Source organism: Helianthus annuus, chromosome 7, assembly GCF_002127325.2.
Source record: "Helianthus annuus cultivar XRQ/B chromosome 7, HanXRQr2.0-SUNRISE, whole genome shotgun sequence".
In the NCBI taxonomy this organism is placed as follows: domain Eukaryota; kingdom Viridiplantae; phylum Streptophyta; class Magnoliopsida; order Asterales; family Asteraceae; genus Helianthus; species Helianthus annuus.
Window position 1 is genome coordinate 139,796,665 of NC_035439.2, and position 56,919 is coordinate 139,853,583.

The following is a 56,919-nucleotide window of genomic DNA, read 5'->3' on the forward strand; positions in this document are numbered from 1 at the left end:
TTGGCTGTTGGGCACTTTCTTGATAAAGACACAATTGCCGCATTGGTAATTGGTACTGGCACCAACGCCTATGGGTCGCGTACTGAGAAATGAAGAGAAACCACTAAAGATTGGTGTGCCAGCAAGAGGTGCTTTCAGGCAATTTGTTAATGTTAGTTATGATCCAGACAAGAATGAAACCTACGTGACTGGATTTTCGATACAAGTATTTGAAGCTGCCGTGAAGAAGCTTAATTATTCATTGTCTTGTGTCTTTATTCCCTATAGCGGCACGTATGATGACCTGGTCGCTGAAGTTCATAACAAGGTATAATATTTTTTTTCCTAAGCTTTATATTTGCATAATATATTAAGGGTGTAGGTCTAATCGGATTGTTCATGGGTCACGGGTCAGCTGTGGATAGTTTGGAATGGGTCAACAGAGAAGTTGTTATTTAGTCACAGGTTTATTGTTCATAATAGGTGATGGGTCAATTTTTTTTGATTATGCAAGTAGTGTGTCTAGAACAAGGGTTAATTAGTTTATATTCGAGTCAAAGTAACGGGTAGTGGGTCAAGATACTTCACGTCAGTTTTGTTTTTGTTCTATTTACATGTAAATTTTACAATGAATGAAGAGTGTGTTTTAAACAGTAAACACCTTCATGTTCATGAGTTTGCTGTGTGTGATTTTGAAGCTTAAAACACCAACAAAGGGTTGTGCTACACGCACCCCATCCCTATTTATTTTACTAAATGTATCTCTTCTCTACTTTTTTTTGAACGGCTTAGATCACCTGGGTAAGTCGTTTGCCTACAACCTACACTCCCCCGGTTCGAATCCCCAGCGCATACAGGCTTTTCAACCCCTCGCCCGAAGGCTTCGCATGTTTTGCATACCTCCTGGATCGAACTCGGAACCACCCAGGCGGGAACCAACGCAAGCGTGGTAAACCCTCCCACCTCCAACCAGCTGGGCTGGCCATCATTGGCGTATCTCTTCTCTACTAAATCAGTCATTTCATCTCTCCCTACTTTTATTCAATAGAGGTGTTCACTAAAGCATACAAGGGCACATTTAATCAATCCCTTTATTAATAGCTTAACATGTGTTACTTATAATCAAACTTTTACCATGCAGACCTTAGATGCAGCTGTTGGTGATACCGAAATATTGGCAGATCGGTATGAATATGCTCAGATCAGATCAGGACTCTTGGATTTTTTCATTGCATCGGATTTGGATTTTTCATTAACTTACTGTGAAACACTATGGGTCATCTTCTGTTTCTGAGACTGGTGAGCTTGATCAAGAAGAACTTGCTATGTGTTTGATGATGTTGTCGAAAGATTCCGCGAATTGGGCTGGTGTGAATTCGGTTGTCGAATCGTCGAACAATAACTCTGCTGTTCTCGAGACGAAATCGTCTTCGGTTGAAAGAATCAGTAAGAAATCAAGTGGCGGTTTGGATGCCGATACTGTTCAATTCGAGAATCTTACTGCTAGAAAAGTGGAATCGGACATTTCGGTTGAGGAATTGCTTCGATACGGTGACCCGAACAAGAAGTCGAAATGGGTATTCGATAAAGCGCAAGAACTGACTTACGAACAGAATCTCGAAATAAGAAGGAATTTGTTTAGAGAATTCACGTATTTGAAAAAAAGAGTTCGCGATGATGATGATTCGTATACTCCTGAACTAGAACGCGAGGGGCCGAATAAGAAACGAAATAAGTACGAATGCTTGAACTGCAACAAGCTTTTTACGTCGTTTCAAGGGCTTGGCGGGCATAGACCGTGTCACAAAAAGAACAATACGGTTGGGTCAAAACACGATAGTGGCGAAAACAGTTTAGAAGGTGACTTTGCACATACTCGAAAGGCGAAATACGATAAGAAAACGAAGGTGAAAAAGATCAAAGGGCACGAATGCCTGATTTGTTTCAGGATGTTTAAATCGGGGCAAGCTTTAGGTGGTCACAAACGGTGTCATTGGCAGATTCTCAACCTCTTGATGAAGATTCTAAAATTAAAATTATTGAGTAACAGATGCAGCCAAACAAAGCAAGTGAAAATCAGATGGATCTACCTCAATCTTTATCTGGAGTTGATTCAAGCACAGAGACTCCTGTTAACAAACTAACAGGATCCCATTCTAAGTCTAGGCGTACAACAATAAGGGGACGGAATAATGTAAGTTTCACTTTTATCTATGATTTTTTTAAATGAAAATTTTCATATATAGCATCTTAATTACTATATCAAATTGGAAATTCTGCAGAAATTAATATTGTTGTGGTTTATATAATAACTAGGGGTGTGAGTATTCGAAACCACATGCTCTAACAAATATTCACGGGTTTGGGTTTAGTCTGAATGAGTTTGGGCCAGTTTCGGGTCGGACCCGTGAATACGTTTAGCCAAATGGGTCATGTTCGTGTTAACCCGACAGATTTGACTCATTTAACCCATTTTTATATGTTTAATGTGTTTCATATAATACTTAAACTATCTGAGTATATTTATATAAAAGTATTAAAGTTTAAAAATAGTTTGGCATAATTTAAACCTAAAAGCTTAAAAATTATATGTAACCTTAATATTTTAGAGAGCCAATATGTAAAAAATAGTTAAATAACTTTTTTTGGGGTGAAATAGGTCATGGTCGTGTCAACATGCAAATACACATGTCGTGTTCAGGATCGATCCCCACCCTATGAACCCAGCCCGTTTAGCAGCCGCTTTTATAACATTGTGTCTTTTTTCTGATCATTGTTTTTGTTTTCCTACAGGCTAGAAAGACTCCTTCAGTTGAATCTTTTGATTCTTCTGCTGAAGAAGAGTAAGATCATGCACTTTAGAGTTTGGTGCATTGCACTTTTGATTTTCTTTGTGCATGCAGTGAATATATATTTTTAAACAATATTAATATACATTTTTTTTTATTTTAGGCAAGAGGAAACACAATACTTCAAGCTAGCTTGGAAAGAAGGAAGCAAGCATTACACGAACGTAGGATGACACTTGAACAAGATGCACGGAATTCAAACTTCGATGAGTATTTCTCGTTGAATGGAATATAAAAGTTTAGAAACCCGGACCGGGTAGTGGTTCATAATAGACATCGTAAATGAAACTGATATCAGTCTGGACACCCGCGACAACGCGCGGGCATTCCCACTAGTATTACAAGAGATACAAAAGACTATATATAATTGAGGAAAACTTGTGGAACAAGCCTAATCTATTTTAGGTGTTGATAACCACTTTAATAATAAATATATCCATAACACTCCCCCTTGGTTATCAACATAATACGCTTGATGCTGCCTCGTTAAAAACCTTGCTAGGAAAACCCGGTGGGACAAAACCATAGCTAAGGGAAAAAGAGTGCAACGTGTAATGCGCATTATCTCCCCCTGATACTTCTGGATCAGGTATGTTGCCTCATTAAAAACCTTACTAAGAAAACCCATTGGGATAAAACTTAGTTAAGGGAAAAAAAGTGCAACTTGAATAAATCTCCCCCTCATTATAATATGTATCTTTTAAGTAAAGTGTGTCCATCATCCTCGAAAGTTGCTCAAAACTTTGTAGAATGATTTGTCGTTTGATGCCTTGAAATGCAATCCTTTATATTGAATAATGTTGTAAAATCTTCTTGTGAGACTTCTAGTGTTTCCACTTGCGAACAAATACCATAAGATCCAAGACTATTTGTGTTACATTCTTTGTATCTACAAGACTAGCAAAACTAGCTTTCATGGGTTAGTAAAATATAGACACATATCATTTTTACCTTTAGGGTATCGACATATCTGCTTTACCATTCAAATGTCTCCTCATTGGACATGTGTTATATCATGTTGATAAATTCAAATAAAAAACATATATTATCATGCATAGCTAGAAAGCTAAGTTAATGCACAACTGCACTTTAGCCATGGTACTTTTGAAATGAAAATCTCTACTTTGGTATGAGATGATAATAATCATTTCTTATAAAAAAGTGTTTGAACAACCTTTAACATACTATAAGGTTGAGCTCTCTACATAGTAAAATGTCCCACCAACATCTTCTAGATGTAGTTTGATAGATGAATAAAGTATGATTACAAATATACTCGAATTGCAAGTCGAGTAATAATTAGACTGTGCTAGGGTCATTAAAAAAATTCCCCTTCTAAAAGCTCGCCAGTTTCTCTTGATAATGCTCAGACATCATCACTGTATGCTCAGACATCATCACTGTAAATTGCGATTATAGTGAACTTTTAAGAAAGAACATTTGATAAAGATGGATAATATTATCAAACTTATATTGCTCTTTATCAGAATATATCATGAGTTGTACAACACTCGACTTGACTATTTTAGTTCATACTATCTTTAACTTTATAAAGATACATTCTTGAGGACTTGAAATCAATGCTTCAGGCATTTGCAATCATATACATACTTCTTTCAACTTTGAAAAACAATGTATGTGCATTCACTCTTTAGGAGTTCTATTACATATACCTCCTCATTGATTTCTATATCATATGCAGGGATGTCTTGAATATTTAATCCATATTGTATCATGCTTATACATTGTACATTAAGATGCCATAATAACCAGGCATAAGTTTTCTATGTATAGTTATTGGTGCACAAGAATTACATCCTTAAGATGTTTCAACTAACCTTATAAGCACTTAAATGCTTTACGATACTCATCAGGAGTTCCAATTATATTCAACGTATTCAAATATGAATTTGTATACAATGATCATATCGTTCTCGAGAACTCATTTTACATGATTTTTGATAATTCAAATCCTTGAGGGACTTTCATGTAAACTTTTAGTATCAAGTGATACATAACATTCATAAGACGCATATCAATTCTCTCTTTATATTACCAGACTAATAAAATATTGGAAAATCATTACATCCACCACTAGAGAATGTGTCTCATTATAATCAGTCATGGGTTTTTGAGAAAATCCTTGTGCACCATATTTGCCTTATCTAATTTAGTTTGATTTTCACATGATTCTCATAAAAGCCCCATTAATATCCAACATACTTTACAAATTCAGTTGTATGGACTGTTGGTCCGAAAACTTTCCACTTCATAATTTAAATCTGCTATACTTTGCGTCTTTCCATTTTGGCCAATCATTTATGTATTTTCATTTGTAGGCAGATCTTAAATCTTGATCCTCGTCATTTCATCATTTCAAGCGCTAAGTATAACGACGTCGATTTTGTTTCAATTCCATACATATCTTAGACATGATACAACTTATCGAGATCTCTTTATTTTCAGGTACCTGAGGTTCTTCTTGAACCATCATGTCTATTGTCTCTTCAGGAGACCTTTTTAATATAACCTCAACTTGACCATCTTAATTAGTTGCTCCAACTTTCGAGGAATTTTATTATTGGAATCGACTGGTCTACCACGCTTCAGACGTGCAATAGACTCATTACAAAAATGTGATGATTGTCCTTCTGGGACACTCATCTTAATTGGAGCATTAGCAGTTGGTATATGTGACATAGTCACCTTTTTAAGGTCAGTGAGTGCGTCTGGTAATATATTCGCTAATATTTGTAAATGAGTTGTTCTTTGAACTTCTTTATTTTTTTTAGGATGAATGATAATTCATACCAACTCATTTCTTTTCCAACTGCTTTTTATCTCCCCATGATGTTGGGAATGTTAATCCATTTAGATGGATATCAATTAATTGAGCCATAAATAAATATCTCATGAAAGGCTCTATTCGTTATCATATATTCCCAACCACCTTTTAAGGTCCCATTATTGTGCGTAGTGGTGAATCAATATATATACCGCACAACCAAAATCCTAGAAGGGACATCTTTGGTACCTAACCAAAAACCAACTATAATGGGGAGAAACTATTACAACAAATTGGCTTGATGTGAATTAATGTTATTGCATGTAAAATTACATGTACTCATATATATACATGAACTTGCTCTTATGATTATTGGCTGTGTTATCAATCATAAACATTCAGTGATCGTCTTAACAAAAGCAATTCATGCATAAACATAATCTACAAGAAATTCAACACTTATTCCGCTGATCATTAATAGCTAGGGAAGTGAATTAACATTTATTATTACCAAAATAAATATACCAATCAGGATTAATATGCTTGCTACCACATTAGCTAAGCCACAATCACACAAACTTCAGGTTGTGGATTTGATAACCATTTAGACAATGCATCGATTTAAAACACTAAATGGTATCATTTTGACATATTCATATCCTTTAATCGTTTTCAGAATGTTAGGGATTCACACCCTAACTTAGTTGGTAATCCACTTCATTTGAGAGCAAACATTTCATGCACTATCAGGAAGAATATTCTGGTTCTTCTATAAATTTCACATCATTATTGACTCAGTGTGGTCTAACCGGTCATGCCAATTAATCAAATAATCATGATCCATAAACTTCTGGTTTATGATCAATATCTATTATAACTTATGCTAACTCAAGACATAAGATGTAAGAGAACAATATATTATCATTTCAAACATTCATGTTATATCACTTTATATCCTTTTTTTCACATTTTATCCTAATAATATTATCATTTCATGCTGATAACGTGTTGTGAAACTAGCCTAATAGCAAAGAAAGAAGAAGAAAATAATAGGGAGAAGAGATCTAATATTTCATTGATTGAGATGTATATTACAAGAGATACAAAAGACTATATATAATTGAGGAAAACTTATGGAACAAGCCTAATCTATTTTAGGTGTTAATAACCACATTAATAATATATATATATTCATTACATTAAAAGGATTTTTGTCAACCATATTCTTTGTTTATTAAATTTTTACCTAATACCTCAGGCCAGGGCCGGCCCAATATAAAAAAAAGTTAATGTTCTTAGGCCTTTTAAAATTAAGATTTCCACTTGACCAAATTTTCTTTTTCATTTATTAATTGTATTGGCTCAAATCTTATTTTTTTTAATGAATGTGTATGAACAATTTCTTTGATTGTGGTATCCAATTTGTGAATTTCGTTTAATGGTTTTGTAGGGTATGAAAGACATGAGAGACTGCATATGGTATTTTATTGATGCTCATTTTGTTATTTTACAAATAATTGCAATTTCTTTCCTTATTTACATTTTTATTGGAATTTTCCTCTTGTCCCTCACAATTGGTCGGATATTCATTAATTGGTCTAGCGTCTCGTTAATCTTTTATAATATTGCCGTAAATTTAGAAAAAAAGTTTGTCAGTGAATCAATTGAACAATACAACAAATGATTTGTGATAGTTTTTCCAATGTTTAGTGTCTTCATAATCTAACCTTTACTTTGTTATTTCTTTAAATAACCACCTAACCTAAATCTTAATGTTACTAGGAGCATTGACATTAACCTAAATCTTAATGTTACTAGGAGCATTGATATATTAACAGGGGCGTAGCTTCCTTTAGGCCCAGGGTTGCCCCCGCTCCTAATTTTGCTCGTAGTATTAATTTTACCGATTTTTTTTTCTAGTGTAAAATATTGGATTTTAATAGTCCACCCCCCACTGATTTTGATTTTGAGAGTCCAGCACACACTGATTTTTCGTTCAAAATCCGCCACTGTGTTCTGGACATCTTAAGTAGATTCTTAACTTGTTAAGTTGTATATTTGAAGAATTTCGCTACATCTAACATCTTTAACGAGTTTATACGAGTTTCTCATAACCAATATCTCAAACTACCTTTACAGCGGTCACATATGTTCACAATCTCTTCTTAATGAATTACATATAGTTGAGGTTTATATATTCATATTGTTACATAACATTATGTAGGACATGAAAAAACGTTGTGTTGGAAAAAAAGGTACTAAATGATCGTTTTCAGTGTAATCGACTGTATATAAGTTGAAAGGGTTAGATTCATTTGTGAACAACCCCCTTGATTCTGAACAGTATAAATTAATTATAGCCCTTGATTATCAATACACAAGTGTAAATCAAAGGTTAGGATTTGATCGGGATTTGATGATGAAAATACACTAGTGCATTTTACGATTTGATGATGTAAATCAATGGACAAGATTTGTTCACTTGGTTCACAAATACACTAGTGTTCACTCTAAAACCTCACCCTAAGATGAAAAATATAAGTTAAAAATATATATTTTTTAAACTCTGAGGCTGAAGGGTGTGGGGGGCATGAGTTGGGTCATCAATCGCCATGTAGGACCACTAATGGATTGCTACACCATCCCCTTGCCTCATTCACTATGGTTGGCATGGATTAAACTATGACACCCATGGGTCTCCTTTCCTTTTTCAATATTTCATTTTCCTTTTAATAAATTAAAATAAAAGAATAGTGGTTTGGGTCATTACCACACCCTTAGAGTAGGGGTGAGCAAATGGTACCCGATACCGGTACCGGTACTGCATTTACCGAACCGAGTACACTTTCGGTACCACATTCATCTGGAGCATTGCCTTGGCTCCGCTGGAGAAAACCAAGCTTCCACAAACTATGGGTAAGTTTAACGGCCTGACTGATCCAGATGACCACGTCCAGCTTTTTACAAGTGTTGGTGTAGTAGGCGGATAGACTATGCCTATGTGGTGCCATCTTTTCGTTCAGACACTCACGGGAGCTGCTCGCGCGTGGTTCGACAGCCTCTCTGCAGGAAAAATCAAACCGTGGATCGATTTCCAAGAACAGTTCCTGGCTCACTTCAGCCAACAAAGGCGATACAGGCGTGATACATCTAAAGTTATGGACATCTGGCGACGTGAGAACGAAGGATTGGAAGATTTTATCACTCGCTTCAACAAGGAGTGTTTAGAAATTGGTGGCGTGAGCGAAGATCTGATGCGCGCCCACTTAAAGAAGGCAATCCGTTGTGATAGTCTAATCCGGACTATCATGGGCAGAGACAGTATGCCCAAAGAATGGGACAAACTGATGGCAGCAGCCAAGGTGGTCGCGCGAACAGAAGAGTCATTGATTGCTGGCAAGTCCAGTTATTATTCAGAAGATCGCTACTCAAGAACGAACGCGCGTGAATCGAGCAGACGCAACAAGAACAAAAACCCTGGCTGGAAGTCTAACCAGTCCAGTGGTTATGAAGAGAGGCCTCGATTCAAGTAAAACGCGCGTGACACGATCGATCGAATTGGTTACCGTAAGGCGGTCAAGAACGAGAACAGGGATAAACATTGGACTCCGTTAAATAAGACACCTAAGGAGGTTCTTATGATGGAGAATCACAATTTCAAAGCTCCCAAACCCATGTCAAACAAGAAGGGCCAGGACCCTAACTTGTATTGTGATTTCCACAAGGACACATGCCATCTGACTGACGACTGCATCAGTTTGCGCCAAGAGATCAAGAAGGCTCTCAAAAGTGGAAAATTGGGTCACTTAGTGAAGAACGTGCGCAAAGAGACGCGCCAGATACAGAGAAACGACGATGGAGGTCAGAAGAAAGTCTGTCGGTTAGAAACACACATGGTTGACGGACCAAGAAGAAGTGCGAAAAGCAAGGGCAACCGCCCATTGGAACCATTGTGGCAAGAGCAGCAAGTAATTTTCCCGGTGGTACGCGCGGGGGGGGGGGGGGGGCACAAGCCCCGTCATCATCACCGGCATCATTGGCCACTACGAAACAGAATATGTCTTCATCGACCCTGGGAGCACAGCTGATATAATCTACGAGCAATGTTTTGATCAATTTGATCCTGAAGATAAGGCACGCCTGGAACCAGTGGATTACCCGTTGTCTGGTTTTTGTAACGAAACGGTATTTCCGTTGGGCCAGATCAGCTTCCCAGTTACGCTATCTGATGGAAAACATTCAAAAACAATCAATGTCAACTTCATGGTCATGCCAGTTAAGTCAAGACATGATGTCTTGATTGGAAGAGAAACACAGGGTGAAATGAGCCTGGTAACATCCACCCCACACTCGGCTATTGGTTTCCCAAATAAAACAAGGGTGGCGATTATCTACTCAAGAAAAGAAGTCATGCCAACTAATGAAGCTTGGCCAGCGAAAGCCAGCAATCAGTGACGATCGGTCACGCGATATCTCCAAACATCAGGTCACATTTGAAGCAACTCCTCATCAGGAATATGGATATATTTAGGGCTGGCAATTCTGACACGAACACGATAACACAACACGAAGTTAACAAGTTTGGTATTTAACCTTAACAGGTTTCATGTCTATAACAGGTCGACACGATAAGACCTGTTTAATTTCGTGTCGTCTTCGTGTTTACCTATTTTGTGCTCGTGTCTTATCGTGTTCGTGTCTTATTGTGTTCGTGTCTTAACAGGCCATGTTCGTGTCTTAACAGGTCGTGTCAGACACGATATGACATGTTAAGACTTAAGACCATTATACAATACATGTTAAGACATGTTAATGGCTAAACATTAGATATATAGTAACAGGTCGTGTTCGTGTCTTAACAGGTTGTATGATACATTGGTAATTTTTTCGTGTCTTAACAGGTCGTTTCGTGTTACCTGTTTATTATCAGATTCATGTTCGTGTTTGGAAAATCTAACACGATAAGATTTCGTGGCGTGCTCGTGTTTACCTGTTTCAGGTTCGTGTCTTATCGTGTTCGCGTCTTAACAGGTCGGGTTGACACGATATGCCAGCCCTAGATATATTCGCCTGGACACCGTCAGACATGACCGGTGTCCCACGCGACATCACCGAGCATTGCTTAAACACTTATCTCCATTTAGTCTTAATCTTTTACCAAAGCCTTCTTCTGCAATTTGTTGATTTAGTGATTATCCGATTAACCCCAAAGCCTCGAAAGTTCAAACTCTCTCTTCAAGCATGATGCCGACGGCGCGTTGTGGCCACCACGCGTGGTCACCTTTGGTGGCGACGGTGTTTCACGCGTGGTCACCCGGCCACCACGATTCACCACGGAGCGCCTCGATCCCCCTAAAGGGACGAATTTAACAAGAAACCAACCCATTTTTTTGATCATTCGTAACCATCAGCCTTCGTTAGTTTATTTAAAATAAAAATTATAACGTCTAATATACATACCATCTGATCCTACTCTAAAATCTACATATTTATCCATCATGTGATTTGGACCCTCAATCTTATGAAGAGGGTTACCGTTACATCACAACTTAAAGACCGCTAGACTACAACCCCTTTGGTATTAGAACAAACCCGTGTAGAACCATCAAGTCCCCACCATTGGTTTATCTCAACACCACAAACCACACCCACAGTTCAAACCGACATCAAAACATGTAGCAATGTTCATGAAAACCACAAAATGTGCCCATGAACAATAGTAGCATAAATTAAAGATCTGAATTTAGGGGTAAACCCATATCAGAATACAAAACCACCCCAACTCTTTTAACTCATGTGTGGGTCAACTTGTTCTTCATGGTGATTGACCAAAAGTTAAACGTATTCTGACTTCATAATACCGAGGTCAACCCGATTGTTGACTACTATATACCTACCTATAAACATTACAGAAACAACTATAATATACATCATATGGCATAGATTCGGTCAACTTCCGAGTTCGATAACTCAGAATTGTGATGAAACGAGTTTGACCCACTTTGCGCGATCTTCTCCTTCTTTCTCTTTGATCGCGTTTTCTTAGACTTGCATACGTAATAAGTCATGGTTCCAAGAACACCCGCCATAATAACACCCCCCACAACTGTGACCAAAACCGCAGCCCATCTATATTTTCTACCGACTACTATATAAGAAGACGCAATGAACGCCACTGAGGTGCACACAGAAGCTAACCACATCAGTTTGTTGATCACCGTAACCACCTTTCTTTCGGCTTTTGTCTCACCTCTAACCAACGTAATCTGAACCACCACCACCGCTAATGACGTGAAAAGAGCAATCGCGTTGAAGATGAAAAAGATTTTAAATGACGCGTGGTCCACCACCACCGCCTTCCCATCGTTATTGTCACCGCCAGGGACGGTGAAAATGGCGGCAAACGCAACGGTTGCGAAAAGCACCGCCACCACAGTTACTGAATTTGTCGCGTTGTTGATACCTTCACGGTGGAGCTTTCGGAGCTCTTTAGCGATTCCGTGGACGTTTTTGTTTGTTTTTCGAGTTTGCATTAGTTGTTGGTGAACCTCGTCTTTGATCTGAGACACTGTGTTTCGTAACTCGTCTCTTGGTTGGTTCAATTCGTTTGCGCGAACCGCACCGCAACGAGTAAGGCAGGCTACTATATCGGAAGAATCTTCTGACAATGGAAGACCTTCGGCTATGTCGAGAGCCGTTTTGTGATCTCGGGTCAGTGCGTTCACGTTCGCTCTCGTATCAGGGAGGCTAAGCAACTCGTTTACTATCTGCAAAGAACAATAAAAAATGACACGTGTACAAAATGTGCAAATACCATTGTAGTACTTCTGAAATCAGAACCAATAAGGGAGTGTTTGGCTGTGCCTTAGAATCTGATCATGTGAGATATTGAATATTACAATCATATATATATCAGTGGTCAACAACTTATTGTATATATTCCAATAAGTATTTTTACTTAAAGAGTTAATTACTGTTTTCGTCCCTTAGGTTTGTCAAAAATCACTATTTCAGTCCATTAGTTTAAAATTTGTAATTTCAGTCCCTGTGGTTTCACTTTCGTAACCATTTCAATCCATTTATTCTGTTAGTACAGGGACTGAAGTGGTTAAGAGGTGGACTGAAATGGTTACGAAAGTGAAACAATAGGGACTGAAATTGCAATTTTTAAACTAATGGACTGAAATAGTGATTTTTGATAAACCACAGGGACAAAAACAGTAATTAACTCTTACTTAAAATAAGCACTTTCAGAAAGGAGTAAAATGCCATTCTCGTCCTTGAGGTTTGTGTCCAGTTTTGTGACTTTCGTCCAAATGTTTGTTTTTTCGCATTTGGATCCAAAAGGTTTGAAATATTGTCATTTTCATCCGGCTCGTTAACTCCATCTATTTTTCTCTGTTAAGTCAGGGGTATTTCCATCTTTTTTGTTAACCTAAAGAGCAATTCGGTCTTTTTTAGGGGTATTCGGTCTTTTTACATAAAGAGAAAAAAACCGAATTGCCCTTTAAGTTAGCCAAAAAAAACAGAAATAGCCCTGGCTTAACGGAGAAAAATGGATGGAGTTAACGAGCCGGATGAAAATGGCAAGATTTCAAACCTTTTGGATCCTGATGCGGAAAAACAAACCTTTGGATGAAAGTCGCAAAACTGACCAAACCTCAGGGACAAAAATGGCATTTACTCTTCAGACAGTATGAAGCTTATTTGTTTTGTATATACGACAAAAATCAGATAACCGGTTCAATAATGCAAACATCCAAACACCAAAAAAGAAACGAAAAAAACTTTTACCTCTGCTCGTTTTTTTCTTGTAGCAACATGCAATGCGGTAAAACCCGACTTGTCTGGCAGCATAACAATAGCCGGATCAGCCTCAAGTAGCAATTTCACAACCTCACTGCTAACTCCTTTCACAGCCATATGTAGCGCGGTTTGACCTTTTTTGTCGGTCTTCCTGGCTAGTTGTTGATCTTTTTCAAGTAAAGCTTTCACAATCTCAACATGCCCGGATCTAGCTGCAAAATGCAATGCGTTTTTTCCATTGGCTTTTGGAATATCTAACAAGCTACTGTCTTTTGATAGCAGTTCTTTGACGACTGCGGTGTGCCCTTTTGTAGCTGCGGTTATGAGCGGTGTCGCGTTTCTTTGGGATTTTGTTTGGCATAGTGATGGATCGTGGTCAAGTAGTAGTTGAACAATGGCTGCAATTGTTGGTATAACTTTATCAATGCTATGAAGATATTATACATATAGCTGTCTATAACTACACTCTATAAATAAAAAAAGAGTACGATGCCATTTTCGTCCCTGAGGTTTGGCCAGTCTTGCGACTTTCGTCCAAAGGTTTGTTTTTCCGCATCTGGATCCAAAAGGTTTGAAATCTTGCCATTTTCATCCGGCTCGTTAACTCCATCCATTTTTCTCCGTTAAGTCAGAAGTATTTCCGTCCTTTTAGCTAACTTAAAAGGGCAACTTGGTCTTTTTCACTTTGTGTAAAAAGATTAGATACCTCTGAAAAAGACTGAACTGCCGTTTAAGTTAACAAAAAAGACGAAAATACCCCTTAACGAAGAAAAATGGATTGAGTTGAATGATCTGGATGCAAATGACAAGATTTCAAACCTTTTGGATCCAGAGGCAGCAAAACAAACCTTTGGATGAAAGTCGCAAAACTGGCCAAACCTCAAGGACGAAAATGGCATTTTAGTCACAAGAAAAAGGCATTCACACAATCAATATAAAATCTTTCATTTCAATGAATTACCACAACTGATATGGAACAAAGTTAAAGAGCTTTTACCTTCATGTCCTTGGCTAGCAGCTATATGCAAAGCGTCAAACTCCGAACGGCTTCTCCTCATGATCGTTTCTTTATCCGAATACTTCAACAACTCCTTCACAACCTCAAGATGCCCCTTCTCAGCAGCCATATACAGCGCCGTTTCTCCCAACTCATTCACCTCGTTAACCACCGACGCACGAATCTCCGCAACTTCAGCATCAAAATCGGCACCACTTAAAGTCCCCACCATCTGTGAATCAATGTCATCAAGTATTTGCTTCACCGCTGCCAGATCGCCACGTTGAGCCGCTAAATGGAGCTCTGTATCATTATGTCTACCTGTCACTTGCTTGACGTACTTTTTCTTCCCCGCCTGATCCATCCGCTTCCCGGAGTTTGATAGCACTAACGCCGGAGGTGTTACAGCGGACGGGGAAGGTGACGGTGATGGCTCCGCGAGAGCGTTAGGGTTTTGATTGTGCTTTATCGAAGTCATCAGCCCCTTTTCTATGTCTCCTATTAATGAATAAGTACAGAGTTACTTAACAGTATAAATGCAGAAGTCCTATCAATAAGAGTATTCCGATCACTCGATCAGCAAATCAAGAATTTATTTAGTCTTCATGAAACTTTTGCATTATCAATTACTACAATTGATTTTGCAAATATAACATATAAACATAAAACCTACAAAATTCTGCTAGTACAGGTTCTCGCACGAATCTAGTTCATCGTCATCCAACAATTACATCTTACGCGCGTTTAGATTGAATTTAAGTGACCATTTAGTTGTGCAACCATAAAACAAAAAAATATCCAAACACCTCAGATCATCATACTAAATGCTAGTTTCATAATTTCTTAAATTGAGAAAAAAAATATTATTTAGTATATTATAAAATAAAATAAGCCAGAACACGAATTAGAAGAGTGCAAATTCCTTAACATAAGTCATTTACTGATGGAAAGCACACTTAAACTGACAAAATTCGAAGAAAATTAGAATATTGAGTTCCAATGTAATATCCGGCCTCTCCTACCACCAATATTATCCGCTTTGTCTCTGATGAGTTGCCCATCCAGGTAGGGATGTGCACGGTTCAGTGCGGTTATTAGCATTAACCGTAACCGTAACCAAAGTCATCGGTTAAATCGTTCGGTTAATTCGGTTAATTTTGGTTAATAACCAAATCAAACAAGAGCTGAAATTTTTGCTTAGAAATACATTTAATGGAGATATAAATACATGAAAAAGATGTATAAATGTATAAATAACTGAAATGAAGTTATATATACATGAAAAGGAAGAATATAAATACATAAAATAGTGGTATAAATACATGAAATGGATGTATAAATAAATGAAATGGAGAATTAAGGTATAAAAGCCAGAAATATTTGAAAATAAAAATGGTTCGGTTAATAACCAATGGTACAAAAAATAACCGACTGTCGGCTAATTAGGTTTCGGTTAATTTCGGTTCACTTTCGTCAGTTTTCGGTTCGGTTATTGCACACCCTACTGATCCAGGAACACACATATTTGTCTTTTGTTAGACTTCCAGGAGGTCATTCATCCAATATGCTTTCCACAGATTAATAGGTAAGGATTTTAAGACATATAACAATTAAATGCTACTAAAATCAAATAAAATGTTACTTTTTCATCAAATACAAAATAGCTTAAACCGAAAGCAGAATTAATCAAAATAGTAAAAACAGTTGAAATAGATAGAAATTACCGTCATCGATGACTGAACCCATGTTTGGATCGAAAGAAACCCTAGGAAGTGAGTTCGTTGGTGGTGAAGTTATTATGAGATGAAATATGAGTCTGTGATTAGAGAGAGATAACGAACACACAGAAACAGACAATACAAGGAAGGTGTGAAGAAATTTCACAAGTCTACTACTGCTTGACTTTATCAAAAGATTCTGGTCCTTCTACTTTTACCAATCTTACACTTATGTCCACTCACCTTTTCTTTTTATCCAGTGAGGGAGATAGAATCTCAAGAGCACAATGGATGGATGGGATTTTTCTTATTCGGCACCGCGAGAATTAGTGACTTAGGGCTGTTTGTTTACCTTTTAATGAGGTTTTTAATGGTTCAGACCTCCTACTGGTTTAGCATTTAATGATTCAGACTGTTTGTTTCACGAGCAGATGTCTGGTTCAGAGATTTGTCTATGAATGGTTAAGATTTATACAGAGTCTGAATGGTTAAGATCTCTAATTTGAATTGGTCAGACATTTGCATCTGAACGGTTAAGCATTATACAGGCTCTTAATGGTTTAGACCTCTTACTGGTTTAGCACTTAATAGTTTAGACCTCTTACTGGTTCAGCACTTAATGGTTCAGACCTCTTACTGATTCAGCACTTAATGGTTCAGACCTCTTACTGATTCAGCACTTAACCATTCAGATGTTGCCAAACAGCCCCTTAGGAATGATAATTAAACCCGAATCTGATGTATGGGTTAACTTGAAACCTAACATATTTGAGATGGGTTTAACAATTAACACATTACTTATATTAAGTTTTATTTACGTAATCATGGACTAAAAGATATTAACACATTACTTATATTGAGTTTTATTTAAGTAATGATTATTAGCTTTTCACTAATAGAGACTACTTGAAGTTCGCTAAAAATTATGTTAGTAAAAATTAGAGAAAACTTGCAACATGACCACATCTTGAATAAATCTTCATTTACCTTTTCGTAATGTCAATTTTAACTATCACTACCTCTCATGAATCATAGTTTCCTATTGTAATTGTTTATTCTTAATTACCTACTTAAATTCACCCAAAATTTCAATATCGACATTCTATTTTGATGATATATAGTTATAATCAACCTAGAAAATGTTCAACTTAATACATAAACAAGAAACACATAACTAAATAAGATTTCCAGAATATTATGTGTTCACACCTCACTATCTAGATTCTCATCTTTTAAAATTCGTTGTAAAATATTTGTTGATGGTATCGCATGTCTTATAATATATATTATTTTCTTAAGACCTTTTCAATTAACTACAATTACAAGGATATTATTAATTAGTACATTAATTAAAAGGTTCAAGACCTTTGGGCCCTCACATTATTCTTTTCTCCATATCACTTTTAGTTTTTAAACATGTCAAAACAATGGCATCTATATCTCATTTATCTTCTTATAGTCTCCTCGATTGACTGTTTTAATATGTAAACAAAAGTACTCTAATATATATTTTACACTAGGTTGACTCAGCTTTGATAATGAAATCGCTTTTGTTCTAACAACTTTTATAAAGTTGGACTAGTTCTCAATCGGTCCAAGAAAAGAAATAGGTTATAAAAAAATATCATGGTATAAACTTATAAAAACTAGTATTTAACCCCCCCCCCCCCCCCGCACGCGCGTTGCAGCAGAGGCGTAAAATCGTGACAAATAACATTAATGCCACACCACCACCAGCGACCACCAACATTGAAGTTGCGACGTGTGAATGCGGAGAAATTAGATTGGAACGTAAAACATTGAAAATAATAAGGGCAATTGGATTTTAACACCTCAAACTTTGAAGAATTGGCCGATAACACCCGCAACTAACACTTTGATCTGTGACACCCCAAACTTTTAATTTTGTTTGTCATTTCACCACTCAGTTAAAAAAATGAGTAACTGAGTTAGTCTTCCATCCTAGCTGGCATCCTACGTGGACTATTTTTGACAATATTAAAAAAAACCAATATGGGACTATGTTCAATAACACTATGGGACTATGACGTGGCCAGATGATAGATGATGTGGCATATTAATCAGCAAGAATAATCCATCTCATCATCTTCAAACCTCTGTTTTCATAACAACACCACCTCAATTTCTTCTAATTTCCGAATCAACAACAACGATCCTCTATTGATGAATAAAACCCAACAGGGTAAGATTTAAAAACCCTAACATGAGATCGACATGTGGAAAGGAAAGCTGAAGACAACAAATCACATACGAAAACACATAAAGATGGTGTAAATCTTAATAAAATCTCATATCAGTGAATCAGTTCTGCAATCGGCGGTAGCAGCCGTAGTATTCGGCAATGGTGTGGTGGTGAAATCGGCATGTTAATCTCGTTTATAGGTTCTATTCAGATCTGGAGTGAATCGAGTAGGCGGTGTTGGTTCGTGGCCGGCCGACATGTTTTTTTCGGTTCTATTCAGATCTGGGGTGAATCGACTTTGTTCGATGTGGATACTTTTGCAAAGAACAAGAGTGATGCTCTCAAATCTGCCCAGAATAGTTGGACGGTAACCATTTAATGGTTCCCAAATCACTCGGTTGCTCCAGGTGCTCTTCTTCTCTAATCAGATGTATACCATCATCAGATGGTGTTCTTTGAGTAATTGTGATATGCAATTTTGATTTGCTTTAGGATCTTGCTCAAACGCAAACACAAACACTTTGGCAATATTTGATTTTGAGATCCTCAACCTTCATTGTGTCTCCACCACTCACCGAAAAAATGTCGTCCAGTGACGATGACGGCGCCACCCTCCTACCGAACTCGAAACTTCTTTACTCAAGATCCATTCTTTGGATAAAGAAAACCAAGAATTAAAACAAGAAACGAGTCGACTCAAGGCACAAACCAACACACTCAAAGCACATGATCTCGAAAGAATGTTCAATTATCAGTGAATCGATTGTTTTTTTTTTTTTTTTTTTAATATTGTCAAAAATAGTCCACGTAGGATGCCAGCTAGGATGTAAGACTAACTCAGTTACTCATTTTTTAACTGAGTGGTGAAATGACAAACAAAATTAAAAGTTTGAGGTGTCACAGATCAAAGTGTTAGTTGCGGGTGTTATCGACCAATTCTTCAAAGTTTGAGGTGTTAAAATCCAATTGCCCAAATAATAACTAAGCTGATTACCCGCATGTTGCGTCAAAACCTATCAAACATGAAAAATAGACGATGTAAAAATGTTGAACCACACGCACCGTTGCACCATGTTAACTCGCAAAATTTAGAGCGTAGTGTAAAACTAAAGTAAAAACGTTGAACTACATATGTTGCGCCGTGTTAACTCGTAAAATTTAGAATGAAACGTAAAACGAAAGTTTTGATGAGTATATAAAGTATAGGAGAACAAAGTTGAAAGTAAAAAAGTTGTGAAATTAAATTAAAGAAAATAACAACTTGGTTGAAAGTAAAAAAGTTATGAGGTTAATCTCATAAATATTTCACAATCATAAGGGATGTACATAACCCCATTAATTTGCCATTTGCAAAAGAGCAAGGAAGATTTGAAGTACTGTTTTTTCTTGGTTTTATGTATGGTGATGCCATACATACACCACCTCAAATGTACACATATTCATTTTGTATTTAATTATTTATCTACTGCCAAAGATGTTTTCAAATGTACAAATCGCATCCATAATTTTAACAAATAAAAGTATAAAGTTAGCGAATTTTATACATCTTAAGACATAGCTAATGATACGTGAATATAAAGTAGATCTGCGAAATAATTTCACGTGTTTTTAAAATGAAGTCTACAAGATTCTTACCTTCTTTTTTAGTTTTACTAATAAAGCATTGTGAACATATCGGAGAAGGTAAAAAACAGAATTGTTATTGACAAAGTTCAGAACAAAAGTCTGATACGATTTATACTCAATAATCTGATGAATATTTCACAATCATAAAGGGATGTACATAACCCCATTAATTTGCCATTTGCAAAAGAGCAAGGAGGATTTCAAGTACTGTTTTTTCTTGGTTTTATGTATGGTGATGCCAAATGTACACATTAACATGTTTGTTAGTTACATCATAAGACTGTATGTGATAACTTTTGGGGTTATTGGGGTTGTATATAACTTTTGACACGACACACCACTCTCACAATCACACACATCACTCATTTTCTTTAAGTCATATGGGCTTGCATAAAACTTTTCGACATATGATACGAGTTATACAATCAAACGACTTGATTTTTGTTAATTGGAAGTTTAAACACCCGGATTGAAGCACCGTTTTAGTCATTTGAAGCACCGTTTCGAGGTAAATTTTACATCAATCGACTCGTATCGTTGTTCTGATCAAAAGCCCTAAATCATCTGTTTATAATTTGGAAAAAAAAAACTTAACGTCAAGTTTTATAACAGGGGACCAGTGAAGGAAAAATATGTGAAAGGTTGGACTGACGGAGAGAATATTCAAAAGTGGGACTGTCAATTACCAATGATGTCTACCTGAGATTATACACACCAATTTCCCAATAATATATCAACAATCAAACAATAATTTTATATAATTACATGTGTAAAAACTTAGTAATTGAAAACCCATACTTTTTACTATATTTTCCAGTTAATATTATTTCCCGCCTCAAATGCGCCATACAAAACAACTTACTTTTCTCACTTCAGGATGTGTTTGCCATTCTTGTAACAAAATAAATCGCAACATAATATTAATTGCAAGTGTTTAGGGCCCGAGAACTAATTGTATACTGTCATAAATTTCAAAAATATTAAAGCACCTTCAACTACCACATCCATGAACATTTAAACCATAGTCAGTTAGTCACACATCTTTACCAGATTTCATAGCTTTTGGTTAATTACATTTCTGTCATCGAAATCGTCCACTATTATTGATCGATTTGGGCTTTTCTAGTGATTCTGCACTCTTTTCTTTTTTTTTTTTTTTTTTTTTTTCTAATTGTTGCGTATTTACAGATAACTGCAAACAAATAATACCGTTGGTGTATGTATTGGTACTAGGTTATCACCCGCGAACTTCGCGGGTAGAAAAATTTACTTTATATTAATCGAGTTATGTCATTAAATAAAATAAAAATACATGTTTTCAAACGTAATTTTTTTATAATTGTTTTGAATTGAAAGTTGTAGTCAATGGGTTGCGAGTAAGGTCAGAAATTTCGGGCAAGAACCGGAGGCAGAAACTTGCCTCTCTGCACGACCCATGAAACAAAAAAAAAAACTTTTCTTTTTTATAATAAAATATACACATGAAGTTGTTCGAACCTGCAAAACAAACTCATTTAATTAAATTTAGAAGTTAATTAAAAGTTTAAATTAGAAAAAATATAAACAACAAAAACTTTATTCATTGAAATATACACATGAAGTTGTTAACCTGAGCTTCACCAACATCTCTGCATCATCGACATCGCAGAGTACATCCAAAATCATTTAACATCCTAAACCTGTAACAACCACCCAGATAAGAGACTTAATCTTCCAAGTACCTCGAATAGTTTGTCGGATCATTCAAAATCCAGTATGTTTAACGCAACTTCATAGCTCTATGAAACATCGGCTCTGGATCTTTGGAGAATTCCTCAAATAGAGATATACATTGGTCATCTACAAAAATGGTTTATTAAGGTCAGAAACATCAAGTTTTTCATAAAAGTGTCCCAAGTCAACCCAACACAGCCGTTTTGACCCTAAAAACCATGTTTGACTACCTACCCAATATAGTCCATTTTCCACAAAATATTATTAAAAAGTATAGTAGATTTTAGAAGCATGGTTACCTTATATTTTTTGTTTTAAAAATGTGGCAACACTCTCTCTATCCTCTTTTCTCTGTATTAAATTATTCTTTTTTCCTTTTCCTTTCAGTTTTTCGTTCAGAATATAATTCAGATTATAACAACCTCTCATTTTTTATACTTAAATGTGAATCTAATTGTTCAAACTTATTTGTCTACAATCAACAAAATCTCATATAACCAGCAATTTCATGCACAATCAAAGGTGTCACAATCAAACACAAACATAATTCAATCTACACATTTCTCAAAACACAATCTCTAACATCACTAACCTGTAGCAATTATTCAAAACCCTAACTAATGTGTTGTGCACTCACTAATATCTGCTACACATGTCTCACTTATTCATCTTCACAACTTCAAACACATCTTATCTAACACCTTATGCCAATCAACAAAATCTCATATATACATAAACCTTGAATATTACTCAAACACATCTTATTTAATGAATCAAAATAAAAACACATAAACCTTGAATATTACTCAATTTATGACTACTATCCCACAAAACAAAACTTTGTCAACAAATTATACTAACTTATGCAATGGTAAACCATAAAAATAACAAATTAATTTAGATGATTAACCTTGCAGAAAACCCAAATCGGGAAAGTTTACCAGAATCGTTAACGAAAAAAATCAGACTCAAATTGGGTTACTCAAGCGGATATTAATCACGAAAAAAATCAGACTCAGATTGCCATTACTTCAAAATTTAAATTTAAAATAATGATTGAATTCAAAATTTAAAATTTAAAATCTGAAAATCAAATCACTAATATCCAATCCCGTAAATCAAGCAAACTTATTAGAAAAATCTAACCTTTCAAATTTAAATTCAATATACAGATTCGAAATTTAAAATCAAACACATTAATGGCAAACTTTCAAATCTAATAAGTTCTATTCAAACTTATTTGTCTACAATCAACAAAATCTCATATAACCAGCAATTTCATACACAATCAAAGGTGTCACAATCAAACACAGACATAATTCAATCTACACATTTCTCATAACACAGTCTCTAACATCACTAACCTGTAGCAATAATTCAAAACCCTAACTAATGTGTTGTGCACTCACTAATATCTGCTACACATGTCTCATTTATTCATCTTCACAATTTCAAACACATCTTATCTAATACCTTATGCCAATTAACAAAATCTCATACATCAATCAGCAATACAATGCACATTCAAATACCTCACAATCAATTTCAAACATCAATCAATATACAAAATTTCTCAAGGCACAAATTTTAATATCACTAACCTAATGCGCTACTACTCAATAATGTGTCGGTGCCATGAAAAAACATCATAACCTTAACTAATGTGTTAACTTACCAAGGCTCAAGGCAGTATATTTTCCCAATGTTCTTTGTCCGACGCATCGTCACAAATCTAACAACCAAGTCAATCAAATTATTAGTTAAAACCCAATAAACAAAGTATACTAATATCCAATCCCGTAAATCAAGCAAACTTATTAGGAAAGACTAACTTTTCAAATTTAAATTCAATTTACAGATTCGAAATTTAAAATCAAACACATTAATGGCAAACTTTAAAATTTAAATTTAACATAATAATTGACTTCGAAATTGAAAATTTAAAATCAAACACAATAATGGTTTATTCCAAAACTTAAATTTAGAATAATGATTAACTTCAAAATTTAAAATTTAAAATCTGAAAATCAAATCACTAATATCTAATCCCGTAAATCAAGCAAACTTATTAGGAAAGTCTAACCTTACCAAGCAAAACCAACCGACATGGTATCAATTTACAGCAATAGCAAGCATATCTCTGTCCAACATAGTTGCAGCCAAAAACTCCGGACCATCCAAAATAAACACCTAATGAATCAAAATAAAAGCACATCCCTAAAATTACAAATAATATAGTTAAATCATCTCATAAAAAAAATCAGGATTTCAAAACATTCAAAATTTAAAATCAAACACAATAATGGTTTACTTCAAAATTTAAATTTAAAATAATGATCGACTTCAAAATTTAAAATTTAAAATCTGAAAATTAAATCACTAATATCCAATCCCGTAAATCAAGCAAAATTATTAGGAAAGTCTAACCTTTCAAATTTAAATTCAATTTACAGATTCGAAATTTAAAATCAAACACATTAATGGAAAACTTTCAAATTTAAATTTAAAATAATGATTGATTTCAAAATTTAAAATTTAAAAATCAAATCACTAAGGAAACATACCAAAAATATAGGATCATATTCCTCAATCAACTTTAACAACGAATGAGAGTTGTTTTTAGGACCCATAACTTCAAAGGAAGTAACCATTGTTTTAAAAAATATATAATGGTAATATATTTATAGAAACAAAGTCTATTTACAGAAACCGAATTATAATTCCGAATCAAAAATAATCTTTAACAACAGTAATCTGTTTATAGAAACAAAAACAACTTTAAAATTGAAATCAAAGGCATCTTTAAAGAATTAACAACTAACCAAATACAAAAATTATAACTCAATGACTCACGATAAATCATCATCACTAATTTTAAGACATTGACATATGGAAGTTGTTCTCCCCACAATAAGGTTGCAAAATCATATGGTATTTCCTATCAATCGAAACAAAAAAAAAAACATATAAGTTGCAATAACTTATTGTGTGCACAAAACTGAAAACTTAAGAAACATACCAAAAATATAGGATCATAGTTCTCAATCAACTTTAACCACGAAGGAGCGTTGTTTCATGATCCATAACTGCAATGGAAGTAACCACTGTTTAAAAAAAAATATAACGGTAATCTATTTATAGAAACAAAGTCTATTTACATAAACCGAATCATAATTTCGAATACAAAAATCATCTTTAACAACACTAATCTATTTATAGAAACAAAAACAACTTTAAAAAGAAATTAAAGACATCTTTAAAGAATTAACAATTAACTAAGTAAAAAAATCATAACTAAATACAAAAAATTATAACTCACAAAACAAACCATAAGAACTTCAAAATATAATCACATAAAATTTCAAATTAACACCTAAAGACAAAAATAAAAAAGAAAAACTATACATATCAAAAAACAAACAACACCAACAAAACTGAACTAACCTGTTTTTGGTCGACGAACAATTCGAAAAATATAGGATCATAGTCCTCAATCGACTTTAATAACGAAGGAGCATTGTTTTCATTATCCATAACTGCAAAGGAAGTAACCATTGTTTAAAAAAAATATAACGGTAATCTATTTATAGAAAAAAGTCTATTTACAGAAACCGAATCATAATTTCGAATACAAACACATCTTATCTAACACCTTATGCCAATCAACAAAATCTCATATGTACATAAACCTTGAATATTACTCAAACACATCTTATTTAATGAATCAAAATAAAAACACATAAACCTTGAATATTACTCAATTTATGACTACTATCCCACAAAACAAAACTTTGTCAACAAATTATACTAACTTATGCAATGGTAAACCATAAAAATAACAAATTAATTTAGATGATTAGCCTTGCAGAAAACCCAAATCGGGAAAGTTTACCAGAATCGTTAACGAAAAAAATCAGACTCAAATTGGGTTACTCAAGCGGATATTAATCACGAAAAAAAATCAGACTCAGATTGCCATTACTTCAAAATTTAAATTTAAAATAATGATTGAATTCAAAATTTAAAATTTAAAATCTGAAAATCAAATCACTAATATCCAATCCCGTAAATCAAGCAAACTTATTAGAAAAATCTAACCTTTCAAATTTAAATTCAATATACAGATTCGAAATTTAAAATCAAACACATTAATGACAAACTTTCAAATCTAATAAGTTCTATTCAAACTTATTTGTCTACAATCAACAAAATCTCATATAATCAGCAATTTCATGCACAATCAAAGGTGTCACAATCAAATACAGACATAATTCAATCTACACATTTCTCATAACACAGTCTCTAACATCACTAACCTGTAGCAATAATTCAAAACCCTAATTAATGTGTTGTGCACTCACTAATATCTGCTACACATGTCTCATTTATTCATCTTCACAACTTCAAACACATCTTATCTAATACCTTATGCCAATTAACAAAATCTCATACATCAATCAGCAATACAATGCACATTCAAATACCTCACAATCAATTTCAAACATCAATCAATATACAAAATTTCTCAAGGCACAAATTTTAATATCACTAACCTAATGCGCTACAACTCAATAATGTGTCGGTGCCATGAAAAAACATCATAACCTTAACTAATGTGTTAACTTACCAAGGCTCAAGGCTGTATATTTTCCCAGTGTTGTTTGTCCGATGCATCGTCACAAATCTAACAACCGAGTCAATCAAATTATTAGTTAAAACCCAATAAACAAAGTATACTAATATCCAATCCCGTAAATCAAGCAAACTTATTAGGAAAGACTAACTTTTCAATTTTAAATTCAATTTACATATTCAAAATTTAAAATCAAACACATTAATGGCAAACTTTAAAATTTAAATTTAACATAATAATTGACTTCGAAATTGAAAATTTAAAATCAAACACAATAATGGTTTATTCCAAAATTTAAATTTAGAATAATGATTAACTTCAAAATTTAAAATTTAAAATCTGAAAATCAAATCACTAATATCTAATCCCGTAAATCAAGCAAACTTATTAGGAAAGTCTAACCTTACCAAGCAAAACCAACCGACATGGTACCAATTTACAGCAATAGCAAGCATATCTCTGTCCAACATAGTTGCAGCCAAAAACTCCGGACCATCCAAAATAAACACCTAATGAATCAAAATAAAAGCACATCCCTAAAATTACAAATAATATAGTTAAATCATCTCATAAAAAAATCAGGATTTCAAAGCATTCAAAATTTAAAATCAAACACAATAATGGTTTACTTCAAAATTTAAATTTAAAATAATGATTGACTTCAAAATTTAAAATTTAAAATCTGAAAATCAAATCACTAATATCCAATCCCGTAAATCAAGCAAACTTATTAGGAAAGTCTAACCTTTCAAATTTAAATTCAATTTACAGATTTGAAATTTAAAATCAAACACATTAATGGAAAACTTTCAAATTTAAATTTAAAATAATGATTGATTTCAAAATTTAAAATTTAAAAATCAAATCACTAAGGAAACATACCAAAAATATAGGATCATATTCCTGAATCAACTTTAACAAAGAATGAGAGTTGTTTTTAGGATCCATAACTGCAAAGGAAGTAACCATTGTTTTAAAAAAATATATAATGGTAATATATTATAGAAACAAAGTCTATTTACAGAAACCGAATCATAATTCCGAATACAAAAATAATCTTTAACAACAGTAATCTGTTTATAGAAACAAAAACAACTTTAAAATTGAAATCAAAGGCATCTTTAAAGAATTAACAACTAACTAAATACAAAAATTATAACTCAATGACTCACGATAAATCATCATCACTAATTTTAAGACATTGACATATGGAAGTTGTTCTCCCCACAATAAGGTTGCAAAATCATATGGTATTTCCTATCAATCGAAACAAAAAAAAAACATATAAGTTGCAATAACTTATTGTGTGCACAAAACTGAAAACTTAAGAAACATACCAAAAATATAGGGTCATAGTTCTCAATCAACTTTAACCACGAAGGAGCGTTGTTTTCATGATCCATAACTGCAATGGAAGTAACCACTGTTTAAAAAAAAATATAACGGTAATCTATTTATAGAAACAAAGTCTATTTACATAAACCGAATCATAATTTCGAATACAAAAATCATCTTTAACAACACTAATCTATTTATAGAAACAAAAACAACTTTAAAAAGAAATTAAAGACATCTTTAAAGAATTAACAATTAACTAAGTACAAAAATCATAACTAAATACAAAAAATTATAACTCACAAAACAAACCATAAGAACTTCAAAAGATAATCACATAAAATTTCAAATTAACACCTAAAGACAAAAATAAAAAAGAAAGACTATACATATCAAAAAACAAACAACACCAACAAAACTGAACTAACCTGTTTTTGGTCGACGAACAATTCGAAAAATATAGGATCATAGTCCTCAATCGACTTTAATAACGAAGGAGCATTGTTTTTATTATCCATAACTGCAAAGGAAGTAACCATTGTTTAAAAAAAATATAACGGTAATCTATTTATAGAAACAAAGTCTATTTACAGAAACCGAATCATAATTTCGAATACAAAAATCATCTTTAACAATACTAATCTATTTATAGAAACAAAAACAGATTTAAAATTAAATTAAAGACATCTTTAAAGAATTAAAAACTAATTAAATACAAAAATTATAACTAAAATACAAAAAATTATAACTCACAAAACAGTGCAAGATATACCTTTTCTTCAACTTCTCATAGGAACCCATTCAATAGTTCCTTGTAGGGGAAGGAGTCTGAAAGAAGCTCTTCACCTAAAATTACAAAACACAAAAAGTTTGTGAGATATGCAACTCGAGTACAAAAACAATAGTCAAAGACTCGAAGCATCCCTAAAATTACAAATAATATAGTCAAAGCATCTCATAAAAAAAACATCAAGATTTCAAAGCATACAAAATTTAAAATCAAACACAATAATGGTTTACTTCAAAATTTAAATTTAAAATAATGATTGACTTCAAAATTTAAAATTTAAAATCTGAAAATCAAATCACTAATATCCAATCCCGTAAATCAAGCAAACTTATTAGGAAAATCTAACCTTTCAAATTTAAATTCAATTTACAGATTCGAAATTTAAAATGAAACACATTAATGGAAAACTTTTAAATTTAAAATTTAAATAGAAACCTTAATTCCGGAAAAATTATCATACTAAAAATAAATCACTAAAATTTAAATTTGAGGTTTCAAAAAAAATCATTAACAAAATTTAAAATTGCTCAAAATATAAATTTAAAATTTGAATTCCGGAAATAGAAACCCTAATTCCGGAAAATAATCATACTAAAAATAATTCACTAACGAAATTTAAAATTGATCAAAATTTTAAATTTAAAATTTAAATTCCGGAAATATAAATAGAAACCTTAAAATTTTAAATTTGAGGTTTCAAAAAACGTAACACCATTTATTTATAGAAACAGAAACCTTAATTCGCAAAATTATCATACTAAAAATAAATCACTAACGAAATTTAAAATTGCTCAAAATTTAAAATTTAACATTTAAATTAGAAACCACAAAATTTAAAATTTAAAATTTGAATTCTGAAAATTATATCACTAACATCCAATGCCATAAATTATCATACTAAATATAAATCACCATTTATTTGCTATAAGTTTAAAACAAAATAAAAAAAGATAAATATCAGTTTACTTAAAATATGAATAGTAATTAGAATACACATAAACGTACCAAAAATATCGGGTCATCTTCATCAATAAGCTTTAAAAATGAAGGACTGTTGTGCAAGGGATGCATATCTGAAAAATATATATGAAGGTTTTTAAAAAAATAAAACGGTAAAGTATTTATAGAAAAACAATCAATATTCCTAAATCAACAATCAATAAGCTTTAAAAGATAATTTAATCAATTGAGAAACTTCCAAATTCAAAAATAAAAAGAAACGGTTTAAAAAAAAAAATATTTATTTTTTAGAACCAAAATCAATATTCCGAAGACAAAAACATTATACCGGATGAAAAAATATCAGACCACTGTAAATCTTCATCAACACAATCAAAAAACATCGGACACAATCAAAACATATCATCATCAACAACAAACTAAAAGACTGTAAATAAAAATATGAGAAACATGAGAACAAAATCAAAACATCAACAAAATATCATTTCATATGATTGGAATCGGATAATGCAAAATCATCATCAACAAACAACCAACAAACAACGAAAAACAAAAGAAATACCGAACAGAAAGGATAAAATCAAACTTACACAAACTTAAAAAAAAAGAAAACAGCTATAACATTTAACTAACCTCTGTTGTTTCACGAATGATCGGAGTCCGATTTTATCCAAGATTTAGGGTTCCACATGAAAAACAAAATCAACAAAAATTAGTAACTTTGATATATGTAGATGATGATAATAAAACCTCTGATCTTGATTTTGTTTGCAAAAAAAAAAAAAAAAAAACAGAAAGATAAATGTTCAATCGCTAGATTAAAGATACACAATAGATAAACAACAAATTAAAACAACATACCTTCATTTTTATGATCAGATCTACAAAGTTTAGGACAAAGAAGAAGTTAATAGCATTCGACACAATCTTTATAAAATCAAGTTTCTATAGAATTGAATAACATAAATAAAGTAGATTTAGGATTGATTGTGTAGATTACAATCGTAAAACAAAGAAATCAGAAACAATAAAATCAAAAACATAGAAACATACCTTTGATTGGTTAATAGGATTGATTTGTGTGAAGAAGATGATGTTGCAGAGATTTGGCTATGGTTTAGAATTGAGGATCTTGGTGGTGGTGATAGGAGAGAGGATGCAACTTAGTTTTTTAGGGTTTGTAAAGTGTGTGCAAGAAGAATGAGAAAAAAAGGAAATATATACTATGACCCGAATTCGAAAAACCCGACCCAACTCAATTCGGATCCCGCCTTTTTTCCTTGGCTGATTGTACAAAGCAAATTGGGATTTCCCTCCTAAACCAAATTGCCACATCAGCCTAGATGGCCAAAGACAAAGGACACATAGCCCAAATCCATCTCATTTATATATATATATATATATTAACTAGGAGTGTTAATTGTGTCGGGCTTGCAGGTTGAAATTTATAAGCACAAACATGGTCTATATATGTTTTGTGTATCAAAGACACTAATCCTAACCAGGACATATATAATAGCGTGTAACCATTTGTGTAACCCATTTATATATACATCTAAACGAGTCAAAAGGGGTTGACGAGTAATGAACGGGGTAAATGGGCCATAAACCGGGTTTGTGGATTGTAATTAATCAGGTAAAAGGGTTAACGAATTGACTTCAACGGATAAAAATGTCATATCTCACATGATGCGTTAATTAAATGAGTTACACTAATACGTCAATGTGAAGACCACATGTTTATCAAACATGTTAAACATAATGAAAAACGTGATTATTTTCATGTCAGTTTCGTGTTGTATCAAGCATTGATAACAATGTAGTTTACTATATATCTCTCTCTAATTCGTGTATGTATCACTCTGAGATTAATGTATTTCGATGCTACTCTTAAAATTCTTAATCGGTTAATGTAAATAGAAACATGAACGAGCATGTATATTATGTAGGAAAACGTGTACCATAAAAAGGTATGTAATCAGACTAAAGATTATCATTATATAGTTAGGAAACAATCACAACGTTCAGTTGATAGACAAAAATGTTTCATGAAAGAGTGACAATTGATGGCTAAAATTGTTACCATCGACATTAACTTCTGTGAGTAAGAAATTCCTCGGCGATTAAGTGCAGGCCTTATTTTAATATTAATGGGCACTTTAAGTTTAGCTTGTGGCCCACTTAAAAAGCTAATAGAAAAACTTTCATTTATTAAAATGTTTTTACTTGCCCTTCGAGACTACTGTGCGATTCATTTTTTCTTCAATTTGAAAATCATATAAACACGTCAAGTACGTTTCAGTTTATTTAATTCTTTAATTTAGCTTTAAAATATATAAATTCCTTTATTTTGTTATTGTTTTCATTTTAGTTAATTAGTGACCGTTTGTATTTATTACATTTTTAATTTAACATAAAGATCTACCATTCATAGTAACCTTTCATAAAAAAAAATAGCTCAAAACAAATATTAACCGGTACAAAAGCTAGTTATAATATCGTTATAGTGGCTGTAGTACACTCATCAAAACAAATTATTAAATAAATACACTTTTGTGTTTGCAAAAATTACATTGCAACCCCTCGTCATATAAGTCTGGTTCCGTCGTCACTGCTAACGATTGTAGTTATGTATTGCCGATATCATATATCATATTCGCTATATTGATCACAGGTGTTACTAATGGATCAGTTTGTACTAGTAATCAATTCTTCCTGATGCCATTTACTACTCACGAACCGAGCAACCATACCAAATCAGAAAGAAAAAAAAATCCAATAGAATGATGGGTTTCATATAATTATAGGAGTGGTGTAAGTCAGAATGATGGGTTTCATATAATTATAGGAGTGGTGTATGTCAGATTTGATATGTCATGTATTAATAGTCTTAATTGCACGAACTGAATAGTAGAAAAGGTACGTAGATAAACAACAGTACGTTTTTTTATAACTAATTAATTCATCAAGGTGTTCATGTCAAAATAAAAAACCTTTAGCTACATGTACATTTCCAAAAAGAGAAAAAAAATATATGCAAAAGCTTATAGTGAAAATGCAAATAGAATGCAGTTGATGGTGACTTAAGGATGCAAATTAAACATATATTCCACATCATCATACTCAGTAAATCCCACCAATACTAAAGCTAAGGTAAGGTCTGAGGAGGGTAAGATGTAGACAGCCTTACCTCTACCTCAGTGGCGGAGCTAGCCTAAAAATTCAGGGGTATCCTAAATTTTTTTTTGATTAGAGGTATCCTTTATATAAAAAAGATAAAAATTTTACACTACGTAGACGAAGTTGAAGGATATTTTTACACTACGAAGAGGGAGTTGAGGGGTAGCCCGGTACATTGGTTCCGCCACTGCTCTACCCCGTAGGAATAGAGAGACTGCTTCCACTCGGATATAAATTAACTTTATTAATGTTTAGGTTTGAAATATAAATTTATTGAAGTTGAGGTCCGTATTAGGGTGGGCGGGGCGTAAATCGGGGAGTGCCGCGGGGAGTGGTTTCACCGATTAGGTGGGTGCCGCCAACCTCACGGTGAGGTAGAGAGAGGGTGTTTCACCGGTGGGGAGGTGCCGAAGAGAGGGGGAGGAGAGAGAGAGGGGACCAATCAAAAGCCTTACTTTTTTTTTTTTTTAAAAAAAAAACCAACTCCCCTAATAGGGGAGTGCCGCCATCAAAAAGGGGTATTAGGGGAGTGTTAGAGGGGAGTTGACGTTGCATTTTATGGTTGGTTATGTGTAAAAGGAGGGACTCACCTAAGAGGTGAGCACCCCTTACACCCTTATAACTTTATTAATGTTTAGGTTTGAAATATAAATTGGTTAACATAGACCCGCACGTTGTGGGGGTGGGGGGGGGGGGTTCGAATCTTTTTAAACAACCGATATGTTGAAGTAAACCAACGTGATGCAGTGAGGGGGTTGGTATTATCCGAAACCTTATATAAAAAAGTGATACCGTAATAAAAATTTCAGGACGTCAGAACAAAAAATTGGTTAAAAGAAATTGAGAACTTTATTGAAGTCAATGCTTGTATGAATAATTGATTAAAGTTTAAAATTAGAAATATAAATTGATTTAAAAAATAGGTGATGGTCTCAAAACGGTTGCAAGTTAGCGATTGCCTATTTTTTGGTGGTAAAAATCATAAAATTTTGGTAATCAAAATCAAATTATAGATTGCAGTCACAAATGCTTGTAAATAGCCAAATAGGTGAAATAAAAGTTAAAAATAAAAGTAAAATACGGTTACAAAAGTTGCTACCATTCAAGGGCGGTTAAAAACGGTCTAAAAAATTAAAAAAAAAAAAAAAACTAATTTTAATGTAAACTTTAAACATTGGTCACCCTATATTATATAAAAATAAAAGTTTAAACCTGAATATCGATCACAAAAAGTTACTTGCGACTAAAAAGGGCTTGGCTTATCCGGGATTATAAATTTATAAGTTAGGTAACAAATTACTTCACTACCTAATTAGACGAGAAGCCATGACCTTTAGGAGTTTAGGTCTAGTGGCATTAGTGATTGCCGCCTACAAATGTGGTAGGTGTTCAGATACCAACAAATACATGTTGATTAGGTGGTATTTAGGAGTAACAAAATTGTTAAAAAAAGGGTTTTACGTTTACAAATTTGGCAACGCGCAAATTAATTTTGTATTTAGGTTTTTAATGATAAGGGTTTGAAATGGTGAAACAATATGTAATCTTGTTTGAAGGTTTACCTAATATATGTTGAATGTAGTTATGTTTTTGTATTTGTTATTTTTTTTTTTTTGAATTGATATTACTACAAATAATTTTTTTTTAAGCAATCATAATTTTCATTCCAATCATCAGGGCAAATTACATAAGGATAGCAGGTAGACGAGCAACTAACTGCGCCGCCATTCCTTTCTGAATAGAAAACCCTAATCTACTAAAAACAAAGCCTCGCCCCTCAGGGGTCGAAAAGTTGCTGTGGACCACACGCTGAACCCTGGACAAGAAACGAACTGCCTCTGGCGCCAAAGAGCCAAACGTGTCAAACGCTAGGGGGACAAAGGCATGCTGATTATCCTCACAAGCTTTCGCGTGCTTTTCCACCTTCTTCGACTCTGCTTTTAGAACCGCTTGCCCCGCCACAAATCCATTTTCCCGGAACCCGGCTAGGGGGGATACACCTGTGAGATCGACACAAGCATGTTTCCCGCCCTCCCAACCAAAAACTAGCACGTCAGCCGGGCGTAGGGTGGATCTCCTCTCTGACGGGTCTGTAAGAAAATTAACCGGTGCCTCTTTCTTTGCCGAGATCCCTGCTCGTCTGAGAATATCTATTAACGCGTCTCGAACAAAGTCATGGCGATACTTAAACCCCGGCAACTCTCTACAGTGTAACGCATGCTCCCCGTATTTATCCAGGCATGCTTTACGGCAGACTGGGCAAGTTTCATCATTCGGGAACATGGGAATCATCAAACGGTACTTAAGGATTGACGGTACTCCACCGCTGACATACGTTGACCCAAACCTTCAATAGGAATAACAGTTAAGAAATCTTGAGCGTGAGGCCTCCGTAGGCATTCAATGACGGCTTTCTGGCGGGGGGACAAATGGAAATCTTCTCCCAAACTTTGTGCGATTCGACAACAAAGGGCATTCGCCAAAGTTTTCTGTGGCTTTTTGGGGGCGGTGTCCTTGTTAGAGAAACCGCCAAGATCAAAGTCAGGTAGAGATTCATGCAAGCGTTCCAAGGCGCTGGCATAATCCAGATCAATGTTAGGAACCCCGCTGTTACGTAATATGTGGTCCTGCAACTCCCAAGATTGAGACCTGGAAGCCACAAAGGCATAGGCAGCCAAATCGCGGGCCGAGAGAAGGCCCAACCCACCAAGCCGCATTGGCAATGTCGCGATCCGCCACTGTAGTTCACCAAAAAAAGGACCCCCACATACGACAATGTCTTCTATTGCCTCCCGAAGACCTTTATCAAAACATGAAACAGCATCATCCACAAAGGGGGGCTGGCAAGTTCGCAAACCAAAAAACAACTTTGCAACCCCCATACAAGATCTAAGCAAAAGAAGTTCGCTTTGAGGATCCCGCAACAAGGGAAGGTGCCCCATAATGTCAACAGCGCGCGTTGCCCTCTTAGCCGCTAGACCACTAATAAAACTAGCATCACGGCTGACTGCCCCTCCTAGCAGTTTGACACCTCTCTCCGGCCTCCCAATCTCACTGGGGAAAAGCCATGGCCGGACCTTCACCCCGTTACATGTCGGCCAAAATAATTCAGTTTTTCTAATATTAAGCCGTAGCCCCAAGGCTGGACCCTCCGAACCGATGATGTCGAGAGCTTTAGCAACCTGAACAGCGTCCCCGATAATCATCCCGTCATCCAAGTACCATGCATGAAAGGGGAGTTTACAGTACAAGTAAATGGTATTATATAAGATCATATATAAGTACAAGTGAACATAAATGCATTTACTTTATATTTTATAAATTCTTCATCGACACTTTTGGGTCCATCTTAAAGCATTTGTTTTTTTTTTTGGTTCCCTTTTAACGTTGTTAAATTTTTTTTAAAACATAAAGGGAACTTCATAAAAACACACAAGTCAAGGCTATACAACTTACAAAATGTCAAATAAAAACTAATGTCAAATAAATGCACAAGACCAAAGATGACAATATGAGTTGTCTAATGTCGACGGTCACTTAACATTTACATCTTTATATTTGATGCAAGGGAAAAGTAAAGTTACATCGTTATATCTTAAATATCTTGTCTAATGGTAAACCACTCATTATTTTATCATAATGTTATTAATCAAACAGGTTAAATGATAAAAACAAATCTTTGTACTTACTAATTTAAAACGACTTTCACTTATTTCTTATAGTCTTTTATCTTTTATTTTTGGGTTTTCATGGTACTTCACCTTAATTATTCCATATTCTAGAAGAAAAAAAATAGTTAATGGTTTCATCATGTTTTGGTCTTCGCATGCCTTTTCTTTATTTGTTATGGGTAAGCAAAAACACCCTCAAATTCACAAAATTCACATGCGAAGTAACACCGCGAGACATGTAATTGATCAGGATCCAGCCACTAATTATACTGAGCATTGATTTAGTAAAAAGAATGTTCACCAACCATAATAGTTAGTAAATATCATGGTTAAAGTTCAAAGTTTTAAGTTCAAATAACAGTTTAAGTAAGTGGCGGAAGCATAGGCAAAACAGTTTACACAAAGTTCATGGTTTAAGTTTATTTAGAACCCACGCAGGGGTTAAGACGACCACTACACATCCCCAAGCTGCAAGCTCTTGAGTCACTGGGTACCTGCAAAGCATGCAGTAGGGTATCAACATAATGTTGGCGAGTTCACGAGTTTGTCCAGTTTTTAATCCCAAAAACTTGTTTCAACAGTTAATTTACTCATTTATACCATGCCAAGGGGAGCTACCCCTTAAGTAAGCTACTAAACTGGTTTTATAATACCGAATACTATGCGACCGTACGTTTCCGTAAAGTGCCCCGTTTGTCAATGTTCTATCATCATTGACGGTTTGCCAGAGTCTATTAGTTCACTCCCGATCCCATACACGGGCATGGTGTGAGGCTGGTGAGACCTAAATAGCGCTATCAACTAATAACCCGTTCGTCTGGCCCCGACGACTAATCGGTATTAAGTAGTAGGGACTTGAGTGATAGAGTTTCGTTTAGTATTGCTTGTTGCATCCAATATAAATAGTAATTAGCTAAAGGTCCCGCATAAGGGGAGAAAAGTAGGTGTGTATCCCTTACAAGGGGATAGCGTTGTTTTAAGTTCCGTTTCCCAACCACCGGGAACGCATGCTTTAAAAGTTGTGAACTCACCTTAGGTTGCTCGGCAGATTAGTTTACTTGGTCAAGCAAGCTGGTCACCACGTCCTAACATGGTTACCAGTTTGGGTCAAGCTCGGATACTAACAAGTCATGTATATCTTACACGTTTCTAACACATAACATGCATATTATACTAGCATTCCTAATGTTGGGCTGATTCTAGATTAAGCAATAACAGTTAACACATAGCATACATAATACAAGGTGTTATTGGGCCTATCCTATCTTACTAACAGTTAACAGCAACATGTATCACAGAGTCCAACTTAAACAGTATCAGGTATGGATAGTCCACACACTTTTGGCCCAATAACGGAGACAAGCAGCCCAGTCGAGACCGGGCCGTCTCGACTCGAGACCACGCAGTCTCGAGTCGCAACCAAGAGGTCTCGAGTTGCGAATGGCTGGTCTCGAGTGGTGCTGGCATGAGTCGAGATCTCAGAGGTCTCGAGTCGAGATCATGAGATCTCGAGTCGAGATCTTGCTGGTCTCGAGTCCTTGATGTCTGCTGCTTGGTCTCGAGTTGCCACTTTGATGGTCTCGAGTCGCAACCGAAGGTCTCGACTCGTTTGTCTGATGTAGAGATCCTTCTAGAACCTCTGATGTACTATCCAATGGAATTGCATGTTCATGAAATTGTGTACTAACCAACCAGAATGCACAAACATGTTTTCTTGTCTAAATCCTAAACAAAACGGATCAAACACCACAATTTCAAACATTCATATCCAAATTCAAACTGTTATTCTTTAGGGTTTTCACATTCATCAAACATGAATATTCTAGCAAATCGATCCTAGCATATATTCCTTGATTTATGTACACATCTATTAAACCTCATATGTTGTATAGAATCATCAAAATAGTGTCATCATCCAATCATAACATTTATTCACTTCTATACAACTCAAATGTCAAGCTAGCATGTTAACCATTAAATCACTCCATTCTTCCTAACCATATGTGTTATTCAATAAACAAGCATCTTTTATCATGCAAACACTTTCATCATACACAAATAATAATCACAATGTATGACATCACTTAATCAACATCTTTATCATGTCTTTACATTACTAAACAACTAAGAGGGGACACTAACCGAAACCGATTGGGTGTAAGTGTGTTCGAGAAGGAATGATGATCGAGCTACAAGTCTTCTCCTTCCAAATTGGCTCCAAGAATGTAGGGTGTGTTGATGTTTAATGGTTTCTTGGGAGAGAAAGCTAGAGAGAGTGAGGGAATGTTTGGGGATTCAGGATGATGATTGAGTGTCCAAAAATGGGGAAATGTTGGCTTGGGTAAGGGTTTTATACCCACTCTAAGTCGGTGCACCCTAATGGGTTTCCGGGTGGGCTCAAGGGGGTGCGGCCCAACTGACTTGAAATTTATAAGTAACAGTAGTTCAGTATGTTAACTCTGTTAGTGTGATAACTCTGTTAGTGTGATAACTCTGTTAGTGTGATAACTCTGTTAGTGTGATAACTCTGTTAGTATGTTAACTCTGTTAGTATGTTAACTCTGTTAGGTATGTTAACTCTGTTATGCATGTTAAGAATGTAAACCCAGTTAGTCTATTAACTGTGTTAAGTCTATTAACTTTGTTAAATTATGTATGCAACTCTGTTAAAAGTTCGAATACACGAATACACGACACGAACCTACACGACCTTAACATGTATCGTGTATGACCTTAACAGGTATCGTGTACTAAACAGGTAGACACGAAACAACCTGTTAATTTTCGTGTCTAAACAGGTTAGACACCTGTTTACCTGTTATATACCTGTCAAGACATGTTAATATTTTAATTTTAATTAAATAAAAAATATACCCTTACTCATTTACTCAAATATAGATGGAACGACTCTATCTTCTTTAGTTCAAAAAAAAAAAAAAATCCTAACTCTCTCAAGTTACAGCCGACATCATCCATTCATCCAGATCCAGCGCCGGTCATCCACCGCCGGTCACCCACCACGCCGTTCATCCACCACGCCTGCATCCACCGTCAGTCATCCACCGCCGCTCATCCACGACGCAATTTAAAGGTAATTTTATATCTGTTTCAGTGAATGCCGTATATCTGAGTGAATGCCGTTTATATCTGGTTCAGTGTTTGGTTATATCTGAGTTATGCAGTATATATCTGGTTAAAATAAAAGTAATTTTATATCTGTTTCAGTGAATGCCGTTTAGTAGGAATTCACAACTAAGTTATGCAGTATGCACATCTTGGCATCTTGCTTATATCTGAGATTGCCGTTTAGTTTTTCACAGTATGCACATTGTACAAACTGATGCCGTTTAGCTTATATATGAGATTGGCTTTACAAACTGATGCAGTTATGCACTAAAATGATGTCGTTTAGCTTATATCTGAGATTGGCTTTACTAAACTGATGTCGTTTAGCTTATATCTGTGAACTTTCTGTAAATGAGCGAACTTTTATGATAAATGACTGTGAACTTTTATGGTAAATGACTGTAAATGACTGTGAACTTTCTGTAAATGATTGTGAACTTTTATTGTTTATGTTTATTGCAGATTAAGAATGAGTGATTCTCAAAGGAAGGTGGGAAAGAAGAAGGATAAGAAGTCCTATGTATGTTTATCTAACTTTTATGGCTTTCGGTTCAAGTTTGGTATTATTTTTTGTGTAACTTTATTTGTTTTCTCTATTGGAGGTGGAGTCAGATTCTATCAAAGTTGATCTAGAAAATGACACCTCAATGAATATGGATGTGGAAGATGATGAAGTTCACTCTGTGGAGGTAGATGATACAAACGATAGTGATGATAACAAATCAGGAGTAAAGAGACAACGAAAGGAAAGATCTATTGTGTGGCAATACTTCACTAAACTTAAAAAGAAAGCAGTCGGTGGAAAAGTTCCAAGCAAGTGCAACAAATGTAATCATGTTATCATATATGATAGCAAGCAAGGTACGGGGAATCATTCGAAACACATAAAATCTTGCTATGGTTCTAGTTTCAAAGATGTTGGTCAAATGATTTTAAATAGTGACATGATATTAAAGTCATCTACGTTTTCTCAAAGTACGTTCCGTGAGATGCTTGTAGCGGCTATCGTTTTGATTATAAGGGATTTAGAGATTTATTTAAGTATCTGCAACCTGATGTCAATATCATCTCTAGAAATACTGTAAAATCTGATTTACTGAAAATGTATAAGAGAGAAAAGGAAAAGGTCAAAGAAATGCTTATGGAATCACCTGGGAGGTTATGCCTAACTTCAGATTTGTGGACGTCTATTGCTACTGATGGGTATTTAGCAATTACAGTTCACTTTATGGATAAAGAATGGGTTTTGCAAAAAAGAGTTTTATCGTTTTCTTTCATGCCACCACCTCATACCGGTGTTGCTTTGTGTGAAAAGGTGTTTTCTATTTTAGTAGAGTGGGGCATAGAAAATAAAATATTTTCTATGACATTAGATAATGCTTCTTCTAATGACACTTTCATTGGGCTTTTAAGAGAACAACTAAATAAAAAATTACCACTTGTTTCTAGGGGTAATTTTTTCACTTGAGATGTTGTGCACATATTTTGAATTTGATTGTGCCAGATGGGTTGAAGCAAATTGATGAGTGTATTTACAAAGTGAGAGAGAGTATCAAGTATGTTAAAGGGTCGCAACAAATGAAGGAAAAGTTTATAGAGTGTGTTCAGTTGCTTTCTTTGAAAAGGAAAAAGGGGTTAAGGCAAGACGTCGTTACTAGGTGGAATTCTACCTTTTTAATGCTTGATAGTGCCCTTTTTTATCGACGCGCCTTTTGCCATTTAGAATTGAGTGATTCTAATTATAAGCATTGTCCGAATGCATTAGAGTGGGAAAAGATTGGAAAGATGTGTTCTTTTCTTGGAGTGTTTTATGATATCACAAATGTTTTTTCGGGTACAAAATATCCAACTGCAAACTTGTATTACCCACATGTTTTTATGGCTTACTTGACTTTGAAAGTGGGTATGGGTTCAGAAGACGAGTATATGAGAAACATGGCTGACTTGATGATGACAAAGTTTCAGAAATATTGGTCTGATTTTAGTCTTACTTTAGCCATAGTTGTGGTGTTGGATCCTAGATACAAATTGCACTTTATCGAGTGGAGTTATTCACAAGTTTATGGACGTGATAGCAAGGAATATGAATATGTTGATGAGGTTTTGCACTCTACTTTTCATGAATATGTCGAGTTAAATATGGATGGTGGTTCTTCTACAACTTCAAATGTCGCAAGTACTTCAGATGCTAGCAAAGGAGTTGAGGAAACGGGAGATGATGATTCAACAAGTGTCTTTGGAGTTAGAGCTAGACTTAAGGTAATTTATTTGTTAATATATATATTTTTTTTTAAATTGTTGTCTTTTAATCTTTTATATGTATTCATTTACTAATTATTTATACTTCTTTTTTAGGATTTTGATCAGTTTCAAAGTAAAGATTTTCTAGCTAACAAAAAAACAGATTGCAATTGTATTTGGATGAGTCAAGAGTTGATAGGAACTCGAACTTAGATGTTTTGACTTTTTAGAAAGCCAATGAGTTTAGATATCCCACACTTGCAGGGATGGCAAGAGACTTTTTGACAATTCCGGTTTCTACCGTCGCATCGGAGTCCACATTTAGTGCAAGTGGAAGAGTTCTTAATGAACATCGAAGCTCACTTGGTAAAGATACCGTTGAGGCTCTAATATGCACAAAGGATTGGTTATATGGAGATTATTGTAATGTCCCTTTTTCCTTGAGTTTTGTAAGGTTTTTATAACATAATATCACACTAATAGTATATGTTTGTTTGTATTTGTAGGTTCTAATGAAGTTAATTTGGATGAGCTCACGGAAGATATAATGTCACTTGATATTAGTGGAGAATCAAATGCTTCAAACTCAATGAACAATTCTAAGGTAACCACTCCAAATGCTTCGAGTAGTGTTGCTAAAAAACAATGAACAATCAAAGGTACTTACTCGAAATGTTTCAAGTAATGTTTGATAAATTAAAATTACTCAATTTATGTCCAATCGTCAATGCTAAATATGAGTACAATTATGTGCAGGTTTGAATTGTTGGAATTAAAGATCTGAGAAGAGAACCATGGGAACTTGGAAACTTTGAACTTGTTTTTAATGGATGTATTGAATTATTTAAGTCTTTTGTGATTTGCCGTTTATGGATTTTTGTTTTAAACTTGTTAAGTATTCGGTATTTTGTGGATTATTTAAGCTGTTTGTGAACTTTTGGCGAGTTTTGTTTCACTAAACAGGTTCTAAATATGTGATTATTTTAGTGTTCGTTAACAGGTATTAACAGGTAATTTCCGTGTATATCGTGTCGTGTTCGTCTTTGAAAAATAGGATACGGAATCTTATCGTGTCGTGTTCGTGTATGGCCTTTCGTGTATCATGTCTTATCGTGTCGTGTCTTATCGGGTACGTGTATACACGATATACCAGCCCTTTGCAAACCAATAATGTATACAACAAGATTAAGAAAACATAGCATAGTAGTCACATAACAATGTCTCTATTATATTTATTTGCATGCGCTATAAATATAATAATTTCAGAATAAAAAATATATATATTCTTTTAAGTTTCAAGTTCACCAAATTTGCATTATCATACGTCTTTAACTCATTGAGTTTTTAGTTAATATGATTTTCTCTAATAACTTATATTCGTTAACGTAAATAAAATTAGACATTTGAATACACATGTGTCTTTACTTTTTTTCTCGACATTCTAGAATAAATTTTATTGAAAACGAAGTTGTGTCCAAATAAAGAATATTTTGGTATCATAAGCATTAGCTATTATCGTAAACTATACAAAGTATCAGTACCGTAACAACGTCGTAACAAACCAAACTAATATCGACCAAAACCAAATTCCCACGTGTCTTATGGGTGGTCCATTGGCAAAGAGAAAGTTTTTAAACACATTAGGAGGGTGAGGTCTTGAGTTCAAGTCTCACAAGAATAAAAGAAATTTGCTGTTAAAAAAAAAGCTAAAAGCATTAACCAATATGATTTGTATTTATAAATCAGATTTATTGAAGTCAGGTTACTTTTTTTGTTTGATTGGTTGAGGCTTTTATGATTCATGATTTTATTTTACGTCTTGCTAAATAATTAGAACTAGTTTTTTTTTACGTCGCGCATTGCGGCGAAACCAAGCAAAAGCAAACGATAATGTAAAACAAAAGTGACTTGAAAATAAATCATGTTTTTTAGAAAGCTAAACCATTAGAACGGTTTAATTTATCATTGTACGGTTTTATGATACCAAATAAATACTTTATTTTGAGTACAACTTCGTTTTTAACAAAACTTATAACGGAATGTCGAGTGAAAAAATCAAGCACAACTACGTATTTAAGTTTTTAGAAAAAAAGTTATACACGTAAATTATTAACGAAGTATCAAATTATTTAATAAATTAATATGTTCTAAAAAAAAGAAAAATGAATTATTAAAAAAATGGTAAAGGAAATATAGGGTTTTATAAAAGGAAAAAAAAGGAAAAATATGTTATTAATAGTAAATTATAATAATAAACTATTATAATATATTAAATAAAATAATAATAAAAAGCTATATATTATTTTAAAAATAAAGTTACTATTCATCATACTTCGTTAACTATATATATATAATATAATATAATTCTTAAATACCTTCTTATTTGTTAAGATGTTCAATTTATATATTTTATATAATCATTATAAGTATTGTTTTGACTTTGTGAAGATATATTAGACATTAATATTAACTAAAAATTCATACATAATTTGTAAAATTGTTGTTTAGTACACACAAATATATACTAACAAAATAAAATAGAAAAATAAAATAATGAACTGGTTATGAGTCATATTATTATTCTTTTTTCAAAAACCAAAAATCATTTTAATTTTATAAAATTAGCTGGCTAAATATTAAATAGTGGGTGGCAGCCTCATCAAAAGTTTAATAGTTGTGACTTGTGAGCCCTACTCTTAAAGAGCTTCTACCAAACATCAAAATCACATTATAACCAAAAATGGTTCATTGTCATAAGTAATATTAATTCATTGAGTTGAAATCAAACCAACGGAATCTAGCTTGAACTGGAATGGAACTAAAAATAGACAGTAAAGAAGCCGATAAGTGGTAACATCGATGATTCGGCTAATCTTAGCACCAGATCGTTTGAGCTTAAAAAACCCTAATCACATTTTATTAATTAAATGATACATGACAACTACGCTATTTGCACGTACCAGGGGCGGAACTAATGTATAAAGAGGGGTAGCATGGGCTACGGCTCAACTCTGTATTCGTAGTGTATTATTTTTGGTTTTATACAAATGATACCTCTAAACAAATACGATAATATCCCTGAATTATTGATCTAGCTTCGTCACTGATTCGCACTAACCATTATTTAATAAAAAAAATTCAACAATCGAATATCAGAATTTATTTAGCATATACAAACAATAATACAACTTCAAGGTACGGTTCGGCTGAACAAAAGAATGTTCAATGTTGTATTTATTACAAAACGAATGCTTACAATGAAAAATGTTTACAGTAAATGATTATTTATGAAACTGTATTTCATCTATATAAATTCTGAACAAAAACCTTTATCAATTTAGTAAAATCCGAAAAGATTAATGTTTTTTTTTTTTACTTATTACTCAACAAATAAAAATATACATGTAAATTAAAAACAAACTTAATTAATTACCTTTAAATCATGAATGAATTTATGATTCCAATAAAGCTTCTAGCTCAGTTGCAGCATTTTCTTCATTAATCCATCCATATTTCTCAAAATATGGATTAACTAAAGACTTTGGTGGAAAATTATCTACACAATCTTCCCAAACATTTTTATCATCCAAATCTCTTGTTACCTCCCACATGCAACTGTTACACTTGAACCCGGATCCGAACCCGATCATCAAAACCCTATCTCCCTTTTTCAACCTCTTTTTAGCCTCCATATACCCTAAAACATACCACAAACTACTTGCTGACGTGTTACCAAATCTATGAAGTGTCATCCTAGATGGCTCCATGTCATCATCACCTAACCCTAAACTCCTTTGAACCCCTTCAATCACAGCCTTTCCACCTGGGTGCAAACAAAAATGGTCCACACCTAACTTGAAGTTCAAACCCACTTTCTTTTTGCCCCTTATATGCAAATATTTAGCACCAAATTTCTGGATGTTTACTAGCAAAACGAAGCGGCAGATCGCGGTTAATGGTAGTATCTTCGGCGCTATCTCTTTTAAGTTCTCGGTTAGAGCTCGCGTGGCGGTTTTTGGTAAGTTTTTCCCTAGGAAAAACCCTATATTTCCCTTGTCATCTTCTTGTTGCCAGCCACATGTGTGGGCTTCATCGCTTGCGCCCAAATGGGTTCGAACGAGATATTTTAGCTTGAACATGGCTCGGTTTTGTAGAGCCGGGTTGTTGGTTAAGAGCACTGAACAACCGCCACAGCGAAACAAGCAGTTGGTGAGGATCATGGACCTTTCTTTCCCGTTGTACCAGTTTGGCGCGATGGCCTCTGTGGTTAAGACGAGAGCGAGTTTGTTTCGATGAGTTTTGAACATGTTTTGGACGAGATTGATCGAGATCAAACTCGCGCTACATCCCATTCCTGAAATGTTAAAAGATTTAATATCTTCTCGCATTTTGTAATGGTTGATGATACGTGACGTTAGTGATGGGACTAACGTCAGTACAGAGACATTGACAACCAGTATGTCAATGTCCTGTGGAGAAACCCTAGATTTACTAAACAGTTTATCTAGGGTTTCTGTAAAAAACTCGTCCATTTCAAACTGGGTGTCGGACAACGTAGAGTTTGTCCCGTTTTCCGTGAAGAAGTTTCTTGGACCGTAAGTGTCTTCACCGATGCCTGAGCTAACGATAGCTCGCAACAAAAACCGATACTCCTCGAGAGGCAAGTTGCATCGCTTCATCATCTCACCGGAAAAGTCAGTGGAGACTTTCCGGTCATCAGGAGGCTTGAAGCACTCGTAATGCAAGATGTAACATGATTGGTTTCTTTTTTGGTCAATGAATTTATATAAGAGGTATACAATACAAACTACAATGAGACACTCTAATATCACAAGCATCATTTGAGTTGCTTACCTTGTGTGTGTTTATGCAAGTCAACACCAGACACTATCAATATTTATAATGAGAAAATCACCTAAAGATGGTAATAAACATTGATTTTTGTTTATACATTGAAATGGAACAAGGACCTTTTTAACGTCCAGGCCCATATATAGAGCATAAAGTGAACCTTTGTGATGGTCCACAACTTAACTCCAATAAATTTTGTCATGTACACAATAGTTGACATTTAACTTTTATTTTTTAATTACAACGGTTGCTCCTACTTTATTACATCAAGTCATCAATAATCCTAAATTAATCGCTTATGCCAAGATTTAACTTATATTTGATAACACAAATGAACCAGCTCCACCTATCTCAGACACAATTACGCGCTCTCTAAGCCTCTCCCTAGATGAAATTTTGTCGTGTGTACCCAAGAATGCATAATTACACTCTTTTTCTGTAAAAACTCTTTTAATCTTCCTAAAGTAATGTAACAATTTTTTACAAGATGTGAGCCCAGTATAGTTTGCCCCTTATAATTAAGCAGTCTACGCTAGAAGCCTGCAATCAATCAGTCATCACATTTCTAGTATATTCATATTAATATTAATATAATAAAGAATTACTCGTTAATAGTTGAGGCTGTTAGTCGTGATTTTTGTAGTTGAGACCGGTGGCGGCCAATTAACAATAGTTGGAATTATTTAAATCATTTCCTTTATTTTACACCAAAGGCGGATATTTTTTATGTACTGTTATAAAGAACTTAAAACTAAACATAGGTTACAAAAATTGCATTTCTAAACACTACTATTGATCATTTAATCGTAACCACATGGTGATTAAAACCCACATGTTACTTTGGTTTATATTGAAAAAAATAACCCTATTTTTTTTCTGTTTAAATTTACAGTTTTTTATTGGTTTACATCGAGATAGTTGGTAAACGGGCTACAAGCTGCGCCGCTACCCCTTTTTGAATAGCAAAACTAAGCCTTTTAAAAACTACGTCCATAGATCTCGGGGTCATAACATTACTATGCATGACCCTTTGAACTCGACTAAGTAGGTCCACAGCCTCTGACGCCAGAAAACCAAAAGTATCAAAAGCAAATGGGATAAACACGTGCTGGTTGTCAAGACACGCTTTCTCATGCTTGATCACTTTACCCGAAACAGCCTTTAAAGCAGCCTTTAAACCCTATATGCTATTACCATTAAATAAAACCCTTCAATTTTATTGCAAGATTGTCAAAGTTCATAATATGTACGTAACGATCAACTTGAATCGTAGTCATTTATTGGACAGGCAAAAAAGATATTTGCAGTTGAGTAGTTGCTATAATTGCTTCTTAAAGGAACATGCGTGCAGGAATTGGGAGCCAGTGGTGGAGATGTTTAGAAAAAGACTTTCGTTATGGAAGGCTGAGACGATATCGTTTGGAGGTAAACTCACACTCGTAAAGTCCGTATTGAATGCATTACCTACATATTTTTTCTCATTATATAAAGCGCCACGCAAAATCATCGATCGGCTAGAAAGTATTCGGAGGGACTTCCTTTGGGGAGGAACCACGGAACACGCAAAGATGTGTTGGGTAAAATGGAAGAAAGTGATGACACCGATGGATATGGGAGGGTTGGGTTTAGGATCGCTTAGGGAAGCTAATACCGCTATGTTGTTAAAATGGTGGTGGCGGTTTAAAGTGGACCAAGAAGGATTGTGGAGGAAAATCATATGGAGTATACATAGCGGTTCGAGAACTTGGAATTTCATTCCGGCAAAAGTGTCTCTGGCGGGACCTTGGAAACAGGTAGCAAAAACAGTAGATGAATTGGAAGGCTTAGATATAGAAGCACATAGTTTAATTCGAGTGGTACCGGGTATCGGAAAGACAGTAACATTTTGGACAGATTATTGGGCCGAAAATGGACCGTTATACCTGAGATACCCTCTTTTATATGGGCTGGAAAGAAACAAAATGGTCTCGCTTGATCAGAGGTGTAGCGGAGCGAATGATAGTCTAGAACCGACATTTCAGTGGGTGCGGGTTCCTGCGACAGGAGCTGAATCAGCAGAGCTGCGGAATCTTAAGGACGAGTTACGGTCATTTAACAGGAATGAGCAGGAGGATAAATGGCAATGGTGTTTAGAGGAGTCGGGCGAGTTCACGGTAAAAAGCCTAAGGAAACTATTGCAAAGCAAAAGCTTCACAGACTTGGACACATGCTGCACTTGGAACAAATGGAGCCCTATTAAGGTAAATTTTTTTACCTGGAGATTAGCTTTGGATCGGCTACCGACATTGGAGAATCTCGCTAGAAGGAATATACAGGTGGGATCTTTGATGTGTAAATTCTGCGGAGAAATGCAAGAGACATCGGAGCATCTTTTTATCTCCTGCGGATTGTCACAATCGGTTTGGGAATTCGTGCGAACATGGTGCCAGTTGCATAGGTTTGTGTTATTCGACGTTAAAGATGCTTTACAATATCATAAGGATGCTAGAGGATCAAAAAGATGGAAGACGGCGATCTACACGGTCATTCAAACCACACTTTGGTGCATATGGAGGGCACGGAACGAGGCAATTTTTAACGGTAAACAACCAATGGCGAGGAACATCAAGGAGGAGATTAAAGTATTGGGGTTTTTATGGTTAAAGAATCGAGCAAAGGAGTCAAATCTTACGTGGGAAAAATGGTGCAATTTCGATTTAAGGTATATGGGCATCTGATGTATGTTTTTGGTTTACTTGTTCTTGGTGTAAAATGGGTTAACTCAATGTTAACCCACTGATTAATGAATAAAATGATTTCGTTTGCTGTTCAAAAAAAAAAAAAAGGAACATGCGTGCCACTTGTGTACATAAGTCATGAAATGTGAGATATATATATATATATATATATATATATATATATATATATATGGAAATTTATACACGTATATGTATTTATCTCCATAGATATGCTCTTTCAAACTTTTGTAATAGTCCAAACTACAAATATCGCTATCAACCTTTTGCTCTACGTAGAAAGGATAAACAAATAGCTCAATAAAGAATTTAACACTTAGCAAACTTTTTGCAAACCCTTTAATTTGAGTGCAAGTTAGTAACATTAACCATGGATTATATTTTACGTGGCTTTAACTAAATGAATAAACACTTTTAGAAACTTGTTCTTGAATGTTTGCAAATGTCATTATGAATATGGTTGTTTTTGAACATATTATTAGAGATAATATCAACTTATATGATGAGTATAAATGAATATGACAAGTTTGAACAAGTAGGATAAGTTTAAATTTGTTATAGTTTGTTGGCGATGCATATTCCTTGATTTAGAATGGAGTAGGTTGTTATATATTGATGTTTACGTTTGTTAATTAATGTTGATTTAATTTCGTAATTGTCGAACATAAGCAAACTGTTAATTACACGTATACCAATTATATATAATGACAATATATTGATGTTTATGTTTGTTAATTAATGTTGATTTAACATCTTCTTTTTTCTTTTTTTCCTTTTTTCTTAATCTATGGCATATGACAAGTTTGAACAAGTAGGATAAGTTTAAGTTTGTTATAGTTTCTTGTTGATGCATATCCCTTTATTTAGAATGGAGTAGGTTTTTATATATCGATGTTTATGTTTGTTAATTAACGCTGATTTAACTTCTTAAATGGAGTATGTTGTTATATATTGGCGTTTATGTTTGTTAATTGATGTTGATTTCACTTTTTAATAGTTATGTTTGTTAATTAGCCTATGGCATTATTGTGATTTCACTTTTTAATAGTTATGTTTGTTAATTAGCCTATTACATTATAGCCTAGTGATATTTTGGGAGATAAGATAAAACTTAGGGACTATTAGTGTCACACCCCAACCGATGGTGGTATCATCGGGACATGAGCGAATAGATGACAGCTCAAAACATCATAACAATTGAAAATGACAATACTTAAATAAACCCTTTTTTATTTCATAAACTTAAATCGTACATTGTCAAAAGAAAAGAAATTACATCAATTCAAATATTCAAACAAAAAGAAAACTAATTTAATCGTGCGTTTCTAAATCCACCTAGTAGATTTCTTGAACATTATCATCAATTTCCCGCAATATACGAATAATAAAAGTCAACAAAATAATTGGTTAGCAAACAAATTTGGTCTACATAACATGGAATAAAAGGTCTTAATCTAACATGGCAATTTGTATACTACTAGCATATGTAAACTATTAATCAAACCAAGTGTCCACTAGCATATCCTTTCCACATAAGGGAACACGTCGTATAAGATTGAATACTTAACAATACCCCATAAGGGCGGCGTGCTACTCATATAACGCTATAATTGTTAAGGTAGGCGATTGAGTACAAAAGATTGGCTTCTAGCATGTATGTATGACAAATAGCATGTATTCATAGATTGATTGTTTGAATAATGTGATTGATTGTGTGTATGTGAATTTTTATAATTTCATATATTGCAACCCAAAGTGTGTTTAAAGGAAAAGGGTTCGAGTATACTCACAGTTTGCAAGTGGTTTCCACAAACGTGAGATGATCGTCTTGAGAGGTTGAAACACCAAATTATCCTAACAAGGATGAACAAGGTGTGTAAGTACAAGGATTTAGAAGTTGGAATGTAAATAGGATTTGAATAAGAGATAAATAATAATAATAATATAATAATAATAATATATGAAAATACATAAAAATATTATATTGACTAAAAACTCACTTTCGACACTACTAATTTATGTATATTTTATGGGTACTATTTCACTCACTAAAAGTCTAATTGTGAGAAATTTAGTCTAAGATAAATGTTTATCTTTCCACACAACTTTCCACCATAAATTGGTTGGTGTCATGGCTAGGTTTAATATATATACATAGAAATGGGTTTAAGAGAAAACGATTTGAAGTGTGAAAACGGTGAGAACGATTTTCAGCCACAAGATCTCTGTGATTTGTGGCTAAGAAGATGCGGTAACATTTTTGTAAATAATGGGAACCTTAGAACTACCAGAAGGGGTAAAATTGGAAGATCCAAACAAGGGTACACATGCTAATCACATGCTATTTTCCCCTATCATATTTAAACGACAATAACTTTTTTATACGTGATTATTTTTCTAAAAAAATTACAAAATAAAACTCAACGTTTATTAGCTTTCCAACGAGTATACTATTGATCTACTTTTCGAAAAAAATGAATTGAGTTTTTTTATGGCGTTTTCAACTTTGTGTTTTTATGGTGTTTTCACCTAGTTTTATAGTGTTTTCTGAACTACGTGTTTTTATGGCGTTTTTCTGAACTAGATGTTTTTATGGCGTTTTCAACTAGGTTTTTTTTTATGGCGTTTTTCTAAACTGGGTGTTTTTATGGTGTTTTCAATTAAGTTTTTCATGGTGTTTCTCTAAACTGAGTGTTTTTATGGGGTTTTCAACTGAATTTTTCATGGTGTTTTTCTAAACTGGGTGTTTTATGGCGCTTTCATCTGGTATTTTTCATGGCGTTTTTCTGAACTTGGCGTTTTATGGCGTTTTCAACTGTATATTTTTCATGGCGTTTTTCTGAACTTGGTGTTTTTATGGCGTTTTTATTGATCACCCAGTTCATGTCATTTTTTTAATTTAAAAGTATAACAATACTTGTTGGAAATATAATAAAACACTCGATTTTATGGTGTAATTTTTTTAAAAAAAGTAATCACGTATAGAAAAGTTACGAGAGTTTAAAAAAGATGGTGGAATATGCATGTGACTTGCATGTACATGGTCTTTGGCATGTGGATGAGTCTTTTGACAATATTACCCTTAGTGTAAGTTAGAATCAACGCCACATGTCAACACAAAAATCATTCTCACCGTTTTCACACTTTTAGGTGTTTTATCCAGATCCTGCCCCTATATATATATATATATATATATATATATATATATATAGAGAGAGAGAGAGAGAGAGAGTAGGGTTTCTGCGGAAAGTGTGTTTTTCCTAGAAAGTCTAGGAAGCAATAAGAGCGCGACATGTGGCATTGAAGGATTTTAACTAAAAGGGCAATTGTGTAATTTGATATTATTTTAATTATGGATTATTTTATTAGGATAACTAACTAATAAGAAAATTATGGAAACTAAATATTCCATTTAAATCAAATTGACAGTTTCAATTTAAATCACACAAGACGCTGTGTTTCTTGACGCTGTGTTTTAACAGCAAGCAGATTGCTGGAGTATTCTTGACACTGTGTTTTAACAGCAAGCAGATTGCTGGAGGATTTCTTGACACTGTGTTTTAACAGCAAGCTGATTTCTTGACATTGTGTTTTAACAGCAAGAAGATTTCTTGACGCTGTGTTTTAACAGCAAACAGATTGCTGGAGGATTCTTGACACTGTGTTTTAACAGCAAGCTGATTTCTTGACATTGTGTTTTAACAGCAAGCAGATTTCCTTGACACTGCATTTTAACAGCAAGCAGATTTCTTGACGCTGTGTTTTAACAGCAAGCAGATTGCTGGAGGATTCTTGACACTGTGTTTTAACAGCAAGCAGATTGCTGGAGGATTCTTGACACTGTGTTTTAACAGCAATCATATTTTTTGACATTGTGTTTTAACAACAAGCAGATTGCTGGACACACTGTCAGTGTCTTCGTCTTCAACACAACCCAGTGTCTTCGTCTTCAACACACTGTCATCATCAACATTAAAATGGTAAAACACATAAACCTTAAAACACACTGCCATTATCAACATATTCAGATGTCATTTTAAAACACAATTACATCTGTAGGTACTACCATCAAGACATCTGTAGGTAACTCCAATTACATCTAGAGCCCACTCTAAGATGTCAAGCATTGAGGTCCATTGACTAAAAATAAGAACCCGATTCAATGATAGATAAAAAAAATTGAAACAAGTATGAAAAACAACAACCGTTAGGGAAACATCACCGGCCGACCAACGATTCCGACTACTGTTTGATCGGCTTATACCTCGAAGGAACCGATATATGACCAATCAGAGAAGAATATTTGCAGGAAATATGGCTGGTTCTTCTTTGGTTGCGGTCAGGGAGAGGGAGAGAGAGACAGAGAGAGAGAAAGAGGGGAAATCCCATGATTTTAGGGATTGGTTATTGTTATGACAGTTTCTTGATTGATTTAAAACACTTCCAATTACCAAAATACCCTCACTATATTAAAAGTCCCTAATTATATAACTCAGATATTACGAAAATGCCATCCATTTGATCTAAGCCATTAAAAACACCAATCGGAGGGCCCAGATCGCTTCCTAGACTTTCTCGGAAAAACACGCTTTCCGCAGAACTCCTACTCTCTCTCTCTATATATATAAGATTAGGTTCAAGAGTGAACACTAATCTATTTGCGAACTGAGCGAACTAATGTTGGCCATACACGTGTGTAAATTAATGGCCAGGATTTGATAATGAAATACACTAGTGTATTTTACGATTTGAGTATGAAATCCTAGCCATACACGTGTATAAATCAATGGACCAGGATTTGTTCACTCAGTTCGCAAATACACTAGTGTTCACTCTAGAACCCCACCCTATATATATATATATATATATATATATATATATATATATCTTCAGTCCATAATGATTTTGGTAATAATAATAATTAATTGCAAGAATAAATGAATGAATTTACCAAAAATAAAATGGAAGATTGAAGCAATGTGTCCTATCACAATTCAAATGCTCAAGACTTTCTACGTTGTTGTCAGTATTATCAATTTAATAATATTCCAACCCTTTTCACTCCGGTTTTTGTTTGATTAAGATTGTTCCGACTACTCGAAACCTTGCACATACGGGTTTGATATGAGCTTTGTTCGTATTTTGTATGTTTGTGTATTTACTTGGTTGGGTGTACATACTTACATGGGTTAGCAAGTAGTAAATTGAAATCAAACAAGCTCACTTGTTTTTATCCAATTTGTTATATTAAAAACTTTATATAATACGATATTCAACAAAATGGAATTTTTGTTTTCATAAAAAAATTATAAAAACGTCTTTAGAAGCATTTTAGTTTTCATAAAACCTTTTTCTATAAAAACTTTTTTTAGAAGTTTGGTAAATAAGTTCTCCACTAACAAACTTTTAGGAAAAAAGTTCCATAATCTAAACATAATACATCTTTAAAAACTAAATACCAGATTGTGTTGCATTTTTTTAGGGATTATAAGTCAAAAATACTTTTATAGATAATATTAGTTAGTTGAAAAAAGCTACAGGCTATTTAATTCGTTGGTTTATGGGTTCTATATATAGTATAATTCATTAGTTTTTTTCACTTCAAGAAATTTCTTGTTCTTTAGATATAGTATAATTCATTAGTTTTTTTCACATCAAGAAATTTCTTATTCTTTAGAATTCTTGGTTTACAGGTACTTCAATTTTCTGTTGTGTATAACTTTGATTTCTTCTTCTATGCTCACACTTAACATTCATCTTATTTATTATTTAATGGTTTTGGAGCTTCAATATTCATCCTTTTAGATCTTTACACATGTATGAATGTTTCTAAAACATGATATATTGTTTGTTTTTTTTTATATTATATTTAACTATGAACGTCGTTTTTATCCTATATTTTATATAACGGTAACATGATAAAAATATGTAACTAAAATACTTAACATTTTTTTCCGGTTCCCAAACTGCTCCAGCTACTACTGATGTATCAGTTAAAGAGGAGAACATAGAAGAAACCCATCCTCCAAAGGATGTAAAAATCAAATAGGAAGAGATACAAGAAATTCCGGAGGACGTTGCTTTCGATGATGACAAATGGTGGTGTGACAAAAATAGATGACATCCTTGAGATGTTTAAGTCGTATGATTACTAAATTGATCTCATCATGATGCAAAGTACTTGACACTTGATCTTTTAGTTTCAACTTTTATGTTTAAGACTTATATTTCCTTATTCGTGTGCTACTTTATATAACTTTTATTTATTTTTAAAACTTATTTTTTCTTATTTGTGTGTTACTTTATTGTATCAATGGTTTCTTTAAGTACTTGAGAATTTAAATTCTAAATGTAATAATTAGTAGACATCTGTAATACTTATGAGATATATCCACCACGTGGAGAGTTCAAATGAGAAGAAATTTTTTGTAAGTAAAAAAAAAAAGAAATTTCAACCAATAAAAATCATTCATTTTACTTCATTTAATTTTTGTATTTAGTATAGTGTAAGGGTATATTGGTAAACTTAAATAGATCATTAATCGGTAGTTTTCCTTTTTAATAGCAAACTACATTAAATTTGGAACTTATTTAAAAAATAATTTTTAAATAAGAAAAAAATTTAATTTAAAATGAAGGATAAATTACGAGGTGTGTAGGATTAATTACGAGATGTGTAGGATAATTTTCAATATGTGTAGGTGTAAAACCTCGAAATTTTGTGTCCAATAATGTGTTAACACGTGTCATGAGTTTACACGTGGCATTAAATATTAAATAAAGGACTAAAGTTGACAAACCTTGAAAGTATGTAAATTCGAGGGTTATAAATGTCAACAAAGGGTAAATATACTGTATAGTAACCCTAAATGATGCTCGTACCTTCAAACGAATAAATCATGGATCGTACGGAGCGAAACGCGGGAGAAAGTGAGAGATTACAAGCTACAGGGGTTAATTGTGTCAACATGTTTAATTTATACCTCTGAGTGACCCTTTGACGAACCCAAGGCTTTGTAACAGTAAAATACACTCACTAGAATATACTATATAAATTTCGCGAAGTTCCGTTTTAAAACGAGAAAGTTATGATCAAATTCGTACGAGAGGGGTTAAAAGCGTCAACAATAAAAGTTAAGGCTTTTCGGATGGTAATTAAACTAACCAGGGACTTAACAATGCGGGTAAAAGTCACGAGGCCCTTAATGGTAAATAATCGAGGGCCAAATCGCAAAGTTACCCCTTCGAAACCGAAAGGTCAAGTTAATCATTACAAAAGATTTGAAAATCTTGAAATTCAGGCCTCAGGCGGCCCGCCTGAGTGAAATAAGCAAGCTAATGCGGGCCGCGAGCCACCTGTTGATTCGTTTACTGACATGAAGATCCAGGCGGCCCGCGTCCATGTTGCATGATCCTAATGCGGGCCGCGTACAAGTCCCAGATGCAGAAACTTTGGACAGATTCAATGATTAAGCTTGTGAACGAACTTGTGAGCATTAATTGAAGCATGGGCGCCCTCTACATGCCCCCTAGCACCCAGGGCCACCTACTAATCATCCATGACTCAATGTAGGGTGAGTTGTAATGATCCTAAGCTCAATATTTCACTATAAAAGCCAATGCATTGTGCACAATAGAATCACACCTCAAACCTGCATTCTAATTCACTTCTGGAGCTCTCAAGCACTCTTCTAACATCCTAAGTCGTGCACCAAGCTTCT

The 56,919-nt window shown here is 34.2% G+C and overlaps 5 protein-coding genes and 1 long non-coding RNA gene across 9 annotated transcripts in view; 3 read left to right on the top strand and 3 right to left on the bottom strand.

Annotated features, from left to right (window-relative positions):
- LOC110868805 overlaps nucleotides 1–3,133 on the top strand; it is a 3,144-nt gene extending 11 nt beyond the window's left edge. The window contains exons 1-3 of one of the 2 annotated variants that reach the window (XM_035975344.1): nucleotides 1–2,173; nucleotides 2,773–2,822; nucleotides 2,932–3,133. The exon at nucleotides 1–2,173 is cut by the window's left edge and continues 7 nt beyond it. In XM_035975344.1, the coding sequence (XP_035831237.1) occupies nucleotides 2,030–2,173; nucleotides 2,773–2,822; nucleotides 2,932–3,001 (264 nt within the window). In that variant the 5' untranslated portion in view covers nucleotides 1–2,029 and the 3' untranslated portion in view covers nucleotides 3,002–3,133. The remainder of the gene's footprint in view (nucleotides 2,174–2,772; nucleotides 2,823–2,931) is intronic. The other variant, XR_004862862.1, reaches the window with a different exon arrangement.
- Nucleotides 3,134–8,606: 5,473 nt separating this feature from the next.
- On the top strand, nucleotides 8,607–9,146 carry LOC110867027. The gene has a single exon (XM_022116174.1). The coding sequence runs from the start codon at nucleotides 8,607–8,609 to the stop codon at nucleotides 9,144–9,146; it is 540 nt and encodes a 179-aa protein (XP_021971866.1).
- A 2,141-nt stretch (nucleotides 9,147–11,287) lies between these two features.
- Nucleotides 11,288–16,353, bottom strand: LOC110868803 (ankyrin repeat-containing protein ITN1). The gene is made up of 4 exons (XM_022118058.2): nucleotides 16,141–16,353; nucleotides 14,417–14,914; nucleotides 13,408–13,817; nucleotides 11,288–12,380 (listed from the first exon to the last, which is right to left on the bottom strand). The coding sequence occupies exons 1-4, from the start codon at nucleotides 16,160–16,162 to the stop codon at nucleotides 11,544–11,546; spliced, it is 1,767 nt and encodes a 588-aa protein (XP_021973750.1). The 5' UTR covers nucleotides 16,163–16,353; the 3' UTR covers nucleotides 11,288–11,543.
- A 7,406-nt stretch (nucleotides 16,354–23,759) lies between these two features.
- Nucleotides 23,760–30,103, bottom strand: LOC110867393. Of its 3 annotated transcripts, XR_002551566.2 has the most exons (8): nucleotides 30,028–30,103; nucleotides 29,440–29,507; nucleotides 28,417–28,490; nucleotides 25,121–25,212; nucleotides 24,696–24,762; nucleotides 24,530–24,614; nucleotides 24,241–24,308; nucleotides 23,760–23,866 (listed from the first exon to the last, which is right to left on the bottom strand). It is a non-coding gene; the product is annotated as an uncharacterized LOC110867393 (long non-coding RNA). The 3 variants fall into 3 exon arrangements; XR_004862863.1 differs by lacking the exon at nucleotides 24,530–24,614 and having other exon boundaries at nucleotides 23,788–23,866; XR_002551568.2 differs by lacking the exons at nucleotides 24,241–24,308; nucleotides 24,530–24,614; nucleotides 24,696–24,762 and having other exon boundaries at nucleotides 23,790–23,866.
- An 8,463-nt stretch (nucleotides 30,104–38,566) lies between these two features.
- On the top strand, nucleotides 38,567–41,825 carry LOC110868801. The gene is made up of 5 exons (XM_022118057.2): nucleotides 38,567–38,586; nucleotides 39,834–39,891; nucleotides 39,974–40,232; nucleotides 41,287–41,630; nucleotides 41,727–41,825. The coding sequence occupies exons 1-5, from the start codon at nucleotides 38,567–38,569 to the stop codon at nucleotides 41,823–41,825; spliced, it is 780 nt and encodes a 259-aa protein (XP_021973749.2).
- A 3,006-nt stretch (nucleotides 41,826–44,831) lies between these two features.
- LOC110868800 (3-ketoacyl-CoA synthase 12) lies at nucleotides 44,832–46,572 on the bottom strand. Its single transcript, XM_022118056.2, has one exon. The coding sequence runs from the start codon at nucleotides 46,451–46,453 to the stop codon at nucleotides 45,065–45,067; it is 1,389 nt and encodes a 462-aa protein (XP_021973748.1). The 5' UTR covers nucleotides 46,454–46,572; the 3' UTR covers nucleotides 44,832–45,064.
- Between the last annotated feature and the right edge of the window lie 10,347 nt (nucleotides 46,573–56,919).

Bases quoted from the DNA above. Each gene is read 5' to 3' on its own strand.
- LOC110867027 (XM_022116174.1), top strand. From the start codon at position 8,607: ATGCCTATGTGGTGCCATCTTTTCGTTCAGACACTCACGGGAGCTGCT.
- LOC110868803 (XM_022118058.2), bottom strand. From the start codon at position 16,162: ATGGGTTCAGTCATCGATGACG. The intron at 13,818-14,416 runs GTAAAAGCTCTT...CAACAATTGCAG, and splicing joins TGCTAGCCAAGGACATGAAG to CCATTGTTCAACTACTACTT. The intron at 12,381-13,407 runs GTAAAAGTTTTT...TGTTCTTTGCAG, and splicing joins CAAGAAAAAAACGAGCAGAG to ATAGTAAACGAGTTGCTTAG.
- LOC110868801 (XM_022118057.2), top strand. From the start codon at position 38,567: ATGGGGAAATGTTGGCTTGG. The intron at 38,587-39,833 runs GTAAGGGTTTTA...TGTTTATTGCAG, and splicing joins ATGGGGAAATGTTGGCTTGG to ATTAAGAATGAGTGATTCTC. The intron at 41,631-41,726 runs GTAATTTATTTG...CTTCTTTTTTAG, and splicing joins GAGTTAGAGCTAGACTTAAG to GATTTTGATCAGTTTCAAAG.
- LOC110868800 (XM_022118056.2), bottom strand. From the start codon at position 46,453: ATGATGCTTGTGATATTAGAGTGTCTCATTGTAGTTTGTATTGTATAC.